Genomic DNA, 72,089 nt, shown 5'->3' with positions numbered 1-72,089 from the left:
TAGAACTAATAGTCATTTGTTTGACATTTAGTTGTTGTTGTTGATGGATCCTAAAATGAGATAGTAGAGGCTGATTGTTGAAGCCAATGAAGCTCTATCATGGAAGCTTAAGCGACTGATGCATCCATGAATGTTAAAATGGAGGTTGAAGCCTCAAGCTCGCTTCAATCGGACATGGCTTAGTCTAGGAAGAAGATGAGAATTTCATATTGTAAGCTTTGTTTAAATAATACAACTTCTATGGCTTTATTTTTAACGGTTGGTATCAGTTTTATAACTTAAGGCACTTGTGAGTGTTCTCTTATGTTAAGAAATATATTCAATTTCATAATTAATATTAATCAACACTAACAGATCCCTAAGTCACTATTATACTAGGCCTCTCCGATCAGGTATACATCATCATACACATACTCCTTTTAACTTTCTTACAACTTGTTTATATTATTACCTGTCTTATAATTGAAAATATTTACTTCTTATCTTCGATGTTATATGTTTATCATACTTCTGATTTACCTAGTCCATTTGGACATATTAGATCACATTAACTACATTACTATAGTTTTTGAATTTTTATTGCGATTGTTTAAGTTAGTAAAACTTACTCTTGTTGATCCAGAATCTTAAACAAATATATTTTTTGTTTGACAAAATTCCAACAATGTGCTTCATATGGGTCAACTTTTAGTATTTGTATGTTTACTCATTATGTTTGTTATTCTTTAGGTAGTAAAAAATAAGAGACTCTGTATGCAAGTTTTCAATTCTCAATTCTCATTGGAGGAAACTGTTTATGGGTCAGAGGTTTGAGATGATGGTTACAGTTTTCTTCGGTGTCTAGAAACAAAAGTTGAGTAATTATAAATTAATAGTTATGGATACTATCAATTATAATAATTTTATCATAACTTTGTTTGGAGAATAACGACAGTCAATGAAGACAAGGAATGGAGTCGATCCAATATTGTTAATTGTTGATTACCTCCAAACTGTTAAAAAACAAAAATCAGATTTTTGTAATGACTTCTATTTCTTTGGTCCAATTTTAGTATATCCGATATGACATTTCGAAATTGGATTATTTCAGGAAAAAATAACTACATCAAATAAACTCTAAGTTGATCCGGACTATGTATAATCCTCCAAAAGGTAATGATTATTGTATTTATAATGTTTTATGAATAATGCAGATATTATATCATTTTGAGCACAATTCTTACATTATTTTAACTAATTGATATTGAAGCTAACTTGTAGGGTATAGTTCCAGCACCATATTACTAATTTTGTTGTTGAGATTTTGATTTTTGCTAATTATGGGTTGGTTGGTTGACTGGCGTGGATTGGTAGGTGAAGTATGAAAAATTGATTAAATTGTTTCGAAGCCAAAGTATAAGATACTTGTTGTGTATTAATTTTTGAAACTTCCATTAAATATGATGTATGATGATAAGATATGCACTGAGACTGATATTTAGGAAATATATCATTGAGCTAGCTTGGATTTCAGTCATGTTAACAATTTTTTGTATATGCTTAATCACATCTAGAATTACTTAATGAGAATGAGCTAAACAGTCACTGCAAATCCCATGTTAGAATATGTCAAATCACTATTTTTTTTACTTCATATGGTTGTGGAGGAGGCGGAGAATAGTCTTTATGAAGAATGCAAGATGAGCTTTGGCATATTACTTGCTATTTGTTACACTTTTGAAGAATTAAAGTGGGATTCCAGTTCCATATTACATTTTATGTAATATTAGTGATATGAGAATTGTTCGGGAAAAGTTCGTAAAGTTAATTAGACATGTAATATTACTTGATCTTTCTGTAGTTTCTGCATATACTTGGAATTTCCCTTGAACTTCAAGTAATTGTTTTTGCTTGTCTATTAATATTTTATCGTTGTAATGCAGTTCCTAAAGTTATGATTTAGAGTAATTCAAATTTTTGTTGATTTTAGGGACGTAAAGTACTGGATATTGATTATCTTGTTGGTTCTTTTGGTACAAAGGTTAGTGCACATTGAATTCAAGTAGTTAGCATCTTTAGACTATGTTCACGTTAATTGCTGAAAATGATAGCATTTTTGCTGAAAGTGGTAGCATTTTTTCTGTAAACAGAAAATGAGTATGATGTTGTTTGGTTTTGGCTAAGGAAAGCCACACGAATGCCCTGTCTGCTCAGGGTATTTTGAGGTGAGTCTTTTATTATTTTTCATATTATTAATTACTATAGAAAGTAGTGACCAGGGTGATCTTTTCCCAGCTTGTATGTCTGAAAGTCCTATCCAGTCTTGGTATATATAATCGGTGTGAACAGAAGCCCTTCCAGTCTTGGTATATAATCTGTGTGAACTCAAAATTAGATTGAATTTAATTTGACTTAATTGTCATTTTGATGATTGAACATGATTATTATTATATATATAAATTATAGTATTCTTCGATGATAGGGTGATGATGGTATCTTCTCATTCATTGCTTGATATTTGGCTGGTTTTTGGCAAGTGTTTGGGAAGCCAACTAATTTAATGACTATGGATTGAGATTTTTTAGAAATAAATGGAGTACCAGTTCAAACTTATATTTGATGTATTTTATTTTTACTTTATAAAATTGAGATAGAAATATTATGTATGTTTGATTTAGTAATATGAATGATTTAGTTTTACTAATAATAATAAAAAATTGAGATATTTGAAATTTTGTTATTCATGTTAAATTTAGTAAAATATAAAATAAATTTGTAATTATTTTTAATTAATGTAATTATCCTTTAGCGACAATAATTAAATCATGTAGCTACTTCTTTAGCCACAGTAATTTATGACTGTAGCCAACCAATACCTACGGTATTTATTCCCGTGGCTATATTTTAGCTACGAAAGCAATAACGTCGGTTGGCGACATGCATCATTACTGTGGCTATTAACCTTTAGCGACAGTATATTGAGCAATATCGACAGTATTTCCGGTTGTTATTACACTGTTTTTTACTAGTGTATCTTATTAATTTATAAAAATTTAGAATTATTTTTACTTATATTTTTTGGAAAAATAAAAATTTAAAATATACTTTAAAATTTTAAAAAAATAGTTTGACGCATAAAATGTGGAAAAAAAAGGGAAAATTTTAAATATTTTTTAGACTTTTTTTAATTTTAAATTTATTTTTGATTTTTAATTTTAAGAAACATTTATTTATAAAATATAAAAAAAATATTTCATTTTTTTCAATTAATTTAAAAATATATATTTATATTTAAATTTAATTTTGAGTTAAATTCCAAAATAAAAAATGTATTCTTATTACATACTATTTTTTATTTTTTGAATTGGACTTGTCAAATAAAAATAACTTTGAAGTGAACTTGTCAAACAAAAATTTCAAGAAGTTAGGAATATTGATATAAAAAGATTAAAATTTTATTCATAGAGATATTGTATAACTAACTCATCGATTGTGTGTTTGGACGCTTAAAAATCAAAAAAACATAATATTGACGGTTGATTATGAACCGACAGTATTTCATCCTTCAATAATCTCAACAACAAATTAAATTATATGTTTGTCCACTAGCCTACATTCTTGATCATGAGAAGAAGTTTAAGTAAAAAGGAGACTTTGGAATTCAAGAACTTTCATACAAAGGTAGTTTCGAATCATCCAACAATTTGTAAAATGACTTAGCATCATCAACGAGATGTTCATTGTCATTGTTCACATTATGGTACAAATCAGCAATAATATCTTTCATTAGGTGATCATTACAAACGTCAATAGTTTCGTTATTTTGTTGTACATTCATGGGTTCGTTTACAAACTCATCATCTAATTCATCATCCCCGCCATCACTAACAACATTCACACTCTCACGTTCAATTCTCCTTTCCTCGTGAAAATACAAAAAATCATAATTTTGTCTTACGTCAAATACAATCAGATGAGTTCTAACAATATTCCTATTCTCATACACTCAATTTGCACACTTTACACAAGGACATGTAATGGAAGATCTACCCATAGATCTTTCTATAAAGTCTATGAAATTGTCAACCTCCTCGATATATTTTGGATTAGTCTGGAGTATAATCATCCATGTTTTGTCAGGAATTTATATTGGGACTAGACAAAATATTACTATGTCAAATAAAGTATATTCTTTCAAAATCATTCATATACCTAAACCAATAATCTAATATAGAATCCAAAAATTTACAATCAATATATCTATTTAACCTACAATCCAATAATCTAACATCATCTAACATACAAATAATTTAACATGCCTAACATACAATCCAATAATCTATAATTATCTAAAATATAAATAATAACAAACTAATATATCTAACATACAAATAATCTAACATGATCTAACATACAAATAATCAAATCTAATATATCTAACCTATCTAACATAAAAATAATCAAATATAATCTAACATATATATCTAACCTAACAGTCAGAGCAAGGAAAGAAAAAAAGAGAAGATAGACTAACCTGACGACGAACGATCGGAATGAAGAACGACAACGACAATAGGAGCGCAAAAACAGCGACAGTAGTAGCGCAGGAACGACGGACAACGAAGGGAAGAAAGAAGAAAAAATAATAAAGAAGAATAAAAAAGGCTATCGAGTAAATTAAAAAGGTATCAATAACGGCTATGTCGTGAGTCGTTACAGATGCTCATTTAATGAGTACTAGTAACGGCATTGGTATTTAGCCGTTACAGATACTCCTTGAGTATCAGTAACGATATTGACAAAGAGCCGTTACAAATACCCTTAATTCGGAAAATAAAACGACAGACAACGTATCTGTGTTACTAGTAGTATACAAGTTTATGTAACAATATTTCAAAGAGCCATTATAAATACCTTTAATTCGGAAATGAAACGACAAACATCGTATCTGTAACGGTTCTTTGGAAAATCGTTATAGATACTTTTATACAATTTGTAACGGCATTCCTTAGACACGTTACTGACTTGTTTTGAAAAATAATAAGAAAACCATGGTATTAGTTAAGGATAGCAATGAGTACCCGTATGCCCGATACCCGTGGGTACCCGATACCCGACTATATTAATATGAAAATAAAATATTTTTATTAAAACTTAATGTGACTTTTTAAATGCATATTCATTACAAATGTCATTATAAACACATTATTTAATTTGCTCTTATCTACACTTCACTTCAACTTTAATTTTTTTATATTTCTAAAAAACTATTTCTCTACATTAATCTTCTCTTTCAACTTTCTCACTCATCATCTTCATAATCAATCTTTAATTTTTTTTTCAAGCTCCATTCAAAATTTCATCACTCTATAATAATAAAATCTTCTTTAAGATCTACAAAAGTTAGTATGCAGGTAGGTAATGTTTTGATTTATTTTTTTTAACACTTTAAAATTATTATGTTTCTTTTTTTTTCCACTCTAAAATCTTATAAGTTCTTAAATCGGGTAATGGATACTCGTCGAGAATCGGGTACCCGACAAATCGGAGATGGGATAAAAATAGAGATGTTCGTCGGGTTCGGGGATGAGTACTTCACTACCTATCAAGTAAGGTACACATTTCCATCCTTAGTATCAATAATGACTTTTTTAAGAGTCGTTACACATAATACATATCAATAACGGTCTTATAAAATTGTTACTAATATCTAGTATTTGTAACGGCCTCATTTAACCGTTACTAATATGTTACTAATATGTAGTGTATGTAACAACCATATATATTCGCCTCACATTTGTTACATATGACCCTTTTCTACTAGTGAGAACTGTTAAAATTTTATAAAAGTTTTCTCACCATTCTTAATTTTCTATTTTCAATGTTTGTTTAACCAAAAAAAAAATTGAGTTGTATTTATATGAAGGAAAAAACATTGTCCATTTCTTCGTAGATGCAATAAATGTACATAATTTCATTGAAATTTTCATGATTCTAGAACAGACTCTCATAATTCAGTCAAGTAAAAACATGAATGATGCACACCATTTATTTTAAGAGAGTAAGTAATTAGAATGATTTGAATTTGGAATTATTTGAATAAAATTTTGAATTCTAAATTTAAAATTTTGTTTGATGAAAAACTTGATTATTTAAAATAAATTATTAAATGTTTATTTTATATTTAATTTAAAAATGATAAAATAAAGTAAAATATAATAGATAGATAGATATATAGAAAATCTCACACTGGACTATTTTAAAAAATAATTGATTGATAATGTGAAAAAATATTTTAATTAAATTTAAATAATCCTCATACTTATTATAAATGTATTTGGAATGAAAACTTTCTTATAACCAAACACAAATTACTATTTTCAATTTTAACATTGTAAACCAACTTTTTTAAATTATCCTATGATGATTGGACAACATATAACTGTGTAACTTGGACAACATTAAATAATTATCTAACACTATGGAACACATTTTAGTTGATCTTTGTAAGTTTAGAGGATAATTTAATTGATGAATTTTTTTAATATTTGGTCAAAGTTCTTTTTAGATAACCTTTTAAACGAGTTAAATTCTTATAACTTGAAAATAAAATTTTACGAGTTTATAAATAATTTTGATTATTCGATCTTATAAAAAAAGTGAATTTATATTTATAAATTTAAATAAAATATTATTATTTATTTAAATAAATGAAATATGTAATTAATTTTGAAAATATGATTAATTAATTTTTTTATTATTTTTAATGTATGTATATTTAACTATATATATAACTACATTTTCAAATAAACTTTTAAATAAATAAATTCTAAATTTTATGAGTTTATAAAAATGTTAGCTGAATTTATATTTTTTTAGGATGCTTCATGTTTAACACTAAAATAGTGAAATTATAACTTAAACAAATTACAAAGTGTAATCATCCCAAACTAAGTTAAATAATTAACATATAAGATTTATTCCTTTTCTGATCGGAAGTCACTAAGTCAGAGTAAGAGTTGCCCATACTAGACCTGCGCGCAATTAATAGGTAGAATTTAAATTTTCTTTAATATAATTTATTTTTAATTTTACATTAATTTAAGACATTTTAAATGATAATTGAATTCTTAAGTTTAAGTTTTTATCTCTTTTTTTATTTTTACATTTGAACTTAGTTAATTAAAAATATTTTTTTTTATTTAATTTATAGTGTTTTTAACTTATATTAAACTATCTTAATTAATTAAAAGGAATATTTTTTTTTATAATTTATAAAAATCTTTAACTTATATATATTTTTTAAATTAACTTATTCGTAAATGCACTTAAACATCCATAAAAAAATTACAATAGAATGAAATCAAAACAAACACAAGACAAAGTAATTAAAAGAAAACTTCTTAAATATATTGGTAATCAAATCTTTTATATGGAAAGTTAGATAATAAAGTAGTTTAATATTAAATATAAAGTACCCAGTTTTAGGTATTAATCCGCTGACAAAAATTATATTCAAATAAATCTAATTTTTATGTTGAATTCTTATATATTTTTTAATATTAATGTATTTGAATTTATTATAATGGGATGTAAATTCCTTAAAAAAATAATTATTTGTTATGTTATTATTTTATAAAAATTTAGAATTATTTTTACTTATATTTTCTGAAAAATATAAATTTAAAAAATTCTTTAAATTTTGAAAAAAATAGTTTGACACGTAAATTGAGAAGAAAAAAAAATATTTCTTTAAAATATTTTTTAGGCTTTTTAATTTTGAATTTATTTTGTATTTTAAATTTTAAGAAACATTTATTTATAAAATATAAAAATATATTTCATTTTTTTCAATTTATTTAAAAAAATATATATATATAAATTTTAAATTTAATAAAACCAAAATATGTTAGATTACACCACACACAACACTAATGTGCTCATGGTCAATTGTGTCTTTCCATAATAATTATTATTATGTATAAATAAAACAAGAAAATAAGCAGAATTGGTAATTAATGATATTAAAATTAGTTAATAAATTTAAATTAATAATTGTATAATATTTTGTTGGCTTCACTAAACTTTAAATCATGTCTCTTACATCACTCACTGATATTACTAATACTTATAATTTTTTAAAATTAATTTAAATCATAAATTAACTTAACCTATTGATAATCATATATATATCGTTCTGATCAAAACTCAAAACAATCCATATATATCGTTCTGATCAAAACTCAAAATATTCTTTCTTTATTGACTAAATTAGTATAAGCCTAGTGAGAAGGAAGTAGAGAGGCAGAGGCAGAAGAGTGACATCAACACAAAATTAGAATAAAGATGAATACTTAGTGCATTAGTAGCAATATTTTAAAATGAAAATATTGTTTCAAGTTTTATAACATTGTCTTCAATGCTCATTTATAATGATATTTTCGAGATATAAATTGTATTATATCTTGTTAAAATATAAATTTAAACAAAGTTAGTAGATGATAATATTAAACCAAAAAAAATTATTTAAATTAAATGCAAAAAAAAAAGGGATTAAATAGGTTTGTTTCACAAGTACTATTTATATACAATTTCTGGTTCCTCCTTAATTTCTGTTGTCACATTCTATCCTGCCAAAGATGTGAGAGGAGAACCTATATACATATTTATCAGGTTATTTATATAATTTTGAGTACAATAATCTATTCATTTGTTAAGACTTCATCTAGTAATGTTTCTTGTCATAGTTATATTTCAGCAATGTTTATAAAAAATAAATATCTATATTTATGTTTTTAATCATGTATATTAGAACTTTGGAGATTTGTAAAAAAACCTTTAAGTTTAAGGCTTAAAAAATATGTTCTGAAACGAGTAGGCTGATTTGAGTTAAGACACGAGTACACGATTATTTACTAATGCTATTTTTTGTGTAACTAATTTAATGATTTTGAATTTAATACTTATATTTATTATTTTCTTTTTAATAATGATAAAACATTTTCATTATTTATATAACTACTTTAATTCTTTATTGATGAATATGGTTTGTAATATTTTAAATATTATAAAATTAATCTATATCACTAAATCCAAAATAAATACACTTATATCAAACTAAGTTCTTTATGAATTAGGTGGGGAGTGATTTTAGTCTAAAAGATATATAAGTAATTGGTTGTAACATTATCTTAATAGTATAATCAATTTTTCAGTAATTTGAATTCCTTTCAATATTTAAATTAAAAATATTGTTTATTAATATCATTTATAAATAATTAAGAAAATTAAGAATCTCAAACTAAAAATCTTAGTTGTAAAAAATTATATATCGTTTACAATAATTATTTCATAGAAATAATTGTTTTTTTTCTTAAAATTAATTAAACTCTTTGTTAACATTTGAGACACCTAAAATAAATATGACAAGATGTAGACTAATTAATTAACGACCCAATATTAAAAAATTGATCAAAATACAACCATGTTAGTTAAGTTCTGCCATTACACTTTTCCATTTCGTTTGGGTAATTTTAATTATAAAAATTAATTGTTTATCCCCACTAACTGTTTATAAAAAAAATTAAGAAGATGTAAAATTAAGTTCTCAAGAACGTGAAAAATTAAAGAAGAAAAAAAGTTAAGAGTGAACAGAAATTAAATTTATAATAATAAATCAATATAACATCACAATAATCATAATTCATGCAATGCCATGAAATAATTCTTGATTAATTAATCAAAATAATTATTAATTAAAATGATTATTATAAACTATAAAGTCATTAACCAAAAAGACATTAATGAATATTAAATTATTCAAAATTAAGATGTTACTAAATATCTAATATTGTCATTAGTCAATAAGTAAGATTTATATTGTTAATATATATGATGACATCAGTTAAATAAGACCCCTTATCTATAAGAAAGAGTGATGATTAAAATCATTTCATTCTCTCTATAAAATAAAAGATTGAACTTACATAAAAAAAAATGCATTTAATAATTAAGTTTTGTTTAGAGGTGTTTCCAAGTAATGATCTAAATTTTAAGACTAAATGTAATCAAATAAATTTTAAATAAACAAAAAATACTTGTTAGTTCAAATAAGTGAGATATGAAACTTTTTTTAAACAAAAAAAAAATATAGAAACTCCAAATTTGCCTTATTTACTACAGTATCTCACAAATATGAAAAACTAAGAATGAAAAATATTTTAATAATAAAATAACACTTAGAAAAAAACATTGAGAAAAATGTTAATTAAGAAAAGTGTTAATTATTCTAAACTCTCCTAGAAAAAATGATAATGATAAACTTAGTTACACTCCAATTATCGGCGGAATTATTAAATATATTATAAATATGATATCCTAATCTTTTATTTATTTTTTATTTAATTCATTATTTGCATTTCTGATAAGATATGTGACACCAATAGAGATCAAGACACATCTCCAAACTTAGTTATGATGATGAGGAATGAAGAATGAAGAAACCTTGCGGAGTAAGCCAGATCTGGAATATCTGTATTGTGAATGTGTTCCACAAAAAGAATGCTTTTAGCCTGATAAATTCTCTTCTGAGAGAATAAAGATAGTTCTTAATTTCAGAGAAAACTTAATTATAAAATACAGTCCTTTATTTACTATTAACATTGTAGGGAATTCCAGAAACAACAGAAGTTGCAGTCCCTGTGCCTCACTTTCCTACAAGTCAGGTTGCCTTGGAAGGGACTGGAATGGGCACAATTTCTAATGCTTCTTCTATTGGAGCACCCAATTCATCTCCACTGAACTTGTTTCCACAGGTAGCATTCTCAGTTTCTTCCTTTGTCCTCTATATTTTTTTTTCTGTTTATTGCATGGTTAAGATGTAACAGGAAGCAGTTTCTGGTGGTGGCAACGATGGACTTGGTTTTCTTGTTTTTCTCAGAAGCAACCAACAGGTTTTGATTACTCTTCATTCATCCTATTTGGAAACTTATATTTGTCACGATTACATTGGAAAATCGACAAAGTTAAAACTGAAAGTTATTTTTTTCGTTTGGTATAAGATTTGTTCTGCATCATGATTATTTTGGATCAGCCAAATTATAGTGGGATTTTTATTGCTTCTTTTGGTATATAAATCATTTTCTAGATCATGATCCAAATAATATAATTAGTTTGCCTCATTTGATATAGAGATTTTTTTTCTTGCTCATGATAAGATCATGATCAAATTATATTTTAGATCATTTTAATATTTAGATGAATAACCAATCACAATCAACATGATTTTTTTGTATACCAAAATAGCCCATTTGGTAATTGGTAGCCTAAGTCAAAGCTTGGAGTACCCAGATTGACAACTTTCAGTCATCTAATGAGACTTTAAAAACATATAAAAATGAAAATCATTTAAGTAGGGTCCCTGCTGTGATGCTGGCACAATTTATTTTTAATGGGTTCTTTGTGAATTTGGCTTTCAGTTCCAAGCATTACGCACTATGGTTCAATCAAATCCACAAATTTTACAGGTGTGTTTTTGATAATCTGTTTTGCAAAAATGCTTATTTGGATGGGTTTTGGGTTGGTAGATCATATCTTCTTTCTGTTTGCAGCCCATGCTTCGAAGCAAAATCCACAACTGTTAAGACTTATACAAGAGCATCACACAGAGTTTCTTCAATTGCTTAATGAGCCTAGCGACGTTTCTGAAGGGTCAGTATTTTATGACTAACGCTACAATTGAATTTGATATATGCATTCCTTTTTGTAGCTTACTGCAAATGATCAATAGGGGAAGATCTCATAGTTTTTTATGTATCCAAAGATCAGTGAACTCAAAAACTTTATGTGTCTGGATTTTGATCTAAATCCGGATCCAGATGAGAAATATCCAATAATTTTTTAACTAAGATCTATTTTCAAAGATGGTCTCAACTGAATCCTTTGACAAAAAAAAAGTGTTCCAACTTGGAAAGATAATGACACCTTTTGGAGAATCCTATTTGGAATCTTTTATGGTTATCTATGTTGCTATTGCTAATGGTTTATTAGTAAACTAAATTCTCAGCGATATGCTCGACCTTGCCGATCAGGAAATGCCTCATTCTATCAGTGTCACACCAGTAGAGCAGGAAGCAATTGCACGTGTATGGATAATTTATTTTCTCTTTAATCTCTTGATTCATATTTTTCACAAATTTGTCGTGTTGTACTATTGAGGTGGTCTCCATTTGCAGCTTGAGGCAATGGGATTTGACAGAGCCGTTGTAATTGGCTGTTAACTATTTGTTAGAGCAAATGGAAGACTACGAGGATTGAATGGTAAATCATTTTCCTGAATTCTCTAGTCTCACATGTTTGCTCACCAATTTTTAAATAAACTAAATAAGGTATATGCTAAAGACAAAAATGGGCTCATTTTTTTTTTACCTTATGACTGCTTGAAGTCTTGAACAACTGCTTTGTAAATATGTTGCCATATTCGAAGTAAATTGCTGCACCTATTTGTTCTATGATGGGTGTTGGGGAAAACCCTGACAGAACCACAAAAGAAGAAAACAAAAGAATGAACACACTAACAGAATTTGATAACGGAGTTCGGCCAAAATGTTGCCTACGTCTCCGAGCACTAAGGCTATCAATTAATAAGGAAGAAGAGATACAAATTTGGGTGCAATAAACCAAAGAGGGGAGAGTTTCTTTTATACACTAAGAAACTTCCCCAACTCCCATCATCTTCCGATGTGGGATTTCTGCTAATTGTGAATATAGTTTCTTTTATATACTAAGAAACTTCTTTCACTCCCATCATCTTCCGATGTGGGATTCTAATTGTGCCAAAAACAACAAATCTCCACCTTGGCACAATATCCAAATACTAATTCTTCAATATTAAAAATAGTCCTTCAGTGCTTCCAATTGGCGCTCCTCAGCGCCGGCTCAAACGCAGAAGATGTTTACCAAATCTAAACAATTAGATTTGGTTTTCCCCATGTCTTTCATCTCGAACTCTTTACCCAATTGAGCCTTCAACTTGTCAACTTCATATTGGCTCTTTGATGCTATCAACATATCATCAACGTACAAGAGTAGATAGATGTAAGACTCATCTTGCAATTTGCGCAAATACACACATGAACTGAATCTGCTTCTTGTGTACTTGTGCTCAATCATAAACTTATCAAGTCGCTTGTACCATTGTCTCGACGATTGCTTCAACCTGTACAATGATCTGTTCAACTTGCAAACCCAATTTTCTTTATCAGCAACTTTGAATCCATCTGGTTGATAAATGTAGATTTCCTCATTCAAATGACCGTGTATGTCTGCGGTCTTGACATCTGGTTGAGCTAGCTCCAAATTCATCTGCGCTACCAAGTCCAACAAAATTCTAATGGAAGAGTGTTTAACAACATGAGAAAGTACCTCATTATAATCACCTCCTTCCTTCTGAGCGTAGTCTTTAACTACCAATTTTTCTTTGTAGCGAACATCAAATTTTTCAGGAAATCCTTCTTTCTTAGCAAAGATCCATTTACAACCAATAACCTTCTTCTCTTTTCGTAGATGTCTCAACTTGCATGTCTCATTCTTCTGAATAGATTGCATCTCATCTTCCATAACACCTCTCCTTTTTCCATTTTCAGTACTTCGACTGACATCTGAAAAAGTGAATGAAACATCATCTACGACTAGAAGTGCATAGGCCGCCATGTCAACAAACCGACCTGGTTTTTGAATAACTCGTCTTGGCCTATTAACAACAATTGATTCACTTTGTTCTGAAGGTTCTTGGGTCAGAACCTCTTCCTCATTTAACTCTTCGTCTGTCGTCGGAGAGTCACTTCTAGTTGGGCTCATCTTTATCTGCTCAAACTCCACCTGTTGCGGAGTACAATCAATTTTGTCTGGTGTTACCTTATTCAACATTGAATAATCATCAAAAGTAACATCTCTACTGATAATGGTTTTCTTTGCATCCAAACACCAGAGGCGATACTCTTTAACTCCCGTAGTAAATCCCATAAAAAGAGCCTTCTTTCCTCGTGGATCCAACTTTGATTCAGCTACATGATAATATGCAGTAGAACCAAAAATATGCAAAGAATCATAATCAGTTGCAGGTTTTCCAGACCATACCTCTAATGGAGTCTTGCCACCAAGTGCAGATGATGGTAGGCGATTTACCAAATGTTGAGCGTATGACACAGCTTCTGCCCAAAATTTCCTGTCTAACCCAGCATTAGACAACATACATCGAACTTTCTCCACCAATGTCCTGCTCATACGTTCCGATACTCCATTCTGCTGTGGTGTTTTTCTAATTGTGAAGTGTCGAACTATGCCACACTCTTGGCATAACTTCTGGAATGGATCATTCTTGTATTCTCCACCGTTATCAGTCCGGAGAACATTGATCTTTCTTCCTGTCTCGTCTTCAACTTGAGTTTTCCATTTAAGAAAAATCTCAAACACTTCACCTTTGTTCTTCATAGTAAACACCCAAACTCTTCTGGAAAAATCGTCAACAAAAGTAACAAAGTAATGTCTACCTCCAAGAGAAGGAGTCTTGGCAGGTCCCCAGACATCTGAGTGCACATAATCCAAAATACCCTTGGTATTATGCATAGCAGTGCCAAATTTTACTCGCCTTTGTTTTCCCAGAATACAATGTTCACAAAAATCTAACTTACAAACTTTTGTACCTTTCAACAATCCTTGCTTGACAAGAGTTTGCATAGATTTCTCACCAGCATGCCCCAATCGCATATGCCATAACCTTGTTGCCTCTAACTCCTTACTGCTCCCGGAAGTTGATACACATGATGTCCCATTAACTGTACTACCTTGATAGTAATACAAATTATTACTCTTCCTGATAGCTTTCAACATCACTAGCGCTCCAGATATTACCTTAAGAACTCCATTTTCCAATTTCACATGTAGGCCTTTCGACTCCAAGGCCCCCAAAGAAATGATATTCTTTTTCATATTTGGTATGTACCGAACATCTCTAATAATTCTGGTGGATCCATCATCATTCCTCAGCTTGATTGAACCTATCCCCTTTATTTTACATGTATTAGCATCTCCCATGTAAACAACTCCACCATCTAGCTCCTTAAAGTCAAAGAACCACTTTCGAACTGGTGTCATATGATAAGTGCAGGCTGAGTCCAATATCCACGCATCAGGATGTGATGTTGTGTGTGACATCGATAAAGAGTATTCTGAATCTGCATCACCTTTGTTTTCTGCAACATTCGCATCTTCAGAATCTTTCTCTTTCTTCTTCAACTTTGGGCAGTTAATCTTCCAATGTCCTTTCTCACGACAGAAAGCACATTCATCTTTGGCAACTCTACTTTCAGATCTTCTTCCTTTCCCTTTTGATTTGTTCTGCTGACGGCCTCTGACCATCAATGCTTCATCTGCTGTATCTACTTTGTTTTTCATTTTATCCTGTTTTCTTAATTCATGACTATATAAAGCAGAACTTACAGCATCAAGAGAAACATTTCCCTTCCCATGAAGTAACGTTGTTTCTAAGTGTTCAAATTCATCAGGAAGGGACGATAGCAACATCAAAGCCAAATCTTCATCCTCAAACCTAACGTCAAGGTTTAACAGATCTGCTACTAATTCATTAAACTTAGTTATATGCTCATTCATAGTAGTACCTGATTGGTATTCAAACCGGAACAGTCGCTTCTTCATAAGGAGCTTATTCTGACCACTCTTCTTCAGAAACTTGTCCTCCAATGCTTGCCACAGTTTCTGTGCAGAAGTTTCATTCTTCACAGCATACTTCTGCTCTCTGGACAGGCACGACCGAATTGTTCCGCACGCCAACCGATTCATGATACTCCACTCTTTTTCTTCTATACCATCTGGCTTTCCGACCTCAATAGCAACCTCTAGACCCTGCTGAAAAAGACAATCTAGAACCTCACCTTGCCACATGCCGAAATGCCCAGTTCCATCAAAGATCTCCACCGCAAACTTCAAATTCGACATCGGTGTCCTCGTCCAGGATGACGAAGGAGTTGACGCCCCTTTTGAAGACTCCACCATGCCAAGGACGAACCTTCGGCTCTGATACCACTTGTTGGGGAAAACCCTGACAGAACCACAAAAGAAGAAAACAAAAGAATGAACACACTAACAGAATTTGATAACGGAGTTCGGCCAAAATGTTGCCTACGTCTCCGAGCACTAAGGCTATCAATTAATAAGGAAGAAGAGATACAAATTTGGGTGCAATAAACCAAAGAGGGGAGAGTTTCTTTTATACACTAAGAAACTTCCCCAACTCCCATCATCTTCCGATGTGGGATTTCTGCTAATTGTGAATATAGTTTCTTTTATATACTAAGAAACTTCTTTCACTCCCATCATCTTCCGATGTGGGATTCTAATTGTGCCAAAAACAACAATGGGTACAGACAAAATATAATTTTATTGTATGACAAATCTTGAGATATTCTATATCTTAATAACTGTTTTTACAACTTTAACAATAGATGGATCAGGATTATTTGAGATATTTGAATGTTTTAAAGTGATTTGCATCTAAGCATTCGAATTGTCTTACGTCTACACTTACATATCTAAACATTCAAGTTTTAGGTTTAAATTTGTTAAACTTGCATGCCATTTATTTGAAATCTAAGTTTTCAAATTATCTCAAGGTTAATAGTTTCACTTGCAGTAAATTTACAAACTAATCTTGGAAATGTTTCATGATTCTGGAACTCACCTTCATAATTCAGTCAGCTAAAACATGAATGCATCATGCATACACAACATACATTTTAATAGAATCAGATTATAATTATTTGAATTTGGGGTTATATTTGGATTATAAATTTAAATCTTGTTTGATTAAAAAATTGATTATTTAAAATGAATGATTAAATATTTATTTAATATTTGATAAAATAAATAAAATACAATAGATTTATAGAAAATCTTCACTGGGACTATTTAAAAAGAAATAGATAGATAATATGATAAAAAAAAAATTAAATCATCCCCACATTTATTATATGGTAAAATTTGGAATGAAAACTTTATCTATAATAACCAAAACAACTGGTTAATTTTAATTTTGTAAGCCATTTTTTTAAATTATTCAAGGAAGTGCACAAACATCTTTTCTTGTAACTTGTGTTATTTGTAAGTTGAACGCATTTTGAGCATTACTTCTTAATATTTTGAATTAAAAAGTTTGATTTAAATAAACTTTTAAATTATTTAAATTTTTATATTTATAAAGATAAAATTTTACAAATTTATAAATAATTATTATAAGATTTAGAAAAAAAGTGAATTTACTTTTATAAATTTAAAAAAATATATTATAATTATTTATTTGAATAAATGAATTAGGTTATTGATTTTGTAAATATGATTAGTTTATTTATGATTATTTTAATTAATTTATACTTAATTATATATATATATATATAAATAATAATAATAATATATAACTAATATTTATTACTTATTCCATTCTTTCTTTAAAGTATACACTATTTCATGTTCACAAATAATTATTGAAGTGATAACTGAAAAATAAAATACAAAAATTATTAATATAAATAAATCATAATGGCATAAAGGTAGGTATATGAATATTTGAGATATCCCAAAAGAGGACTCATCTAAAAAATAACTCACCTAACTTACACTTTACAAAAATAATTTTTTTCAAATAAATCTGACCATTTTACTCTTACATTTTTTTCTTTTTCTTTTCCCATCATTCTCTCATTTCTTCTTTCTCTCATCTCCTCCGGTCGACGGTTGCTCTCCCTTCCCTCCCCTCGCTTTCCCGGTTTCCTCCCCGAATTCCCTACTCTTGACGATCGCCAAGCAACGCCGAAGGACGTTTCCCTGCGAGCCCCGACTCCATCAGCTCGATGGACCACGAGACCATGCATGCAACTGTAGCAAGGCGACTGTAGCAGCTCGCCGGACCACGAGAACACGCATGCAACGGTAGGAAGGCGAATGTAGCAGCTGATACGAAAGATGAGTTACACAAGTCAGGTGAAGGACCATGGTGTCGAACAGGTTGCTTCACTAGAAGGCAATGTAGCCGTCGAGATAAAAGTTACACTAGTAAAAAAGGTGTTTTTAACAGCGAAATTTTACGGCGGTATTTAAAACCCTAGTTAATATTTTATTTTTAACTGTGGTATATAAAACCGCCTTTAAAAGTCTTACATTTAACTACGGTATATAAAACCGCCTTTAAAAGTCTTACATTTAACTGTGGTATATAAAAACCGTAGTTAAAAGTCTTATCTTTAACTACCGTTTTTTATACCGTAGCTAAAGTTTTATCTCTAAACGTATATGGATCCACATTTAAAAGTCTTATATTATTATAAATCATAAAAAAATATTAATAAATTTTAATTTTTATTATTTTAAAAATTGATTGAGATAAGTTTTAAAAGAGAATATTAGATAAGTTAATTAAAATATATATACTTGTAAAATATTATTTGATCAAACATTAATTCAATAAAAGACGAAATAATAAAATATTATATTGAGACTTCATATTTATATATAATTTTATATAGTACCCACTTGATTTAGTTTATAAATAATTTTAAAAATAATATTAAATCTTATTAATATTTTTCTCTCAAATAAATTTCAAAAATATAGAAAACTATTTTTTTTTATTTACATTATTAAAATATGTTTAATGAATATTTGATATTGTCAAGACTATTTTTTTTTATTAATTAATAGAGATAAATTGCTATCAAATATTTATTTAAAATTTTTGTTGTATTGTTTTTTAAACTTATACTCTAATTATATTCCTAAAATAATGTAATATATATATATATATTAACAAATATTAAGACTTTTAAACCGTAATGTTTATTACAAGTATATACTAGTATATTTATTAACTAAAATGAAATATTGAAAATATATATATATATATATTATATTATATTATGATGAAAGAGAATGAAAGAGTGTAAGAATGATTTGAAGTTGAAAAAAATAAAGAGTATGAGGAAAATAAAAAAGAAAAGAGAGAAAGTTATTTAGTTTTTTCAACCACTCTCCTATGTATATATAATTTTTTTTTTTTGTATAAAAGTAAGTTAAAAATAAATATTAATTTAATTTTAAAAAGCTAAATAAGATTATTTCTATGCATTATCTTAGAAATTTAATTAAAATATAAGTTTAAAGAAGTGACTGAGTCAATAATTAAATATTATTATATATTAAAATATTAACCTATTATATCGGTTAAATTTAAATTAAATTTAGTTTCATAATTTTATATACATTTAGTTTATAAATAATACTAAAAATAATATTAAATCTTATTAATATTTTTTTCTTTCACTAATTTAATAGACTAATTTATCATTAATTATTTTATAAAATAAAATTCAAAATAATTAAAAAATCTAGTTTATAAGTTTATATTTATATATAACAAATGTCTTATACAAATAATTTTTCATGTGAATCACAATTATATAATTTAATCATATTTACAAATAATATATCTAAATTTCAAATGATATAATATATATATATAATATATATATATATATTATATATATATATATATATATATATATATAATATTCATATATTTTAATTGAAGATAACTCTCTATCATTTTAGTCAAAATTTATATCTAAATTACTTTTATAAAATTATATATATATATATAAACTCTTTATCATTTTTGTGTAAACTTTATAATTTGATATATATATATTATGATAAACTCTTTATCAAATAAATTCTAAAAATATGGAAGACTAGTCATTTTTTTCTAATTTACCTTCCTAAAATATTTTAATGAAGATTTGATCATTTCAAAGACTATTTTCTTATTGATTAATGGAGATAAATTGTCATCAATTATTTATTTAGCATTTTTGTTATATTTGTTTTTGAATTTAGTTTAAACTCAAAGGTATTTGAAATTGTTATTTGTTTAATTATTAATAATAATTTTTTTATTTTAATTTATAAATTATAAATTATAAAATATAATAAAAATATTTTTGGTTTTTAATTAATGAAAAATAAAAAAATAAAAACTAATTAAGAAAGTGTGTGAAAGTATTTTTTATTTTATTTCTAATTTATGTTTGGATACATATTTAGGATTGTTAATATTCTGGTAATCATCAATTAATAAAAACGACGAAAAAATATAAATTTTTTAGTACGAGAATATAAATATTTTTAAAAAAAATTATTGTATATAAAATTTATAATTATATATCAGTTTTAATTAATATTAGTGTTTATTTTTTATAATATTTGTACTTTATAAAATAAAATAAAATTTGTAATTTTTAAATATGAATAAAAAAATATAATAATTTAATTAAAAAATGAAACACATATAATATCTTTGAATTATATAATATGTAAATTTATAAATATAATTGAGAATTATTGTATTTAATATTATGTAATTTTTAATTATATAAAATAATAAAAATATTATGAAATTAAGGGTTATTTATTCCACTTCATCCAGTACTCCATTTTCTTCTCCACGGTTTCTTTTTCCTCTTTCTGTGGAGCTTCAACCTACTCACTATTTAAATTCCCTATTCTCTTTTTGCTCATTATCTACATTCCCTATTATCTTTCTAGCGATTGAAGAAGATTTTTTCGTAGGTTCACCGTCTCCCTAGTACATTTGAAGAAGATTTCTGAAAGTATAGTACTTTTGTTTCATCGTCCTCCATCTTGTAGATAATGATTATTTGTAAGTTTGTAAAGATGCATTTATTAAGTTGTGTTATGGTGTATTAATAGAAGCATGACAGAAATTTTGTCATTGAATATAATTAACTTTATTTATGAATTTTAGGTTATCAAAATATGGTTGTCATTGATATAAATTTGAAAAAACTAATGAATATTTTAAATTCATTTCCTTATTTTTCTCCATGATTTTATTTAAGTGATCTCTTTTGGAAGTCCAATATAAGACAAGGACAAATAGATGGAACAATAAAATTTCTTTGAGGAAAATTTGCATGTTAGTATGAATTCTCTCTTCCAATTAATTTATCATATGTAATTTATATCAATTTATTTAATATAGGAAATATTTTACTTAGTTTTTGCTTGTTAAAAGAGAGTAAAAAAAGTATAATTTGTTCCTAATTGATAAGTTTGTATTTGAATCTTTTATAGGTCGGGAAGGAGAAGGAAGAAAATGAAGAGAAGTTGTTTCAAATTTTGAAATTTGATCATTTTTATTGATATAATAATGTTTATTTTGTATGACTTTAAATACTATATAATTATATTTTGAAGTAATTATATTTAGATATAATTATATTTTTAGATAATATTATAATATAAAAATGGAGTGTTAATTATATAATATTATTTTGAATGATTTTTATTGTTGTCAATGTACTATTAACTACACTTATAACTATAGCTATTTTTAAACCGTAATTAGAGACAATTATTTGTGGTAAAAATATTGTTTTTATATATAGCCAACTAACTATTAACTTATGAACACTATTAATTGTGATATTTAAACAAAAGTTAAAGACTATTACTTACGGGAAAAATATCGCATTTATATATAGCCAATTAAATATTAACTACGGTTTTTGTACCGCCTTTATAGCCACTATTAACTGCGGTTTTTAAACCGCAGTTAGAAACTATTACTTGCGGTGAAAATCCCACCTTTATAAGTAAATAATTTACTACGATTTTAGGAACAGCAGTTAGAGACTATTAATTGCGGTCTTATAAACTACAGTTAGAGACTATTAACTGTGGTCTTATAAACCGCAGTTAGAGACTATTAACTGTGGTCTTATAAACCGCAGTTAAAGACTATTAACTGCAGTTTTATAAATCGCAGTTAAAGGCTAGTATCTGCGGTAAATTTACCGCCCTTAATTGTCAAAATCTTTTTAACGACGGAACTATTAACGGCGGTTGACTACGGTAATTTTACCGCCGTAATTGTCTTTTAGCAGCGGTAAATTATGCAATAACGGCGGTAAAAACCGCCCTTAAATGTTACTTTTTTTACTATTGTTAGTTTGCGTCCAGCGCAAGATGAAGGTAAAATATAGTTTGCGTCGTCGACATAATTTAAAACAAAGTAGTTGTAATACTTATTCATGTATGTCATATAAGGTGACCTCGATTCCAAGCAACTGTTTTATGTTTTTTACATTGTAGGCAGTAATAAATACCACTATACTACAACTACTTTGTTATATATTACGTGGAGGCTAACTATACATTGCGTGGTAAATTTGTGTATGTGGTGAGGAAGAGAATCAAATTGAGCCTTGAATAGACTATCTTCATTATTTTTCAAGAACATTTTGTCACCCACAAGTTAGTTACAAATTTGCGATTGATAACTGCTATAATGAGTTCTATTGAATCTCTAAATAGGTTATTATTGAATTATTGTATTGTGTTGCAGCTGCTATGATTTTTGCGATTTATGAGGAAAATAAGGACGAAGATGGCTTTCTTTACATGACTTATAGTGGCAAGAACAAATTTGGGTTGTTTTAGAACTAAAAGGAAGAAGAGACGAATTGTGAATATATTTTTACTCATTTGAAATGTTTTGTTTTTAGTCTATTTTAATTTGCTTAATGTGAAGATGGAATTTGTTGATATGATATAGAGGAGAGTATTTATGAAACTTCTTCAATTTTGTTTTTGACAAGTTTGTGGTGTGATTAAATTAATTTAGAAATGATGGTTTGTTTGATGTTGGTTAATTAGATTAAATCTAAATAAAAAAAATCTCCCAATAACTTGAATCTAATAGGAAAAAGGAATTTGAACATAAACTTTATTATTAATAAGGGAAACAATATGTTTTCTCCTACAATACAAATGAACCCAAAATGGAAGAAGTTATAGATATAATAGATGAACAATTCTAAACAAATGGTTTATCTACGACTCTTCCATGTTTACTGAAAATTCTTGATAAAATATCGTCAGTCAAACAGATCTTTAAATCCACTGCAAATAAAAAAAGGGAATATATTATTAGGAATGAAACTAAAAATCATGAAAAATTACAATAATCATATCACATATCTACATTCTAAAAAATTTTGGTTATCAATTTTGGAGTAGACATTATCAAAGAAAACGAATATATTATCAAAGAATAAGACATCCAGAGGGAAACATCCAATGTTGTTTGGAATTAAATTAAGAACCTTTAATAACCATATTCACTTTATAATCTCATAATATAAGTGTCAAATGTTATTCTCCCATCTCAAACATTTGGTGAAGAGATTTCTTCGAAAAAGAGAAAAAGAAATTGAATGGAGAATTAACACTTTGCATCGACGTAAACAACACTTACGCAAATTATGCACTTTGTGTCGACGCAAAGTACAGTTTGCGAATGTAATATATACATATTCAGTCACATTCAGAATGGACACAATTAATTTGCGTTCCATGAAGAATGCAATTTGTGTGGGGACGTAATATACAGAAAGATTCTTACACATTCAGTCAGAATAATAACCATTAATACTCATTCAAACCACATTCAAACCATTTAAAAAATATTCACCTAAAACCCTAAAACCTATCATACTTAGAATGCAAGCGGGGAAAAAATAAAAACTCACCTAAATATGCAAGCGGTGAATGGGGAATGGTGAATGGTGAATGGTAAATGCGGGGAAGGGTCCGGCGTTGCTTGGTGATCGTCGGGAAATTATAGAGGTTAGTAGCGGGGAGAGAAGTGGGGAAGCATCCGGGGATGCTGTTGGAGTCGGGGCTCGCGGGGAAGCATCCGGTGATGCTGCTGGAGTCGGGGCTCGCGGGGAGGGATGGGAAGCGCAATGATCCCGGAGGAAAAGAGAGAAAGAAGTGAAGAGAAAATGAGGGAGAAAAAAAACATAAATAAAAAATATATATTAAAGGTAAAATGGTCAAATTTTTTGAAAATAATTTTAGTTTTATCAATTGTTTTTGGGATAAGTTATTTTTTAAATAAGATCTATTTTCATGTTCATTTTATCAAATTTTCCTATTTGAGAGGTTCTATCCAGTGATGAGGGGATAATTTCGGATTGACATTCTAGTTTTGTTCAATATTAGGTTTTTTTTTTTAATAAAAAAAATATTATTAATTTAACTTTAAGTTTTCCTTTGTTTAATGTAAGAATTGAATTTAAATTTTATTATTAAGATAGAAATAAAAAGGTTAAATGTTAGTTCTTCTTTCAAGCCAGTGTGAACTTATTTGAGCTAACTTAGACTTGGAAATATATATATATTTTTTTTTATAATTTGTAAGGATCTTTAACCTTAACTCGAAACACTTTTTACAAATATATAAAATATTTTTAAATACACTTTAGCAAACATAACAAACATTATAAACAGGATGAAATCAAAATAAAAAATAATTAAAAGAAAATTATTGTATTAAATATATATTAATAATCAAATCTTTTATATGATAAGATAACAAAGTAACTTAATGAGAAATATAAAATAACTAATTTTACAGATTAATTGCTGACCAATTTTTTTCCAAATAAATCTAATTTTTAATTTTTATGTTAAATTCTTATATATATTTTTAATATAGTGTATTTGAATAATTGATTATAATGATGTAAATTCTATAAAAACTAATTAGTTGTTATCTTATTATTTTATAATAAAATAAAAATATACTTTTACTTATATTTTTTTATCGAAAAATATGAACGTTGAAAATACTCTAAAACTTGTAATATGAGTATTGAATATAGTTAATAAGAAAAAAAGTAAATAAAATTTAAATTTAACAAAACTGAAATGTAGTTAGAATTGTATATTATGGCACCACCCCGCACTATGGTCAGGTCACTCGTGTATTGAATATGACTGTTTCTTTTTTACATGTCATTTGTCCTTTTAATGTATATATTTTAAAATTAATAATAATAATTAATTTGTTTGGAAAAACAATAAAATTTGTAATTAATGATAGAGAAATGATTAGGTGAGGGAATTTGGTAAAAGAATTTGGTGAGGGACATTGAAATACGCCTTTTTGCTTGCAGAAACTGACTTGGCATAATCTTATTCGCTGAAAAAATTAAATAATTTCTCTTTTTTCTCTCTTTCCTCCCACTTTTACATTTTCCAACCAATGAAGGTGATGTCAAGTCATTCCCTCACCAAATTCCCTCTCTATCACTCCTCTTAATGATATTAATAATAAATGAATTTAAGAAACTAATATATTTAATTATATATTTTTGGTTTAATTAACTTTAAATAATGTAAATAAAATCGCAATTTATATATGCGTCACAACTGCACACTCCCCGCTTACATCACTCCCCCACACTTGGATATTACTAATACTTGTAATGTATTAAATTAATTTTAATCATAACTTAACTCTTCTGGACATTTATTCAATCATCCTTAACTTATCCGACACACAATCATACATTTTTAGCTATTATCAAAACCCAAAAGCTAAGAATTGGGGAAAGGATTGGGCTAAGAGACACCAATACATATGGATGAAAACTTAGTGCAAAAGTAGAAATATTTTAAAATTAAAATTTTGTTTAGTTTTACTATATGATAGTTTTCAAATATAAATTATAATGTATTCAATTAAAATATATGTTTAAACAAAGTTAAAAATAATACTAAACCAAAATAGATTTAAATTAAATGCAAAAAGGGATTAAATAAGCTTGTGCCCAAAGTGAATTATACACAACTTTTGGTGCATTCTTAGTTTCACCTATAAAAACAGTCTTCACCCTATTTCTGGATACTCTACTTATTCTATATATATGTCACATGTTTTGTATTATTTTAAGTGAAGTGGTCTATTCATTTGTTAAAACTTGTCAATGTTGTATATAAAAATGTCGATGATTAATTGAGTTTGTAATATGTCATACTTATATTTCAGCAATGTTTAGGGAACATAAACATCATTTAGGTTTTTAATAATGTATATTAGAACTTAGAATATTCTTTCTAATATTTAAAAATTAGAATGCATTATACTTTCCTTTACTTGTGCTTCCCCCAATTATTTCTTATTTCTTGATACTCTACTTATGCTATATAACTATATTGTAAGTCTTTATTATATTGATAAATAAGGTTTGTAATATATTAAATATTATAATTCTAGAGAGTGTAAAAAAATCATTTTAATGTTTTAGAAAATAATAAAATTGGTACTCCTTGGGATACATAACCCTTATTTTTTTTCATTTAAAATTAATTTTTGAAAATATAAACGGTCAGTTATGTTCCTTGGGATACATAACCCTTATTTAATAATTAAAATAATAATAATTAGATAATTGTCTTATACAAAAACAATAAATTAATAAAACAATAAATAAATAAATAAAAACATTGTTTTCATTAAAAAAAATGGACTTAAACTATTAAAAAATTGACTGAAATACAACCCAAACTAATGTTAGTTAAAGTTTTTTATTTGCTGCAATTAAACTTTAGTTTAACACAAACTAATGTTAGTTAAGTTTTTTCATTTGTTTCTATTCAAATTGGTTGGTTTTATTTTTAAAAATATATTGTTAATTAATTGACTATCTATAACAAAATTAATAAACAATAAAATTAATTCAATTTAAGTTCATTAAGTAGGTTGAAAAAGTAATTAAAGAAGAAAGATAAATCATTTTTATAATTAAGTTAAGATTGAACTGAAATAAAATTTATAATAATAAGACATTTTTGAAATATAACATCATAATAATCATAAATCATGCAATCCCATTAAATAATTCTTGATTAATTAATCAAAAGAATAATTAATTAAAATTATTATTATAAACTATAAAGTCGATCATTAACTAAAAAGACATCAACATATATCAAATTATCCAAAATTAAATACTAAATATCTAATATTGTCATTAGTCAATAAGAAATAGTAAGATTTACATTGTTAAATATATATAGTGACATCACTTATAGATAAGACCTTATTTATAAGAAAGAGTGATGATTAAAATCATTTCAATTCCCTCTATAAAATAGAGGATTGAACCTACATCATAAAAATGCATTTAATAATTAAGTTTTGTTAAAGTGTTTCATAAATTTGTTTCCTAGTAATTATCTAAATTTTAAGACTACATGTAATCAAATAAATTGTAAATAAACAAAATAATTAATGTTGGTTAGTTCTATAAAGTGAGATATAAAACTTTTTCCAAACAAAAGAAAAAAGAAGAGACTTAAAATTTGCCATTCTTATGCAATATCTCAAAAAATATAAAAACTCATAATTAAAAATATTTTAATGGAAAAACAATAGTTGATAAAACCTTGAGGAAAGATTTAATTATTTGAAACTCCTTTGCAAACATTAGAAAGATAATAGTAAACTTAGTTACATTTCAGCCATTTTCAAAATTTTACTGAAAGACTTCTTAAATATACTTTCTTGTTTTATTACTAGAAGCCTAAAAAATTAGTACATAGTAATTGGCTGAGAGATGCATACACGACAGAATCAATAGCAATCAAATTAAATAAGATTTTATTTCGAGAGAAATTCCAAAATAAAAAATTTATTTTTATTACATATACTCATTTTTTGAATTGGACTTGTCAAACAAAAATAACTTTGAAGTTGGGAAGCATACAAAATCTTAGAACCACTATTTCAAGAAGTTAGGAATATTGATATAACAAGATTAAAAAGTTTTCCTAGAGATATTGTCTAACCAACTATCATTTTTTTGTTTGTACGCGTAAAACCAAATAACATAAGAGGGACAAAAGATCTACCAAAGAACTGCCAACATTTTATAAAAGTTTTTTCACTCATCCTTAATTTTCTATGTTCAATGTTTGTTTAACAAAAAAAAATGAGTTGTATTTATATGAAGGAAGAAAACATTGTCAATTTCTTCATAAATGCAATAAATGTACATAATTTCTTGGAAATTTTCATGATTCTAGAACATACTCTCATAATTCAGTCAAGTAAAAATCATGAATGATGCAAACCATGCATTTTAAGAGTGTAAATAATTAGTATTATTTGAATTTGGGATTATTTGAATAAAATTTGAATTCTAAATTTAAAATTTTGTTTGATGAAAAAATTGATTATTTAAAATAAATAAATAAATAAATAAATATTTATTTTATATTTAATTTGAAAATAATAAAATAGATAGATAGATAAATATAAAATCAAAGGACTATTTAAAAAAATAACAGATTTGATAATGTGATAAAAAAATATTTTAATTAAATTTAAATAATCTTCATATTTATTATAAAGTATAATTGGAATGAAAACTTTCTCAATGGTAACCAAACACAAATTATCATTATTTATTTTAATTTTGTAAAACAATATTTTAAAATTATCTTATGATCGAATGGACAACATATTACTGTGTTGGACAATATTAAATAATTATCTAACATTATGGAACACATTTTAGTTGAGCTATTTGTAAGTTTAGAGGACATTTTAATCCATCAATTTTGTTAATATCTAACCAAAGTTTTATGTAGATAAACTTTTAAACGAGTTAAATTCTTATAACTTAAAATTTATAATTATAAAATTTTATGAGTTTATAAAAATGGTTGATTATTCGATTTTATAAAAAACAATAAAGTAAATTTATATTTATAAATTTAAATAAAATATTATTATTTATTTAAATAAATGAATTATGTAATTAATTTTGTAAATATGGTTAATTTATTTATACTTAATTATATATATAACTATATTATTTTCAAATAAACTTTTAAGTAAATAAATTCTCAATTTTATGAGTTTATAAATTATCAACAATGTTAAATGTTAGCTGAATTTATATTTTTTTGGAGGATGCTTAATGTTTAACACTAAATTAGTGAAATTATAACTAAAAAAAGTTCAAAGTATAATCATCCCAAATTAATGTAAATAATTAACCATATAAGATTTACTCATTTTCTAATTAGGTAGAATGTAAATCTTTTTTAATATAAATTATCGTTAATTTCACTTTAATTTAAGATGTCTTAAATGACTATTAAGTTTTTATCTCTTTTATATCATTTTTACATTTGAACTTAGTTAGTTAAAATGAAAACATTTTTGTTTAATAATTTATAACGTTTTTAACTAATATTATGTTGATCTAAATTAGTTAGTTAAAAAGAATATTTTTTATAATTTATAAGCATCTTTAATTTATCATTTTTTCAAAAAAAAAATTAACTTATTCTTAAATGCACTTAAGCATACATAAAAAAAATTACAATAGAATGCAATCAAAACAAATACAAGACAAAATAATTACAAGAATACTATTGTCTTAAATATATTTATTGGTAATCAAATCTTTTATATGGAAAGTTAGATAATAAAGTAGCTTAAAATGAAATATAGAGTGCCTAATTTACATATTAATCCGCTGACCAAAATTATATTCAAATAAATTTAATTTTTATGTTGAATTCTTATATACATTTTTAATATTAATGTATTTGAATTAATCATAATGGGACGCAAATTCCTTCAAAAATAATTATTTGTTATTAAAAATTGTATCAATAGCTACCAAAAATAGCCACATTACAAATTATTTGAAGCTATTGGCCAATAAAAAAAATAAAGATAATATATTAATCAATACTTGATTCAATAGCAAAGATAAAAAAAACCTTGGCTATTGATCCTCCACCAATAAAAAAAGAAAAGAAAAAAGTACACACGTCAGTTTTTATTTTAATTCCAAATATTATTTAATAAATGAATATAAAAAACCATTATGCTTTAAACCCCTTCCCTAAGCCCTAACCTAAACTACACTACCTGAAGCTCACTCCGAAGGCCAGAGCTATGAATTGAAGAAGTGATCTAGACGACAAGGAGCAACTATTGTTCATCGTTGCTTTGCTGAAAATCTCTACTAATTTCCACTATTCGTTTGCGTTGTTGATCACTCACACATGCACAATCACACACTGCGTAAGTACCTTCATTCTTTTCTCTCTATCTTAAGACTATCCTTACTTTACGATAGATGTAGGATTGACACTCATTGCATACACTTGATAATCTCTCAAATTGCGGCATCAAATATTTCATCAAGCTCCACTCACTTAATCATTTAGGTTAGATTCGTTCTTGACAAAGAAGATCTTGGCTAGGCATCTAAAAAACTCATTTAAGATTGTATATCTCCTAGGTAGTAATGCTCAATTTAATCTTTTTTTTTATCTAATTTAATGATGTAATCACAAATGTATGCATTCAATTGAATCCCTGTTGTGCTATAGTATTTTATTGTTTAATCTCAAATTATGCAGTGTTGTAGATTCCATTATCTATTTTTAGTCTTTACTATTTATCAAGTACATTTTATCCCTAATTCCTTCATACACTCATTTCTTAAGAGCCTCTGTTAGGACCTTCACTTACAAGAATCTTGTCAAGGAAATTGTCTTGTTGTTCGGCACTTCAATTACAAGAATCTTGTCAATGAGATTGTCTTGACCAGACATGCCATTTTAGACAGTGAGATAGATATGAAATGAGAGACAGATCTAGATTTCATTTTCTTTCATCTTCATCTTTGGGTGTTGTATTGAATATGCTTATTTTTATCATCAATTGCTTTTTAGTTTAAACAAAATAAATAAATAAAAACATCATATTAGAACAACAACAACTTCATCATCATAAACGAGTATTATGATAGAATTTATTTGAAGATAACAGAAAAACAGAGTACGTACTTATGATCAAATAGAGCAAACACAACATGTTTATTTATTTATGCATATAAAACAAAAGATAGATAGAACTAATAGTCATTTGTTTGACATTTAGTTGTTGTTGTTGATGGATCCTAAAATGAGATAGTAGAGGCTGATTGTTGAAGCCAATGAAGCTCTATCATGGAAGCTTAAGCGACTGATGCATCCATGAATGTTAAAATGGAGGTTGAAGCCTCAAGCTCGCTTCAATCGGACATGGCTTAGTCTAGGAAGAAGATGAGAATTTCATATTGTAAGCTTTGTTTAAATAATACAACTTCTATGGCTTTATTTTTAACGGTTGGTATCAGTTTTATAACTTAAGGCACTTGTGAGTGTTCTCTTATGTTAAGAAATATATTCAATTTCATAATTAATATTAATCAACACTAACAGATCCCTAAGTCACTATTATACTAGGCCTCTCCGATCAGGTATACATCATCATACACATACTCCTTTTAACTTTCTTACAACTTGTTTATATTATTACCTGTCTTATAATTGAAAATATTTACTTCTTATCTTCGATGTTATATGTTTATCATACTTCTGATTTACCTAGTCCATTTGGACATATTAGATCACATTAACTACATTACTATAGTTTTTGAATTTTTATTGCGATTGTTTAAGTTAGTAAAACTTACTCTTGTTGATCCAGAATCTTAAACAAATATATTTTTTGTTTGACAAAATTCCAACAATGTGCTTCATATGGGTCAACTTTTAGTATTTGTATGTTTACTCATTATGTTTGTTATTCTTTAGGTAGTAAAAAATAAGAGACTCTGTATGCAAGTTTTCAATTCTCAATTCTCATTGGAGGAAACTGTTTATGGGTCAGAGGTTTGAGATGATGGTTACAGTTTTCTTCGGTGTCTAGAAACAAAAGTTGAGTAATTATAAATTAATAGTTATGGATACTATCAATTATAATAATTTTATCATAACTTTGTTTGGAGAATAACGACAGTCAATGAAGACAATGAATGGAGTCGATCCAATATTGTTAATTGTTGATTACCTCCAAACTGTTAAAAAACAAAAATCAGATTTTTGTAATGACTTCTATTTCTTTGGTCCAATTTTAGTATATCCGATATGACATTTCGAAATTGGATTATTTCAGGAAAAAATAACTACATCAAATAAACTCTAAGTTGATCCGGACTATGTATAATCCTCCAAAAGGTAATGATTATTGTATTTATAATGTTTTATGAATAATGCAGATATTATATCATTTTGAGCACAATTCTTACATTATTTTAACTAATTGATATTGAAGCTAACTTGTAGGGTATAGTTCCAGCACCATATTACTAATTTTGTTGTTGAGATTTTGATTTTTGCTAATTATGGGTTGGTTGGTTGACTGGCGTGGATTGGTAGGTGAAGTATGAAAAATTGATTAAATTGTTTCGAAGCCAAAGTATAAGATACTTGTTGTGTATTAATTTTTGAAACTTCCATTAAATATGATGTATGATGATAAGATATGCACTGAGACTGATATTTAGGAAATATATCATTGAGCTAGCTTGGATTTCAGTCATGTTAACAATTTTTTGTATATGCTTAATCACATCTAGAATTACTTAATGAGAATGAGCTAAACAGTCACTGCAAATCCCATGTTAGAATATGTCAAATCACTATTTTTTTTACTTCATATGGTTGTGGAGGAGGCGGAGAATAGTCTTTATGAAGAATGCAAGATGAGCTTTGGCATATTACTTGCTATTTGTTACACTTTTGAAGAATTAAAGTGGGATTCCAGTTCCATATTACATTTTATGTAATATTAGTGATATGAGAATTGTTCGGGAAAAGTTCGTAAAGTTAATTAGACATGTAATATTACTTGATCTTTCTGTAGTTTCTGCATATACTTGGAATTTCCCTTGAACTTCAAGTAATTGTTTTTGCTTGTCTATTAATATTTTATCGTTGTAATGCAGTTCCTAAAGTTATGATTTAGAGTAATTCAAATTTTTGTTGATTTTAGGGACGTAAAGTACTGGATATTGATTATCTTGTTGGTTCTTTTGGTACAAAGGTTAGTGCACATTGAATTCAAGTAGTTAGCATCTTTAGACTATGTTCACGTTAATTGCTGAAAATGATAGCATTTTTGCTGAAAGTGGTAGCATTTTTTCTGTAAACAGAAAATGAGTATGATGTTGTTTGGTTTTGGCTAAGGAAAGCCACACGAATGCCCTGTCTGCTCAGGGTATTTTGAGGTGAGTCTTTTATTATTTTTCATATTATTAATTACTATAGAAAGTAGTGACCAGGGTGATCTTTTCCCAGCTTGTATGTCTAAAAGTCCTATCCAGTCTTGGTATATATAATCGGTGTGAACAGAAGCCCTTCCAGTCTTGGTATATAATCTGTGTGAACTCAAAATTAGATTGAATTTAATTTGACTTAATTGTCATTTTGATGATTGAACATGATTATTATTATATATATAAATTATAGTATTCTTCGATGATAGGGTGATGATGGTATCTTCTCATTCATTGCTTGATATTTGGCTGGTTTTTGGCAAGTGTTTGGGAAGCCAACTAATTTAATGACTATGGATTGAGATTTTTTAGAAATAAATGGAGTACCAGTTCAAACTTATATTTGATGTATTTTATTTTTACTTTATAAAATTGAGATAGAAATATTATGTATGTTTGATTTAGTAATATGAATGATTTAGTTTTACTAATAATAATAAAAAATTGAGATATTTGAAATTTTGTTATTCATGTTAAATTTAGTAAAATATAAAATAAATTTGTAATTATTTTTAATTAATGTAATTATCCTTTAGCGACAATAATTAAATCATGTAGCTACTTCTTTAGCCACAGTAATTTATGACTGTAGCCAACCAATACCTACGGTATTTATTCCCGTGGCTATATTTTAGCTACGAAAGCAATAGCGTCGGTTGGCGACATGCATCATTACTGTGGCTATTAACCTTTAGCGACAGTATATTGAGCAATATCGACAGTATTTCCTGTTGTTATTACACTGTTTTTTACTAGTGTATCTTATTAATTTATAAAAATTTAGAATTATTTTTACTTATATTTTTTGGAAAAATAAAAATTTAAAATATACTTTAAAATTTTAAAAAAATAGTTTGACGCATAAAATGTGGAAAAAAAAGGGAAAATTTTAAATATTTTTTAGACTTTTTTTAATTTTAAATTTATTTTTGATTTTTAATTTTAAGAAACATTTATTTATAAAATATAAAAAAAATATTTCATTTTTTTCAATTAATTTAAAAATATATATTTATATTTAAATTTAATAAAACCAATAGATTAACCAAATAAGTTAAGTAAATAAGTTAAGTTGATAGTGCATTTTACTGCACCGCACAAATCACGACACAACACTATTGGAGAAATTTGACGAAATGGCCATAAAGATCATTCTATTTGACTTTTTGACCAGCGCTTAAAATAAAATGTGTTGGTGACATTTTTTATTTTGGACAATTTTACACTTTCGCGAGACGCAACTCCAATTGCGTCTCGCAACCGAAACCTTATAAAATTCATTTTTTTTTCATTTGTTGCTTCATTTTCTCTCTCTTCTCGGTCTTTTCCGATCCAAACCCTAATGGCGGAGAAGACTTTCTCTTCTTTTCATCGGTGAAGAACCCAACGTTGAAGAACACAGAACAATCTTCCGAATAACTACCAACGACGAAGAACAACGAAGAACTTCCAACGACGAACTGCGAAGCCTCAACGGCGAAAGATAAAATTACCACTATTTTCGTTTATAGATCAATGTTTTTTGTGTTTATTTCGTTTATAGATGATTGTTTTGTGTGTATTTCATTTATAGAACGACATTATTTCGTAGATTCGCCTAATTGATTGAATGCAGGTGTTGATGGGCTCTCAGACTGGTTGCGTCATGCGGTTGCGTCTCTTAGTTGCGATTGTGTCACGGAGTTGACACGTGTCACAATTTATTTCAAATTTTTTGGGTTTTATTTGAAGGAAGGTTATAATTTATTTCATATTGCTCCGACTCTTCCCGCTCTCTCTCTCTCTCACCTACCTCGACGACTCCTCATGCTCGTCTTCTCGTTCATTCATCGACTTCATCATTAATCAGGTTAGTTTTAGTCTTAGGGTTTAGCTTTATTGCGTCTTGCGAATGGTTTATGTTAGGGTTTAGGGTTGTGTCTTGTGAATGGTTTATGGTGTATGTTATGGTTTAGGGTTGCTTCTCGCGGTTGCGTCCTTCGAATGATTTATGTTAGGGTTTAGGGGTTGCATCTCGTAGTTGCAGTTGCTTCTCGCGATTGACGGTTGTTTCTAGCGATTGACGGTTGCTTCTCGTTTGTTTATATTTGTTGTAAAAGGTTTTCACCAACAATGTTATTTTTGTTTTCCCTTTTTGTAGATGGGAGACTCTCGTCCTTGATTTTCCTGGTAGACTTTCTTTGAAATGTGTCCAAGCCCTAAAAAAATAGCTGAGAGGTTTGAAAAGATGGATCTTATGGAGAGGGCTCTTAATTTCTATTTAATGGAGTTCCGGACTTGTTGTTCTCATAAACAATTCTACATCAGATGCTTCTTTAGAAGGTTAAGTCCAATTCGAATAGGATGATTTTCAACTTGAATGGGGGAGGATCTGAATTTTGGTATGAAAGAGTATGCTCTAATTACAGGCCTCAACTTCGATAGATTCCCTGAATACAAAGATGAATGCCGAGGTTGTCCACCCTTACTGATAAAATATTTCAATAGGAATATGACAATTCGAATGAACGAGATGGAATCTTGTTTTATAACATGCACCGATAAGGAAGACGCATGGAAGATGGGGCTGATATGCTTGATTTTCCAGTACCTATTTTTATTTTCCCCAAGACAGATTATAAATGTCAAAATCATACATATGGTTCAAGATTTCTTCCGATTTCCATGAGGAAAGCTGTCCTTTAGAGTCATCATGAAGGGTCTTAACCAGGACATGAAACGCCACAAGTCCTACATCATATATGTCCAAGATGGGGACTAAAGTTACTAATACTTTTACTTATAACGTTTATGGGTTTTCACTAGCACTACAAGTGTGGACCTATGAGGTTATCCAAAGCTTTATCCTTAGATTCGACATAAGGAAGAAGGTTGATGGCCCTTTACACCCAAAGATACTATTGTATCAATCCAAAAGGAAGAACACCATTCAGGAGGTACATTATGCCCTTCATATCACTATGTTGTCTACAATGGAAGAGTCCTCCACAGAGAAGAGATTGTATAGTGGGGAAGATTTTGAACAAATTGACAATTCATTCGATGATTTGTTTGAGGGAGTTATTGAAGGGGAGAGAAAGAGAAAGGCTGAAGCGGAATTAGATGAAGATGTTGATGAAGATCAAGAAGAAGAACCTACTATTGTCCAACCATCCAAGAGGAATAGAAAGCTTGAATATAATGTAGCTCCTAACAAAGCAGCCAACATGCATCGTATACAACCTCCCTCTAGTCTCCCTAGTCCCATTAGTCCCCCAACCGCAACTTCAGCACCTGCATCATCACCGACATCTCCTATTCGATGTATATTCATGAGATGAAGAAAGATGTTGAAGAGATGAAAACGATGTCGAAGAGATGAAGGGAGACATATGAGACATCAAAGTGAATCAACAAGACAACTTTATTCTGTTTCAAAAGATGATTCTCAATATAAGCAACTAGTTCGCCAACCATGTGACCAACCAGATGACCATAGTAACAACCAAACTAGGTGAGAAGACCTACCAGGTAATTTGTGCAATATTAGATTAAAAATGTTATGGTTGCGTCACGCGGTTGTGTCTCGCAAATGCAGTTGCGTCACGTGGTTGCGTCTCGCAAATGCAATTGTGTCACGCGGTTGTGTCTCGCGAATGCAGTTGCGTCATGCGGTTGCGTCTCGCGAATGAAGTTGCGTCTCGCGAATGACTTGAAGCTATTTTTTTCATTTTGTAGGAGAAGGAGAAGGTGGATGATGATAATTTAGATTCGAATATTGGAGCCATTTTAGAAGAGGAGGAAAAGAACATTGAAGAAGTGGAGAACAATGAAGAAGTGGAGAACATTGAGAAGGATCCGATGGTGAACATTGAGAACGTTGAGAAGGATCCGATGGAGAACATTGAGAACGTTGAGAAGGATCCGATGAAGAACATTGAGAAGGATCCGATTGAGAACATTCAGAACGTTAAGAAGGATCCGATTGAGAACATTGAGAACGTTGATAAGGATCCGATTGAGAACATTGAGAATGTTGATAAGGATCCGATTGAGAATGAGAAGGAAAAGGAGGAGGAGGTGAAGAAGGTAGTGAAGAAAAAGCCGGCAAAGAAGGCAATGAAGAAAATGGTGGAAAAGAAGGTAGTGAAGAAAATGGATGAAAAGAAGGCAGCGAAGAAAATGGAGGAAAATGAGGACGATGATATGAAATTATTCAATACTCCTCCTAAAATCATATTTATCTCGCGAACGACAAGGAAGCCGAGGAATGATCCAATCCTAATCTAAATCTACCCAAGTAAAATGATCCTATGACCGTCAATCCCCTTCTCAAATATGACGATGAACTACTAACTGAATTGGAAACATGGCTGAAAGATCCAGACACCGAAAAGAATAAAATTGATCTCATTAGTTCGGAAGGTGATAAGGAATTATTTCGCAGAGTGCTGAAAAGGTTCGCCTGGCTGTAAGATCAGGTAATTCATCTTAAATGTTAGATTAATTTCACAATTATAGATTGTATTTTGAATGTTTTTCTATCGTGTAGGAAATCGATGCATGCTGCTTAATTCTAAGAAGAAGATTTTTGCTATATTCAAAGACATATAAGAATAATTTCACAATTGTAGATTGTTGGCTCGGCCTTAGGTTCATTTACGATTACAAAGATTTTCTTATAGATCCTGTTATTTTTAACATTGGAAACTTTATAGATTACTTATGGGGAATTGAAACAAGCTTTATGATCAGTTGGAAATTATGCGATGATATATATATTCCTTTGAACATCAAAAACCTCCACTTGATACTTTGCGTTGTCCGTCTACAAGAGTGGCGCATAGACGTATATGACTGCGATCCTGGATGCTATGTTAATCTTGATGAATTTATGCAACCAATGTGCGAAATGCTTCCGTATATATTTGATAAGGCAATGTGTGATCCTGAAAAAGTAAGATTTCCTCGGCTTTCTTTAGATGTTATGCCATATATAAGACTTCCAAAGTCACAAGTCCTCAAAGCATCTAAGAGTGGAGATCGTGATGCCTTTGTACTAATGCATATGGAGTACTTGACTGCAAACCTAAGTCTAGCAGAAGTGACCTCAGATGAGATGAAACTTTGGAGAGAAAAATGGGTGGTGAGGTTATTTCATCTGTAGAACTATAGGTTATTTATTAAACTTATGAAATATGGTTGTTAATATGGTTGTTGTAATGTTAATACAAAACTTTTGTAATATGGTTGATGTAATGATATCAAACTTTGTTAATGTAATGATATGGTTCTGCGCTTTCACAGAGAAGAAGTTGTTTGCGTCTCGGGGATGCAATTGCGTCTCGCGGGTGTAGTTGTGTCACGTAGTTGCGTCTCGCGGTTGCGTCTCGCGAATGCAGTTGCGTCTCACGAATACAGTTGCATCTCGCGGTTGCATATATATATATACTTAATATCCAAATATAGACTTAATATTCAAATCATCAAATCCAAATCATCTACATATATAGACTTAATATCCAAATATAGACTTAATATCCAAATCATCTGCATATATAGACTTAATATCCAAATCACCTGCATATATATATATATATACTTAATATTCAAATAAAGAGACATACCAACTTATAATGATAGATGATGATTGTATTATATGTTCTACTGAAAGAATGTAAGATAATCTATTGAAATACTGAAATTTTATTATATGTTCAAATAATATAATCAATTATGTTTAAACCCTTCAACAAATAATATAATCCACCAAGTTCATTCTACAACAACCAAATTCATTCTACACAACACAAGTTCATTCTACAACAACCAAATTCATTCAACACAACAACAAGTTCTTTCTACACAACAACCAAATTCATTCTACACAACAACAAGTTCATTCTACAACAACCAAATTCATTCTACACAACAACAAGTTAATTCTAAACAACAATAAGTTCATTCTACACAACACAAGTTCATTCTACAACAACCAAATTCATTCTACACAACAACAAGTTCACTCTACACAACAACAAGTTTATTCTACACAACACAAGTTCATTCTACATAATACAAGTTCATTATACAACAAGTTCAAGTTCATTCCACGACAAGTTCAAGTTCATTCTACAACAAGTTCATTAATGCTCTTCTAAGATAAAGGCTCGTACAACTGAGATGATGACTCGTACAACTGAGATGATGGCTCATGCTGCTGAGATGATGGCTCATGCTGCTGAGATGATGACACATGTGGTTGAGATGATGATGCTCTTTCTCTTACAGTAGATGGTGCAAGCATCACTGCTTTGCATGTTGCCCTATTATGTCCTAGACAACCACATGAGCTACATCGTCTTGAGACCTTACAGACCTCACCTTGGGATGTCCTACGCTTAGTTTGTGGACGCTCTTTCTTAACCTTTATATGTGGTTTTAGGCACACACATTGTTTGATAATTTCTGGAACATCCCAATTCTTTTCATCACCAACATGATAACATGTCTCCGCATATACATTCAACCAAGATACAGTTGTGTAATACCTATGAGAAGGAAAATAGAATGATAAAACAATTGGTTAAATTGATTGAATTTTTGAGTCTAATAATACCTTGAGCATAAGTCATAAGAAACCACATTCCGGTGACGGGCAGCAGTCAATGTATGCGTACAAGGAAGATCGAAGACTTCATATACCCTACAAGTGTAGTCCTTGTCTTTCGAATTGACTTTAAAATGAGACTCATTGTCATGCACATATAACTCGAATCGGTTAAGCGATGATATGGTATAAAATTTGGCCTTCTCAAAACCCTCACGTAATAACTTTTTATAAGTTGGAGATAAAAGTTCTTGGTGGTTGGACGCTTTTTCTTGTCTATCATTAAACCAATGCTGTATTGTGAATCTTAAATACTCAGCCATTGCTGAAATGGGATACTTTCTGGCTTCCCTGCTCTGACTATTAAAACTCTCAGCATAATTACTTATGAGTTGATTGTATCGCTTACCGGGGAAAAATGCTCTACTCTATCTTAGAACCCAATATCTTCCAAATAGGCAGCAATCTTTGATCTTAACCCTAATCTTGTCAAAAAAACCGATTAAAGTGGGGGATAGTGTACGCACGAAAAGCCAAATCAAACTCAATATGACATTTATCAGTTTTGAATTTGGCCATAATATTCATCTTTATGTGATATGTGCACGCACTGTGGTCTGCTTTTGGAAAAACAACACATAAGACATTGGCGATGCTTGGGTGTCTATCGGATATGAAGACGAGATCATCAACTAATCAAATTTCTTCTCTCAGTTTTTGCATAAAATAAGTCCAGGAATTATTATTTTACTTCCAAATATGATAAAGTTAGGATTTCCAAGTCTTCTTCTGTCGCTTTTGACATTTGAGATGGATAGACTGACAAGAGAAAGAGCACCAGACAGGTATTTCTAATCAATTTTCCCTGTGATTTGTTTTTTTGATATAAATCAAAAGGAACATTGATTTATTAAAGTCATTTTGCTTGCTTCTGGTCTATATTGTTGCCATATTTTATGAACTTGCAAGAACCTCTTTGCAAAGGAGATCAGTGTGGTTGAGTAGATCTATGATGCCCCCTCCAATTTAAGGCCCCCTTTTAGATGTTAATGTGCCACTATTTCAACAAGGAAGATTAATGATTTTTTTAGCAATGTACAAAGAAACTTTAATTCTCCCCTATATGTACTCCAGAAAATTAGAAAGAAAAAGAAATCCCTTATTTCTTCTGGAGTAAATTTCAGACAATATATTTCCTTTTTGTAAATGGCATTTGCATGCTTAGAAGTAGAGTGAATGTGATATAACCCTTGTTGCCATTTGTTAGGTTGTAGATGTAGCTTGACTGGTGCATATATTTCATGAATCTTCATTCTTCCTTTGAGTTACATTCAATATGAAAAATTATCTTTGTGGAATTTTCAAAATGGAGAGAAAGATATACTTTTGATATATTATTCTCATAATAGATTATACTTATTTATACAATGATATACTTTTCCTTCGTAGTTTTAAGCCACATAGATTTTATTGGCGTCTTGGTCATTCTTCTATATTTGTATTGTGTACATAGATAACATACAATTTGATAGATGTTATATTTCATAACTATTTATCAGTCTATTCCATCCATTTAATGTGTGAATCCAGGTACATTGTTCTAGATTTGATTCTTCAAGTAATTGAAGCACTTTATGCCATGGATGACTATATAGAAGAAGTTTTTTCTAATAAAGAATTCTTTCAACAACTAATTAATCTGATCAAACTGCCCAACAAATTTGAGGTAAAATCATGCATAGAAGTTCAATATATGCCCTTTATAGTTAGTTATATTTAAAGATGTTTATGCCTTACATGAGATCGGTCTATCCCTTTGAGATTATGGATATCTACTACACTTTCTTTCCCATCTCAACAGTTTAATTAACTCGTGGTAGAATATAGGTCCCTAAAATGGTGAATCTTTCTCTGCAGCTTGCTAGCTCTTGTGTTACAGCTGCAGTCTTATTTGCAAATATTCTAACTGATTCAGCTCATTTAGTTTCAGAAATATCCCATGGTAAGCTATTTTCTTTTGCTACTAATTTTTCTTCTTTTTACCGCAAGTGATGACAATTTGGTCGCATCTAGACATGTCTTTGTTAGGGTTTGTTTGATATATTTCCCATCTCATCCAACGATAGTGAATCAAGAGCCTCTCTTTAGAGTGTTGTTGCTAGGATTTTGGGTCACGGAAATGAAATGGATTCATCAGAACTCTATAAATATGTATCGGTTTTTGTGGATTGTGCTGAGGTGATTGAAGACGACCTTCTTGATGCCCGTCTTCATACTAGTGCTGAGGCTTTCATGCAATCCAGGAACATTTGGTATCATTCCAAGCCATCCAGGAAACTGAGGAAAAGCACAAGGGAAGGATGATGATGGTCAAGATTAATAAATCTGGGAAATGGTCAAGTTATTATATCCTCTAATTGCTTCTGACCATCCTTCTTCTATTTCCTCTAATTCAAGTTTCCTTTTCTTTTCACAGCAATATTCTATATTGAATGCAAATACTTTATAAAGTAAAGATTGGGTTGAAATAAGGCGTTGATGAAAGGAGTTTTTTTTTAATAAAAAAATATGTAGCGATTGGTTGCATTAATAAACATCGATTGACATTAACTCAATTGCCATTGTAAGCCGCGATTGGTTATTACTCCAATCGCTATATGCCAATAGCGATGGGATATTTACCAATCGTTGTTGCCATTTAAGGTAATAAAGAGAGAACTTCTACCGATTGAGAACGATTGGTATATGACCAATTACTATAGACCTATAGCGATTGGTTTGAAGGTTAATAGCGATTGGTTTACCAATCTCTATAGAGTCTTTTTTTACTAGTGAATCCACTTCACTGCTTCCCAATGTTGTTTTCCTGGATTAGAGAGGAACCTACTTACCACACCAACTGCATGCGCTATATCTGACCTAGTGTAAACCATTGCATACATTAAACTCCCTACAGTTGAGGAGTATGGTACACTTGACATTTCATCATTTTCTTTCTCTGTTGATGGACACATCTTCTTGCTCAATTTAAAATGGCTAGGAAGTGGACAACTTACTTCTTTTGCTCCTTGCATGTTGAATCTTTCAAGCACCCTTTCAATATACTTCTCTTGTGACACCAAAGTCTCTTAGCCTTTCTGTCATGAGTAATCTGCATTCCCAATATCTGACGTGCTTGGCCCATGTCCTTCATATCAAATGTATTGGACATCTCCTTCTTCAACATTGCTATTTTCTCAGCATAATGTCCTACAATCAACATATCATCAACATAAAGTAAAAGGATCAGAAACTTTCCATTAGAAAATCTTTTGAAGTAACACACGGATCTGCCTTGGTTCTCTGGTACCCATGACTCATCATAAAAGAGTCAAATTTCTTGTACCACTGTCTCGGAGCTTGTTTCAAACCGTATAGACTCTTTTTCAATTTGCAAACCATGTTCTCCTTTTCTTTCACTTCAAAACCCTCTAGTTGCACCATGTAGATCTCTTCTTCCAAGTTACCATGAAGAAATGCAGTTTTTATATCAAGTTGCTCAAGGTCTAAGTTAGCTACTAGACCTAACACTGTACGAATGAAAGTCATCTTTACCACTGGTGAGAAAATCTCCTCAAAGTCGATGCCCTGTTTCTATCCAAAACCCTTTACAACAAGTCGAGCTTTGTACTTCATAATTTCTCCATTTTCATCTCTCTTTATCTTGAACACCCATTTGTTTCTCAATGTCTTTCGGCCCTTAGGAAGTTCCACCAGCTCATATGTGCCTATTTCTTTCAATGACTTCATCTCATCTTTCATTGCATTCTGCCACTTAATTTTGTTTTTATGAACTTGTGCCTCCTGAAAACATTTTGGCTCTCCTTATTATGTCAATAGAATATACTCTAAAGAAGGGTACCTTTTAGAAGGTTGGTGCTCTCTCTCAGACCTTCTTAATTGGGGCTCTTCTAGCTCTTCTTAATGATGTTGCTCCCCCTGTTCAGAAACATCATAAATAGTCTCATCATCATTACTACCATTCATGTTAGAGGTTTCTCAGTGGCTTCTTCATTATGTTCATCTTCATCTGTTACTATTGACTGTACATATGAAGGAATTGGTATGAGTTCTATGGACTCATGAACTTTCTCTGACTTCTCATTGATTTTTGGATTTATCCCATTCTAACCCTCGAAGAACACAACATCTCTGCATTTAACAATTCTCTTCTTTTCTGGGTCCCATAATCTGTACCCAAATTCCTCATTTCCATACCCAAGGAAAATACATGGAATTGTTTTATCATCCAACTTAGATTTTTGCTCCTTTGAAATATGCACATATGCTTTGCATCCAAACACCCATAGATGCGAGTATAAAATATTCTTCTTAGATCATACTCTTTTTGGTATTTCAAACTTTAAAGGAACAGAGGGTGACTTGTTTATGAGATAGCAAGCTGTGCGAACTACTTCTGCCCAAAACTGTTTTGGCAACTTTGTCATCTTCAGCATACATCTCACCTTTTCTACAATGGTGCAATTCATTCTCTCAGCCACACCATTGTGTTGTGGAGTTCCAGGCACTGTTTTCTCATGTCGAATTCCATATTTTACACAATATGCTTTAAACTCGTTGGAAATATACTCTCCCCCGTTATCAGAGCGAAGACATTTCAACTTATTGTCTATCTCTATTTCTACCATGACATGGAACTCTTGAAAATAATTAAATACCCAGTCTTTCGTTCTTATGAAAGAAACCCACACCTTTCTAGATGCATCATCAATAAATGTTAGAAAGTATCGATTGCCACCCAATGACTCCTCCCAAAAGGACCACACACATCAGAATAAACCAAGTCCAGCACATTATGTTTCCTTTCTGATATTTGACTAAAAGAGACTCTGTGTTGCTTACCAAATGGACAGTAGTCGCATAGATCCAGAACATCATCTTTAGTTGAGGGGATGTGAAGCTTCCTCACCAGAATTCGTAACCTTTACTCACTCATGTGGCCGAGACGTTGATGCCACATATTTAAACAGCTTTCAGCTTGTACTACATTCAAACCATTCTTGAGTATCTTCACATGTGTTCGGTATAAGGAGTGTCATGACTTCCCTTTTGCTATAATCATTGATTCCTTATTGAGCTTCCATTCTCCACTACCAAGATAATGCTTGAATCCATCTTTGTCCAATGCATCACTTGATATCAAGTTTAGGCGCAAATCAGGAATATGTCACACATCTTTAAGTGTTAACTGATATCCCAGCTTCGTCTTCAAACAAATATCACCAATACCCACAATGCTTGAGTGACTAGTATTACCCATCTTCACTCTACCAAGATCTTCAGCCCTGTAAGTCGTGAAGAACTCTCTATTTGGTGTAGCATGATAACAAACACCTATATCAACTATCCACTCAACTCCTTGGTGATCTTCTACATGTAGATATTGTTATTTTTCACAAGAAAGAATCACTACATCATCTGCAGTTACTGTGGCTGTGGTATTTCTGTTTTCATCATCTTTCTTCTGATTTTTGTCTTCATTCTGAAGTCTTTTCTAGGCTCTACAATTTTTCTTTATGTGACCTTCTTTACCACAGTGATAACATTGTCTTCCCTTAGATTTTGATTTTCCTCTGGACTTGCTATGGCCTCTTGATTGTTGTCGGTATTCAGCTCTTCCCTTGTTCTCTATGACAAGGGCCTGTGCACTATTTGTATTAGTTGACTTCCTTCTTGTCTCCTCATTGAACAAGCTGCTAGTAACTATACTCATAGTAAGAACACCATTCGGAGCTGCATTACTGACTGTCAAAACCAATGTCTCCCAATTGTTGGGCAATGATCCCAAGAGCAATAAGGCGTGCAACTCATCTTCTAAGGTCATCTCCATCATTGACAATTGATTAATCAAGCTCTGGAACTCATTTAAATGCTCAACAACACCTGCACCTTCTCTGAATTTCAGATTTACTAACTTTCGAATCAGAAACGCTTTGTTACATGATGTTTCCTACTCATACAATGACTCCAGCTTCTTCCACAACTCATGTGCACTCTTCTCACTTGCTACATGGTGGTACACGCTATCATCAAGCCACTGTCTGATTGTGCCAATTACTTTCCTGTTCAATTTTGTCCAATCACCGCCAGACATATCTTTTGGCTTCGCACTATCTCCTTCAACCGGCTCATACAAGTCTTTACAGTAAAGGATATCCTCCATTTTGGATTTACAAATCTGCCATTTATTATTTGTCAACCTGATCATTGTTCTATTGCCTTCCATCTCAACTTACAAAAGCACTCTTCAAAATAAACCTAACAGCTCTGATACCACTTGTTGGGAATTTTGAAATGAATATTACTTTTATACTATAATCTAGCAATGTGAGATGGGTAAATGCACAGGTTATCCATGTCTAAAACAGAAAATCAAGCACAGAACAAAACAACACCAGATTTACGTGGAAAACCCTCTCAACCTAGAGGGTAAAAACCACGGGGCTAACCAGCAAATTTCACTATAAACAAGAAACAAATACAAATGTTCTTCTCAACTTTAAACCCAAAGTTCAGGTATACAAACAGAGAAAACCAATTTCATTCAGACTTAAGATAGTCTAGATATAAGACAACAAGAGATTGGAACCTGAAGGTGAAAATGTAAGAGATCTATTTCTCCTTCTCTTCTTTTTCCTTTGTTTCTTCTCCTCTCTTTCTTCTCTTCTTTTCCGAATTTCTTCTCTCTTTAGAAGTGATAGAATGAGAAGCATTCTTAGGTTTATCTTATTTAATTAACTGTCTGGCTGGACTCAAAAGGCCCAACACTTTGGCCAACATTCTAGTTTTTAGCCTTTCAAATGACCTGTCTAGCTTGTGTCTAAAATAGTTTTCTGAGGAAGACGATCAAGACACATCTCCAAACTTAGTTATGATAATGAAGAATGAAGAATCTTTGTGGAGTAAGTCAGATATGAAATATCCGGATTGTGGAATGTGTTCCACAAAAAAATACTTTTAGACTGATAGATTCTCTTTTGGGAGAATAAAGATAGTTCTTCATTTCAGAAAGGAAAACTTAATTATAAAATACAGTCCTTTATTTGCTGCAATTAAACCTTTTAGTTTAACACAAACTAATGTTAGCTAAGTTTTTTCATTTGTTTCGATTAAACATTCAAATCGGTTGGTTTTTATATTGTTAATTAACTATGTATAACAAAATTAAGAAACAATAAAATTAATTCAATTTAAGTTCATTAAGTACGTTAAAAAAATGTAATTAAAGAAGAAAGCCAAATCATTTTTATAATTAACTTAAGATTGAACTGAAATAAATTAATTTATAATAATAAGACATTTTTGAAATATAACATCACAATAATCATAAATCATGCAATCCCATTAAATAATTCTTGATTAATTAATAAAAAGAATTATTAATTAAAATTATTATTATAAACTATAAAGTCGATCATTAACTAAAAAGACATTAACAGATATCAAATTATCCAAAATTAAATACTAAATATCTAATATTGTCATTAGTCAATAATTATGAAATAGTAAGATTTACATTGATAAATATATATGGTGACATCACTTATAGATAAGACCTTATTTATAAGAATAAGTAATGATTAAAATCATTTCAATTCCCTCTATAAAATAAATGATCGAACTTACATCATAAAAATGCATTTAATAATTAAGTTTTGTTAAAGGTGTTTCATAAAATTGTTTCCTAGTAATTATCTAAATTTTAAGACTGCATGTAATCAAATAAATTGTAAATAAGCAAAATAATGTTGGTTAGTTCTATAAAGTTAGATATAAAACATTTTCCAAAAAAAAAAGACTTAAAATTTGCCATTTTTATGCAACGTCTCAAAAATATAAGAACTCATAATTAAAAATATTTTAATGGAAAAACAGTAGTTGATAAAACATTGAGGAAAGTTTTAATTATTTGAAACTCTTTTCCAAACATTAGAAAGATAATAGTAAGCTTAGTTATATTTCATGCCCTTTTCAAAATTGTACTGAAAGACTTTTTAAATATACTTTCTTGTTTTATTACTGGTAGCCTCAAAGATTACATAGTAATTGGCTGAGTTATTTTCTTTCATTTTATAAGAAAGGAATTTATTTACGAAGAAACCAATAGGTAAAATAAGAGATGCATACAAGAAAAAATCAATACAATCAAATTAAATAAGATTTATTTTCGAGAGAAAATTCAAAATAAAAAATATATTCTTATTACATACTCATTTTTTGAATTGGACTCGTCAAACAAAAATAACTTTGAAGTTGGAGCATACAAAATCTTAGAACAACTGTTTCAAGAAGTTAGGAATATTAATATAAAAAGATTAAAATTTTATTCATAGAGATATTGTATAACCAACTTGTGATTTTGTGTTTGGACGCCTAAAAACCAAATAACATAATATTTATGTCTTAAATGACTATTAAGTTTTGATCTCTTTTATATCATTTTTACATTTGAACTTTGTTAGTTAAAATAAAAATATTTTTTAAAATAATTTATAGCGTTTTTTAACTAATATTAGAAAAAATTTCGTCTGATTTACACAGATAAAAATAAAAACAAAATAAATTAAAAAAACTATAATAATATGTATTCAATATTTAATATTCTTAATAAATCACAAATAATATATTAAAATAAAAAATAGAACACTCTCATATTGTATTCACTTCGGTAAAACAACTTATCTTCTCACATATTTCATCACATATTTTTCCGAATGAACCTCTCATCTTGTAACTTTACATTTTCACTTTGTCAATCAAATATTTGATTCATATTTTTTAATATTTATGATCGTGACCTCGCACATTGATTAAATATTTGATTCACATTTGTTTAACCACTTTCAATTATCGGCCTATTATTTCTCGGCAAACTACATCCCACTCATACTTGGTTAAAGGGTTGTACTTGTTTATTAGATTGCAAGTTCTAAACATACATATATCATTTTTATTTTTAACCGTTTAAGTTTATGTGCGGGTCAATCTACAATCCGACCAAAGTATCCATTTACTCTCACATATATATCCAAATTAATCACAACTCTTGACCCAACAATCGGACACTTTAAAAATTAAGCATCATTATAGATTATATTGATCTACTTAGTTATTTAAAAGAATATTTTTTTATAATTTATAAGCATCTTTAACTTATCATTTTTTCAAAAAAAATTAACTTATTCGTAAATGCACTTAAGAGTACCTAAAAAAAATTACAATAGAATGCAATCAAAACAAATACAAGACAAAATAATTAAAATAATACTATTGTCTTAAATATATTTATTAGTAATCAAATCTTTTATATGGAAAGTTAGATAATAAGTAGCTTAATATGAAATATAGAGTACCTAATTTACCTATTAATCCGCTGACCAAAATCATATACAAATAAATTTAATTTTTATGTTGAATTCTTATATACTTTTTTAATATTAATGTATTTGAATTGATTATAATGGGATGTAAATTCCTTTAAAAATAATTATTTGTTATCTTATTAATTTATAAAAAATTATAATTATTTTTACTTATATTTTTGGAAAAATATAAATTTAAAAAAATACTTTAAAATTTGAAAAAATAGTTTGACGCATAAATTGAGAAAAAAAAAGAAAGGAAATTTTTTAAATATATTTTAGACTTTTTTAATTTTAAATTTATTTTGGAATTTTAATTTTAAGAAACATTTATTTATAAAATATAAAAATTATTTCATTTTTTTCAATTAATTTTAAAAAAATATATTTATATTTAAATTTTAAATTTAATAAAACCAAAATAGGTTAGATTAATCAAATAAGATAGTGTATTTTACTGCACCACACAACTCACGACACAACACTAGTGTGCTGTATAAATAAAACAAGAAAATAAGCAGAATTGGTAATTAATGATATTAAAATTAATTAATTAATTAAAATTAATAATTGTATAAATTTTTGTTGGCTTCACTAAACTTTAAATCATGTCTCTTACATCATTCACTCAAGTATATTATTAATACTTATAATTTTTTTAAATTAATTTAAATCATAAATTAACTTAACCTATTAATAATCATCCTTTAAGTTATTTGACACTCATTCAATCATACCTTTTTTCTTCTATTAACTTTATATATCGTTCTGATCAAAACTCAAAAACTAATTCTTTCCTTATTGACTAAATTAATATAAGTCCAGTGAGAGTGAGAAGGAAGTAGAAAGGCAGCGGAAGTAGAGAGACATCAATCAAAGACAAAATTAGAATAAAGATGAAAACTTAGTGCAATATTAGTAGCAATATTTTGAAATGAAAATTTTGTTTCAAGTTTTATAACATTGTCTTTAATACTCATTTATAATGATATTTTCAAGATATAAATTGTATTATATCTTGTTAAAATATAAATGTAAACAAAGTTAGTAGATGATAATATTAAACCAAAAAAAATTATTTAAATTAAATGAAAAAAAGAGATTAAATAGGCTTATGTCACAAGTGTATACACAATTTATGGTGCCTACTTAATTTCTGGTGTCACAGTCTATCCTACCAAAGATGTGAGAGGAGAACCTATAAACATATATTATCAGGTTATTTATATAATTTTGAGTATAGTAATCTATTCATTTGTTAAGACTCTAATGTTTCTTGTCATAGTTATATTTCAGAAATGTTTATAAAACATAAATATCTATATTTATGTTTTTAATCATATATATTAGAACTTAGAACAATGGTGATTTCTAAAGAATCATTTTAACGCCTAATAAATATGATCTAAAACGAAACCAGCACAGTTAAGATTTGAGTTAAGACACGAGCACACGATTATTTACTAATGCTATTTTTTTTATGTGTACCTAATTTAATGATTTTGAATTTAATACTTATATAAATTGTTTTCTTTTTAATAATGATAAAATATTTTTAATATTTATATAACTATACTTTAATTCTTTGTTGATGAATATGGTTGTAATATTTTAAATATTATAAATTTAATCTAAAATCAATAAATAAAAAATAAATACACTTATATCAAACTAAGTTCTTTATGAATTAGGTGGGGAGTGATTTTGGTCTAAAAGATATATAAGTAATTGGTTGTAACATTATCTTAATAGTATAATCAATTTTTCAGTAATTTTGAATTCCTTTCAATATTTAAATTTAAAATATTGTTTATTAATATCATTTATAAATAATTAAAAAAATTAAGAATCTCAAATTAAAAATCTTAGTTGTAAAAAAAAATATATATCATTTACAATAATTATTTCTTACAAATATTTGTTTTTTTTCTTAAAGTTAATTAAACTCTTTGTTAACATTTAAGACACCTAAAATAAATATGACAAAAGACATATGATGTAGAATAAGTAATTGACTAACCAATATTCAAAAATTGATCAAAATACAATCATGTTAGTTAAGTTTTCTATTTGCTACCATTACAGTTTTCGATTTCGGTTGGATAATTTTAATTAAAAAAACTAATTGTTTATCCCGACTAACTATTTATAAAAAATTAAGAAGATGTAAAATTAAGTTCACAAGAACTTGAAAAAAAATTTTAAAAAAAAGTTAAGAGTGAACTGAAATTAAATTTATAATAATAAAACAATATAACATCACAATAATCATAATTCATGCAATGCCATAAAATAATTCTTGATTAATTAATCAAAATAATTATTAATTAAAATGATTATTATAAACTATAAAGTCATTAACCAAAAAGAAATTAATGAATATTAAATTATCCAAAATTAAAATGTTACTAAATATCTAATATTGTCATTAGTCAATAAGTAAGATTTATATTTTTAATATATATGATGACATCACTTAAATAAGACCCCTTATCTATAAGAAAGAGTGATGATTAAAATTATTTCATTCTCTCTATAAAATAAAATATTTAACTTACATAAAAAAAATACATTTAATAATTAAGTTTTGTCTAGGGGTGTTTCCAAGTAATGATCTAAATTTTAAGACTACATGTAATCAAATAAATTTTAAATAAACAAAAAATACTTGTTAGTTCAAATAAGTGAGATATGAAACTTTTTCTAAACATAAAAATATAGAAACTCCAAATTTGCCTTATTAACTACAATATCTCACAAATATGAAAAACTAAGAATGAAAAATATTTTAATAAAAAAATAACACTTAAAAAAACATTGAGAAAAGTGTTAATTAAGAAAAGTGTTAATTATTCTAAACTCTCCCAGAAAAAATGATAATGATAAACTTAGTTACACTCCAATTATCATCGGAATTATTTAAATTATTATAAATATGACGATATCCTAATCTTTTATTTATTTTATATTTAATTCATTATTTGTATTTTTGATAGGATCGGTGACATCAATAAAGATAAAGACACATCTCCAAACTTAGTTATATTGACGAGGAATGAAGAATGAAGAATCTTTGTGGAGTAAGCCAGATCTGAAAAGAATGAAGAATCTTTGTGGAGTAAGCCAAATTTGAAATTTTCGGTATTGTGAATGTGTTCCACAAAAATAATGCTTTTAGACTGATAGATTCTCTTTTGAGAGAATAAAGATAGTTCTTCATTTCAGAAAAGAAAACTTAATTATAAAATACAGTCCTTTATCTACTAGAAATACAACAAGTAAATTCTAATTTATGTAGATAAATATTGGAGCAACTTCTACAATGGTATTATGTTGCTTTTGAAGTTCATCATCTGATACCTATACTCACGCAGCTTCAAACTTGGTTGCTTCTAGTAATCTTGAGCAGACCATTCAACAAATAGTTGATATGGGGGTGACAACTGGGATAAGGAAACTGTCACTCGAGCTCTTCGAGCTGCTTACAACAATCCTGAGCGAGCTGTAGATTACTTATATTCAGTATGCCCTTGAACTTGTTAATTTTAGTTTATTTTGGCATGTGAGATATTGATATATCTATTAACATTGTAGGGAATTCCAGAAACAACAGAAGTTGCAGTCCCTGTGCCTCACTTTCCTACAAGTCAGGTTGCCTTGGAAGGGACTGGAATGGGCACAGTTTCTAATGCTTCTTCTATCGGAGCACCCAATTCATCTCCACTGAACTTGTTTCCGCAGGTAGCATTCTCAAATTCTTCCTTTGTCCTCTATATATTTTTTCTGTTTATTGCAAGCTTAAGATGTAACAGGAAGCCGTTTCTGGCTGTGGTAACGATGGACTTGGTTCTCTTGTTTTTCTCAAAAGCAACCAACAGGTTTTGATTACACTTCATTCATCCTATTTGGAAACTTATATTTGTCACGTTACATTGGAAAATCGACAAAGTTAAAACTGAAAGTTATTTTTTTTCATTTGGTATAAGATTTGTTCTGCATCATTATTATTTTGGATCAACCAAATTATAATGGGATTTTTATTGCTTCTTTTGATATATAAATCATTTTTAGATCATGATCCAAATAATAGTGATTTTTTTTCCTCATTTGATATAGAGATTTTTTTCTTGCTCATGATAAGATCATGATCATTTTGATTTTTGGATGCATAACCCAAAATAGAAATTGTACTGGTAATTGGTAGCCTTGGTCAAAGCTTGGAGTACCCAGATTGACAACTTTCAGTCATCTAATGAGACTTTAAAAACTTATAAAAATGAAAATCATTTAAGCAGGGTCCCTGTTGTGATGCTGACACAATTTATTTTTAATGGGTTCTTTGTGAATTTGGCTTTCAGTTCCAAGCATTACGCACTATGGTTCAATCAAATCCACAAATTTTACAGGTGTGTTTTTGATAATCTGTTTTGCAAAAATGCTTATTTAGATGGGTTTTTGGGTTGGTAGATCATATCTTCTTTCCGTTTGCAGCCCATGCTTCTGTTGGTAATCTTATCTCGTAAAAATTACACGTAAATGATATATGAAAATAATACAAGGATAATAAAACAAATACAACAGATTATTTAAGAAATGAAGAAAAATCTTTTCGTTTGCTCTGAGGCCTGTGGAATCACAGTTCCCTTAAAACAGTTTCACTGTCTCCCGTTTGTGCTGGAGAGTTTCGTCGGTGGCTGCTTCCCAGGGTACAACGGAACCTGCAATGATTCAGCACAGAAAAACCACTACAACATCGAACTAAACAAAAGTACCTGAATCACAATCACCGGGTTTCGCACAGAAATGATCGAGTCAAGAAACTCGAAGAACGCTCACAAGAACACTCACAAGAATACTCACAAGAACAAGGAAAGACTTTAGAATTCTAGAGAGAGAAGTGATAAGATAATGTGTAGAGAGGAATACAATGTGAAGGGATATTTATAGTTGAAAATTAAACTCATAATCAATTCTTTAATCCAACGGTCACTAATCCATCATCCATTCATCCAACGGTTATCGTTGTTTGCCTTTTCATCATCTTTGCAAGTTACATTCTACAATAAATATTTTGTAGTTACAATGACAATTAACATCATTTGTTAATTGCCTCATTCAAGACATTTATGTTAATTGTAACAATTAACAAATTTAATTCACAATGAATTTGATGTGAATTTCATTTGGATGAAATTTCACCTTAATTCACATTTGAATTTCATGTGAATTTCACTTGGATTAATTTCACTTTAATTCACATTTGAATTTCATGTGAATTTCATTTGGATTAATTTCATTTTAATTCACATTTGAATTTCATGTGAATTTCATTTGGATTAATTTCACTTTAATTCACATTTGAATTTCATGTGAATTTTATTTAGATTAATTTCACACTTAATTCACATTTGAATTTGGTGTGAATTTCATTAGCCCAAATATCATTTCCATTTAATTAATGGAATTAGTTTAATTCCAACAGCTTCAAGAGCTTGGGAAGCAAAATCCACAACTGTTAAGACTTATACAAGAGCATCACACAGAGTTTCTTCAACTGCTTAATGAGCCTAGCGACTTTTCTGAAGGGTCAGTATATTATGACTAACGCTACAATTGAATTTGATATGTGCATTCCTTTTTGTAGCTTACTGCAAATGATCAATAGGGGAAGATCTCATAGTTATTTATGTATCCAAAGATCAGTGAACTCAAAAACTGTATGTGTCTGGATTTGGATATAAATTCTCAGCGATATGCTCGACCATGCCGATCAGGAAATGCCTCATTCTATCAGTGTCACACTAGCAGAGCAGGAAGCAATTGCACGTGTATGGATAATTTATTTTCTCTTTAATCTCTTGATTCATTTTTTTCACAAATTTCTCGTGTTGTACTATTGAGCTGGTCTCCATTTGCAGCTTGAGGCAATGGGATTTGACAGAGCCATTGTAATTGAGGCATTCCTTGCCTGTGATCGTAATGAGGAATTGGTTGTTAACTATTTGTTAGAGCAAACGGAAGACTACGAGGATTGAATGGTAAATCATTTTCCTGAATTCTCTAGTCTCACATGTTTGCTAACCAATTTTTAAATAAACTAATTAAGGTATATGCTAAAGGCAAAAATGGGCTCATTTCTTTTTTGACCTTATGACTGCTTGAAGTCTTGAACAACTGCTTTGTAAATATGTTGCCATATTCGAAGTAAATTGCTGCACCTATTTGTTCTATGATGGGTACAGACAAGATATAATTTCATTGTATGAAAAATCTTAAGATATTCTATATCATAATAACTGTTTTTACAACATTAACAATAAATGGATCAGGATTATTTCAGATAATTTGAATGTTTTAAAGTGATTTACATCTAAGCATTCAAATTGTCTCACGTCTACACTTACATATCTAAACATTCAAGTTTTAGGTTTAAATTTGTTAAACTTGCATGCCATTTATTTGAAATCTAAGTTTTCAAATTATCTCAAGGTTAATAGTTTCACTTGCAGTAAATGTACAAACTAATCTTGGAAATGTTTTATGATTCTGGAACTGACCTTCATAATTCAGTCAGCTAAAACATGAATGCATCATGCACACACAACATACATTTTAAGAGAATAAAATTATAACTATTTGAATTTGGGGTTATATTTGAATTATAAATTTAAATTTTGTTTGATTAAAAAATTAATTATTTAAAATGAATGATTAAATATTTATTAAATATTTGATAAAATAAATAAAATACAATAGATTTATTGAAAATCTTCACTGGGACTATTTAAAAAGAAATAGATAGATAATATGATAAAAAAAAAAATTAAATTTAAATCATCCCCACATTTAATCTATGGTAAAATTTGGAATGAAAACTTTATCATTAATAACCAAAACAGCTAGTTAATTTTAATTTTGTAAGCCATTTTTTAAAATTATCCACTGAAGTGGACAAACATCTTTTCTTGTAACTTGTGTTATTGGTAAGTTGAACACATTTTGAGCATTACTTTTGTTAATATTTTGAATTAAAAAGTTTGATTTAAATTATTTAAAATTTTAAATTTTTATATTTATAAAGATAAAAATTTAAAAATTTACAAATAATTATTATAAGATTTGGAAAATAAAGTGAATTTACATTTATAAAATTTAAAAAATATATAATAATAATTATTTATTTGAATAAATGAATTAGGTTATTGATTTTGTAAATATGATTAGTTTATTTATTATTTTTTTAATTAATTTATACTTAATTATATATATATATATATATAAATAATAATAATAATAATATATAACTAATATTTATTAATTATTCCATTCTTTTTTTAAAGTATACAAGATTTCATGTTCACAAATAATTATTGAAGTGATAACTGAAAAATAAAATACAAAAATTATTAATATAAATAAATCATAATGGCATAAAAGTACGTATATGAATATTTGAGTATCCTAAAAAGAGGGATCATTTAAAAAATAACTCACTTAACTTAGACTTTACAAAAATAATTATTTTAAATAATTCTGACCATTTTACTCTTATTTTTTTTTTCTTTCTATTTTCTCCTCATTCTATTTTCTCCTCATGTTCTCATTTCTCTTCCCCTCCAGTGGACAGTTGCTCTCTCTTCCCTGCTTCCCTCCCCGAATTCCCTACTCTTGACGATCGCCAAGCAACGCCGAAGGACGTTTCCTCGCGAGCCCCGACTCCAGCAGCTCGCCGGACCACGAGACCACGCATGCAACTATAGCAAGGCGACTGTAGCAGCTCACCGGACCACGAGACCATACATGCAACTGTAACAAGGCGACTGTAACATCTGATACAAAAGATGAGTTACACAAGTCGGGTGGACGACCATGGTGTCGAACAGACCGCTTCACTAGAAGGCAATACAGCAGTTATGAAACCCTAGTCACTTGTATGAAAGGAATTAATAAATACCACTATACTACAACTATTTTGTTATAAGTTGCGTGGACGCAAACTATACATTGGACGAGTAATGATAGGGGGAGCGAAAAATTTGTAGCGAATGGGGCAGCGAACTACGTGGAGTGCTGATTAGACATGCTGACTCATTATTTATTTATTTCTCTTTTATATTTATTAATAATATTCTCTCTCTTTTATTAATTACATTTTCTCCCCATCTCTCTTAAATAAGACGCATTCAATAAAAATATTAATTTTTTATTATTAAAAAACACTTAATAATTTATCTCTTTAATTTTTATTATTATAAATATATATTTTTTTTAAATTATTGTAAATGTCACTATAAACACGCATTTTAATTATTTTTCTCTCTAAATAATTTGTTTCATTTTATTTATTGAAAAATATAAATTTTATTTTCAATAATAAAAATGACTCAAATTAAAATAAATAATAATTAATTGTGTTAATTAAAATTTATATATAAGAGAATAAAAAACTCAATCAACGATTAAAAAAAATATATTTTTTATTCTCTTATATATAAATTTTAATTAACACAATTAATTATTATTTATTTTAATTTGAGTCTTTTTAATTATTGAAAATAAAATTTATATTTTTCAATAAATAAAATAAAACAAATTATTTAGAGAGAAAAATAATAAAAATGCGTGTTTATAGTGACATTTACAATAATTTAAAAAAAAATATTTATAATAATAAAAATTAAAGAGATAAATTATTAAGTATTTTTTAATAATAAAAAATTAATATTTTTATTGAATGCGTCTTATTTAAGAGAGAGGGGGAGAAAATGTAATTAATAAGAAGAGAGAGAATATTATTAATAAATATAAAAGAGAAATAAATCAATAATGAGTCAGCATGTCTAATCAGCACTCCACGTAGTTCGCTGCCCTATTCGCTACAAATTTTTCGCTCCCCCTATCATTACTCCTATACATTGCGTGGTCAATTTGTGTATGTGGTGAGGAAGAGAATCAAATTGAGCCCTGAAAAGGCTATCTTCATTTTTCTCAAGAACATTCTGTCACCCACAGGTCAGTTACAAACTTCTGATTGATAACTGCTATAATGAGTTCTATTGAATCTCTAAATAGGTTATTGTTGAATTATTGTATTGTGTTGCATCTGCTATGATGTTTACGGTTTATGAGGAAAATAAGGACGAAGATGACTTGCTATGATGTTTACGGTTTATGAGGAAAATAAGGACGAAGATGACTTTCTTTACATGACTTACAGTGTCAAGAACACCTTTGGGTTGTTTTAGAACTAAAAGGAAGAAGAGATGAATTGTGAATATATTTTTACTCATTTCAAAATGCTTTGTTTACGGTCTATTTTAATTTTCTTCATGTGAAGATGGAATTTGTTGATATGATATAGAGGAGAGTATTTATGAAACTTCTTCAATCTTGTTTTCTAAACAGTTTGTGGTGTGATTAAAATTAATTTAGAAATGATATTTTTGATTAGTGTTTCTTTTACTTTCTCCTTTCATATCATTTACAAATTAAGGGTTTGTTTGATGTTGGTTAATTAGATTAAATCTAAATAAAAAAATCTCCCAATAACTTGAATCTAATAGGAAAAAGGAATTCGAACATAAACTTTAATATTAATAAGGGAAACAATATGTTTTCTCCTACAATACAAATGCACCAAAAATGGAAGAAGTTATAGATATAATAGATGAACAATTCTAAACAAATGGTTTATCTATGACTCTTCCATGTACACTGAAAATTCTCGATAAAATGTCGTCAATCAAACAGAACTTTAAATCCACTGTAAGTAAAAAAAAGGAATATATTATTAGGAATGAAACTAAAAATCATGAAAAGATTACAATAATCATATCACATATCTATATTCTAAAATTGTTTAGTTATCAATTTTGGAGTAGACATTATCAAAGAAAACGAATATATTATCGAAGAATAAAACATCTAGAGGGGAACATCCAATGTTGTTTGGCATTAGATTAAGAACCTTTTATAACCATATTCACTTTATAATCCCACAATAGAAGTGCCAAATGTTATTCTCCCATCCCAAACATTTGGTGAAAGGATTTCTTCCAAAAAGAGAAAAAGAAATTGAACGGAGAATTAACACTTTGCGTCAGCGCAAACAACACTTACGCAAAGTGTGCACTTTGCGTCGACGCAAAGTATAGTTTGCGAATGTAATATACATATTCAATCACATTCAGAATGGACATAATTAATTTTCGTCCCTCGAAAAATGCAATTTGCGTGGGGAGGTAATATACAGAAAGATTCTCACACATTCAGTCAAAATAATAACCATTCATACTCATTCAAACCACATTCAATCCATTTAGTAAAATATTCACCTAAAATCCTAAAAACCTAAAACCCTAAAACATATCATACTCAGAATGCAAGCGGGAAAAAAAATAAAAACTCACATAAATATGCAAGCGGTGAATGGTGAATGCTGATGCGGAGAAGCGTCCGGCGTTGCTTGGCGATCATCGGGGAATGATGGAGGTTAGTAGCGGGGGAGAGAAGTGGGGAAGCGTCCGGCGATGCTGCTGGAGTCGGGGCTCGCGGGGAGGGATGGGAAGCGCAATGATCGTCTAGAGGAGAAGAGAGAAAAAAGAGAAGAGAAAATGAGGAGGAAAAGAAAATGAAACGAAAATAAAAACATATATATTAAGGGTAAAATGGTCAATTTTTTTGAAAAATATTAGTTTTATCAATTGTTTTTGGGCTAAGTTATTTTTTAAATAGGACCAATTTTTAGAGTCATTTTATCAAATTTCCCTATTTGAGAGGTTCTATCCGGTGACGAGGAATAATATCCGGTCATTTTCGGTTTTCTAGTTTTGTCCAATATTAAGTTTTTTTTAAAATAAAAAATAAAAATTTTTATCATTAATTTAACTTTAAGTTTTCCTTTGTTTAATGTAAGAATTGAATTTAAATTTTATTATTAAGATAGAAATAAAAAGGTTAAACGCTAGTTCTTCTTTAAAGCCAGTGTGAACTTATTTGAGTTAACTTAGACTTGGAAATGTATATTATTTTTTTATAATTTGTAAGGATCTTTAACCTTAAGTCGAAACACTTTTTACAAATATATAAAATATTTTTAAATACACTTTAGCAAACATAACAAACATTATAAACAGGATGAAATCAAAATAAAAAAATAATTAAAAGAAAACTATTGTCTTAAATATATATTAATAATCAAATCTTTTACATGACAAGATAACAAAGTAACTTAATAAGAAATATAGAATATCTAATTTTACAGATTAATTGCTGACCAATTTTTTTTCAAATAAATCTAATTTTTAATTTTTATGTTAAATTCTTATATATATTTTTAATATCAATGTATTTGAATAATTGATTATAATGATGTAAATTCTATAAAAACTAATTAGTTATTATCTTATTATTTTATAAAAAAGTTGAAAATATACTTTTACTTATATTTTTTTATCGAAAAATATGAATGTTGAAAATACTCTAAAACTTGTAATATGAGTATTGAATATAGTTAATAAGAAAAAAAGTTATTAAAATTTAAATTTAAGAAAACTAAAATATAGTTAGAATTGTGTATTATGGCACCACCCCGCACGATGGTCAGGTCACTCGTGTATTAAATATGACTTTCTTTTTTACATGTCATTTGTCCTTTTAATGTATATATTTTAAAATTAAAAAAAATAATTAGTTTGTTTGTGTTAGGATCTAGGTCGAGGCTGGGGAACCGGGGTCTGGCCGGTTAGCGCCTTCACTCAATGATTGGTGTTTAATCCGGTTAGAGATTAACACCGGGTTTCAATACTATACAAACTGTCACAAACCCTTGAACCGAGTTCATGTGCGGAATTGGTTTATTTCAGGTTGAAGCAGCACACACACAAGATAAGTAGAACCGGATTTGGATAAAGTCGGTTTGGAATTGGGTGGGTCGGTTTTGGGCCTTAGTAAGTCGGTTTAGGTAGAATCGGTTAGAATGTGAGACTGGCAGAAAGTAAATAACAAGACAGATTTTTATGGATGTTCGGAGATAAACTCCTACGTCACCCCTTCCTCTCGAAACCGCAAGAAGGATATTCACTAAGGAATACACAAACACAATCTGATCGAGACTTATTTGCTGCTCGATAACACTCGTACAATTCTCACCGAAATTGTAATATCACTTCAAATAAACACTTGAGCTCTAAATCTTGTAGAGAGATAAACTTGTAATCAATAATTCTTAGAGCTTGTAGTTGGTAGAACTGGTAACCGTATTTACTCCTCTTCAGCTCCTTCTTTTATAGGTGAAATGTGCCAACGGTCACATTTCATCTCCTTGAATCTGATTGGTTGAGAAGAGGTTCAGTGATTCAGACCTGGAGGTCTAGGCTTCCAGTGTATAGGTCAAACCGGCTAGTTTTATCCCCTCTTCTAGCCTAGTGGCAATAAGAGGTGGATATCCCTCAGGCCTCCATGAGGTCCTGGGTTCGAGCCCATCAGGCGGCAAGTTCTGCGCCTGGTTAATTGGTTAAGTATGTTTGTGGGCTATGTACTTAACCCGCGGGGATTAGTTGCACTCCATAGGAGTAGCGGAACCCAGCGTTCTAAAAAAAAAACGGCTAGGTTTGTCTTTTACTTAATATGGAAACTGTCGGTTGGGCAGTTGCCTACACCTGGAGGATTGCGCCTCTAATTTATCCCGGAGTGGAAAGATCTTGTCGGACGGTCTTCTACAGCCTACGGATTGTCCTCAGACTTGTATGAATATGGTAATATTAAGGTCTGTCCCTTTGGTATCATCTTCAACAGATACTCAAAGTATCTATTCGCACTGGTCGGTTGGTTAGGTTAACCGGATAACTTCCGGTTTTTCATAACTTCAGGTTGACCGAATGTCCAACGATTTTGGCCTTCTGATTTGACCGGTCTTGTCTTCTTGATCGGTTAGGTTCTTGGCCGGTTATATTGCTTGACCGGTTGAATTACTTAACCGGTTGAATTCTTTAACCGTTCCTGCACAGGAAGTTTGTTTTTGTTAAGTTCTATTTGCCTCCTCAAGTGCTTTGTCGGCTGCCAGCTTTTCCGCTATCATCTCCGCCAGCTATTCGGTGACAGCCTTTAGATCGGCCTCGGTCTTGGCGTGCTTCTCTTCAAGCATTGCCACTCTCTCAAGTGTAGAACCGGCTTGGACACCGGATTGAGCCAGATCCCCATCAATCTTTTTCAGCCTTTGATCGGTTGTTAATTGGTTTAGTTCTGCCATACCGACTTTTTGGCTGGTAAGAGCGAGGTCGGCTTCCAACTTCTTAGTTGCGGCCTCCAATGCCTTAGTTCTGTCAGTATTGTCACTATACAAAAGGTCGGTCATGCCGTATTTGTCCTCAACGGACGTGATCCGTCCGACCGCGGTTTCTAGCTCTTTATTTGTAGACTCGTTCATCTCGATGGATTTAGTCGCGGTTTTTTTTATCTTCTTTTGCCACAGCAGAATGGTGGCATTGACAAATTCCTCGATTAGATCCTTTACTTTATCTTTTGTTACAGCCGGTACCGAATCCTCGGTTTGAAGAGAGACTTGCTGATCGGTGTGCGGTGTACCCGTCCTGAGGTCGTTGTCGTTGATTATGGGTTCCTGTTCAGGGAAGACATGCTCGGTTTCAACCGGATTCGGACTGCCATCATCCTCAAGTGGGGATCTGGAGAAGTGCGACGCCTCCTGGTGCTCGGGTTCCGCTTCCAACCGTCCTAGCTCCTCGGTCAGTTCCTGTTCTTTGACCGCTAGCATGTCCAACACCAAGAGCTCAAATTGAGAGTCTGCTGTCCTTGGGATGTGCTTTCCTTGAAGACGTTGGATGTGTTCGGTGAGCCCCAGTAACCGGGCATGCGGTTTGACCATCCTACTTCGTCGAAGAGCGGTCAAGACGCTCTGAGCCTTTGTGACGTTGATGACTTACGCTTCCATCTCAACCAACTTTTCGAATTTCCGGTCAGCAGGATGTTCCGGTAGCATGTTTTTGTAGAAATTTCATGCCGGTTCAGGGCCCATTGAAAGTAGACGTCGCTTGCCGCATGAGTCTGCTCGTGAATTTCTTTCATGATTTGGTTGACGAGATCCTCGCCCATTTGCCGGATGTGTTCATCCGCGGTTTCATATTCTTCTTGTTGTCTGCCCGAACCGGCATCAACATTATCAGTTCTGGCCGATTGTTCTTCGACCATCGGTTCTTTCCATTTTCCAGTCCGATCCTCTCTGGTGTGGTATGAAGCGGTTCGGCCAGAGCTGGATGCCGAATTTTCTGTATTGAGGACGTCGGAGTGCGGATTTGCCGATCCGGTCGGTTGCTTATCCGCCTTGCTTCCGGATTTTTCTTTAGTCGGAGTCTTCTTCTTTTTAGCTGTTGTCTTCTTCTTTTTGCCGGAGACCTACTTTTTGCCCTGTTTATCCTCCGGTCTGATAAATTGATGCGATTTTACGATTTTGCTGGGGGCGAGGAAAACACCAGGGTCGGTGTCAGCATTAAAATGACGCATCAGTTTGCTGAGTGGGACAACGTATCCCCATGACCGTTTGAATGTTGGATCCACCATCTCACATAAGTTGGAGAAGATTACCTTCGCTCAGTTAATTTTAGTGTCGTTGACTAAACCGGCAATCATATAAATCTTCATTCGGGTGAGGCTATCATAGTTCCCTCCCCGTGCCTGAACCGACTTAGTTAAAATTTCACATAGTGGTCTGAGTTCCGGGTTGAGTGAGGTTTTCTTACCAGATACCGCTATTGGCACCTCAGTATCCGAGATATCCCGTCAAACCGCTTGGAATGCTTCCTCGTCTATAAACACCGAGAAGTCGCTCCCATCGGTTGGCAGATGAAGAACTTCAGCAATCGACTCCATGGTAAGTTTAAACGGTTTACCGCCTACTATTGCGGTTATCGTCCCTTCGCTGAGAACGGCGGTATGAAAGAACTCGGTAACCGCCTCTTGATATAAGACGAACGGTCCGTTCAAGAAATGTTCGAGACCGGACTCAGAGATTTGGGTTAACATCCGTTTAGCTTTCGCCGATCCATTTGCTCGAACTTCATCGAAGTCGACCTGGACGATGTGAGTGAAGAGCACAGATTCACGACCCATTTGAAGAAAACGAGAGATCGCCGGATTTGAGAGATTTGAAAGCTAGAGAGAGAAAGCCGTTTCGCGTGAGAATGAAATAAAATGGCTAAGGACCATATTTATATTCGCGGGTTGGAATTTCAACCTCCGCGAACTGTCACGTCAAGTTTGGGCAGGAATTTTCCCTCCAAAAGGCTTTGGGCGGCAAACGATAGGCGGGAAGTTTGAGCGGGCTTTTGATGCGGTTATTTAACCGGCGATAAAGCGGTTTGTTCTTGTAACCGATTATTAAGTGAAGCGGTTATTTAACCAATGATAAAGCGGTTCGCGATTTTGACCGGTTATTCAACGAGGTAGTTAGCGTGTTTAGCCGGTTAGTCATTTAGATAGATATTCTAATAATGCGAATTTGACCTGGTTTTCAAGCTTAGAAATTCAAATAATCATTCAATAATAGAGACTGATACACGGATCGGTTTAGGGTACAAAAGATACAGAAAGATAACTTATGTAATAATTATTTTAGAGAGTTTGTCCTCCACCCCTCCTCATGGAGAACATTTGATAGGTACGCCGGGGTACCCGGTCCAAGATTTGGATTATGTGTACGAAGGAGCCGACTTATGTGGGGGCGTAACCGAGACCTTTCTTTGACTCGACCATGGTCTTCAGGTTATGGAATATGACCGATGACCAGTTGATGGGGGTGTTGCTGATGATGTTGGTCATCATGTCGAAAACTTTCCTAGAATAGTATTGGTTCGGAGATTGGCAGATGATGGATCGATTGACGATCTCGTGAAAGAGTTGGATGTGATGGGCGAGGCGGGTTTTCAGACCGTGGTTCTCCACCGGTACTTCGGTTCCGGAGAACATTTCCGAATAGTCAATTGCTGCATTGCCCACCCGGGATGGGAAATCGGAAAACCCTTTAGTGGGCAGATTAAACATCCGGGAGAATGCGCTTTCGTTCAGAAAAATGGTGTGGTTTTTCACCACGGAGATAATGACATCGTCATTCATGGATGCATTGTTTAACAATTCCATTACTTCTGGAATGAACAGAGGTCCGGATTCTTCGAGAAAATCAAGAAGGTCGGTGTCAATTAGGGATTCAAAAAGGAGTTCCTTCACTTCAAGATCCTGAAGTTGGAGGACGAAGTCGAAATCAATGCACATATAGTTTCTTAGTGTGCGGTTCGAAATTCTTTCAAATTTTGCCAAGAGAGAGAGAGAGTTTAAGAAATTCTGATTTGTTTGGAGGTTTGTTGAATTGACAAGAGGGGGTTCCTTATATAGATTTGAGATTGGATGGAAAATATGGGCATTTAATGCTGAAATTCAGTTTTGTCTTATTTATGATGGGAATATTTATGTTTCCAAAACTCCTTGGGAAGGAGTTACTTTTGACCGGTTGCGGTGCTCGAGGTGGAGAATATAGTTAGAAAGTAACTAAGTTTGTGTAATTTCCTAAGTAGTTGGAAATTGAAAGTGACTTTTCATTAATGAGATTGAAGTTACAATAAACCAAAGGAAACATATAGACTAGCCGAAAAGATCATAACGGTGTAGGATGACAATACAACCAATTCGTACAACAAAATGACTGATTGTAGGAAGGAGTAATTTAATTGTCGGAGGAGTTGAGGTGTCGGTTCTTCCTTTTCCAGGCCTTCTCGATCCGCTCATAGAATGAGTCGACAAGTTCCTTGATTATGACCTGGGCCTGATTCAGTCCTTCGCCCGGACATAGTGGAACCCCGAGTTCCATGAGTAGGTAGCTGATCTAGGGGATGAGGCCGGTTTAGCGAATGGTGATCATCTAGATCAGGACATCGAATAACACCCTTGACCAATTGATCGGCATATCTGTTGTGATAGCGGTCATCATATTGAAAGCTGTAGCACAATAGGTATTGGTCACATCCTTACCTAGGATGCCCCTACCGATGATATCATTGAGAAGTTGGTATTCAGCCCTCAGTGATGACCTAGCACCGTGGTCACTAACCGGATGATTAGACCGAGAGAAGCTCAAGGAAATTTTGGCTTTTAGTCCGCCCGGGACGTTCAGATCAATGATCCCTTGCTTCGGAAGATCAAAGCATCTGGCAAAGTCATTCTCCGAAAAATCAAACACGGTCCCTCCGACCCTAGATTGAATGAGGGTGTCGAAATGAGGGGTACCCCGGAAAACCCTGGCGTTATAGAAGAACTCCATGACAGTTTCAGGGAAGATGACATGTTTGTCATTTAGAAAGGATTTTAGACCGGTGTCTTCAAGTGACTTGATCATTTTGAAGATTTCATAATGCTCTGTACTTTGAGCAGAGTCGAAATCAACTTGGGGAATGTTTGGAAACTGAGACATTTTTGTCTTAGTGAGAGGATAAGTTAATACTTGTGAATATTTTGTCTGATGTTTACCTAACTTATATATTAGTAGAGGGATGATAGTATTATCCAGTGGGTGACAGTTAATGTATTCTACTGACCATAGGATTAAACATATTTCATGAAATAAGCATGTCTATAACCTAGGATGTGAGTCATAGGCCTGGACGGTGAAAGATATCATATCTTCACGTCTTTTAAGGTATGACCATTTTGCTTTGAAAAGATATCTTTTCAGAACAGATAAATCTAAACACAGATAATTGTTCCACTTTTGTTCGGAGACCAAATAGTCCAGAGTACATTATTTCCAAACCGGTCGGTTTTTAGTAATTGGTCCCGATGCGGTTAATTAGTGTAAGCACTAAGTAACCGGTCAGTTTTCTGTAACTAATAGACAGAGCGGTTCTTCAACAGGTACCTTGGTGAATTCGGATTCCGACAATTTAGGAAGAACTACCGGTTTTTCTGTTAGAACCGATTTTCCCTTTAGACATTTCTAAGAGATGAGCTGATTAATATCCGTTAAACCGAGTATGTTTCTGAAGTAAGAAAACTTAGCTTCCTGCAGGGGCTTTGTGAAGATATCGGCTACTTGTTGTTCTGTTGATACGTATTCCAGCCGGATATGCTTCAACATGACATGTTCCCGGATGAAGTGATGCCTTATGTCGATGTGCTTGGTTCTAGAGTGTAAGACTGGATTGTATGTAATTGCTATGGCACTTGTGTTATCACAGAATATTGGGGAATCTTTGGCGGTGATACCGAAATCCTTCAGTTGTTGTTGGATCCATAGAAGTTGTGAACAGCAACTTCCGGCTGCCAGATATTCAGCTTCTACGATTGATGTGGCAACCAATGTTTGCTTCTTGTTGTGCCATTAAACAAGCCAATCACCTAGGAATTGGCATGTTCCGCTGGTACTTTTTCTATCAACTTTGCAACCTGCGTAGTCTGCATCTAAGTAACTTGTGAGGTTGAAAGATGAGTCCTTTGGATACCACAGACCGACTTCAGGGGTTCCCTTTAGATATTTCAAGATTCGCTTTGCGGCTGTGTAGTGAGACTGTTTTGTATTAGCCTGGAATCTTCCGCACACCCCGACCGCAAATTGTATATCCGGTCTACTTGCTGTTAGGTATAGGAGAGAACCGATGATTCCTCAGTAAGCTGTCAGGTCTACTGCCTGACCGTCATTATCCTTGTCCAATTTGACTAATGAGCTCATTGGGGTAGCGGCTGAGGAGAATGTATCCATCCCAAATTTCTTTAGAAGTTCCTTTGTGTATTTGGGTTGACTTATGAAAGTTCCTCATTCGAGTTGCTTAACTTGAAGGCCTAGGAAGAAGCTTAATTCTCCCATCATACTCATCTCAAATTTATTAGTTATCAAGGTTGAGAATTTATCACATAGCGTAGGATCGGTTGATCCGAAAATGATGTCATCCACATATATTTGAACAAGTAGGATGTGTTCCTTTTTCTCAAATTTAAATATCGTTTTATCTACCGAACCTATGGTGAAGTCATGTTTTAACAGAAATGCGGTTAGTGTATCATACCAAGCTCTAGGAGCTTGCTTTAAACCGTACAATGCTTTGTTTAAGTGGTATACATGATTAGGCAGGTCATCATTTTTTAAAACCGGGTGGTTATTCAACATATACTTCCTCACGTAGGTCACCATTCAAAAATGCACTTTTGACATCTATTTGAAAAACTTAAAAATTTTTGAAAGCAGCAAAGGCCAGAAAAATTCTAATGGCTTCAATCCTAGCTACAGGGGCAAATGATTCTTCAAAATCAATGCCTTCTTCCTGTTTGTATCCACGTGCCACTAATTTGGCTTTGTTCCTCGTGACCAAACCGTCTTCATTGAGTTTATTTCTAAATACCCATCTTGTTCTTATGACCGATTGATCTTTCGGTCTAGGGACTAGGTACCAGACTTTGTTACTCTCAAACTGGTTTAACTCTTCTTGTATTCCCAAGATCCAATCCGGATCTAACAATGCTTCATCCACTCTTTTCGGCTCAATCTGAGATATAAAAGCGGAATTAAAGTATTCCTCCAGGATTTGTCGCCTAGTTGGAACGGGTTCTGAAGGATCACCTATAATTAGATCAAGAGGATGATTTGTGTTTCTTTTGAGATTCGGTTCAGGAGTGTCTACCAAATCACCGTTTACTTGATCAATGCTAGACATATCGGTAGGCTGAACAAGAGTGTCAGACCGACCGATTTCCTCAGTTTGAACCGAGGTGTCAGCTTCCTGCCGTGTGACAGCTTGATCCGGATGGGTTTCATCATCACCCATTTGGTCATGGACAAATCGTCTGAAAACCGGAACCTCATCTTCACTATCAGAGTGGATATTGTTGTTTTCCAATCTGTTGTGCAGATCAAAGGATGATGCAGTGTTACTTTCAACCAATTCATCGAAAACGACGTGAAAAGATTCTTCCACTATTAAAGTTCTAGTATTGTACACTCTATAAGTTTTACTGACTGCTGAGTAACCTAACATGATCCCAATATCGGATTTTGCATCAAAAGCAGATAGGTAAGTTTTGACATAAATGTGAATGTAACATTTACAACCGAAAATTTTAAGATACCTAAGGTTATGAATCCTATCAAAGTATACTACATACGGTGTTTTATTGTGAAACTTGTTAATCAGAGACCGGTTTTCTGTGTGACATGCAGTATTGATAGCCTCAGCCCAAAATTTCTGGGCAATACCCGAATCGGTTATCATGGATGTTAGGATCTAGGTAGCCGCTGGAGGACCGGGGTTGGACCGGTTAGCGGTTCTCACTCGAAGGGTGGTGGTTAATCCGGTTAGAGATTAACACCGGGGTTTCAATACTACACAACCTGTCACAAACCCTTGAACTAGGTTCAAGCGCGGAAGAGGTTTGCTTTCAGGTTGAAGCGGCAAACTTATATGATAGGCAGAACCGGTTTCGGATGATGAGGATTTGAAAGATTGATGGGTCGGTTTCGGTAACCTGATGATTCGACTTGGATAGAGTTAAGTTGGTTATAGCGGTATATATCGGTTAGATAGTGGAACCGGCAGGAAGTAAATGACAAAACAGATTTTATGGATGTTCGGAGATAAAACTCCTACGTCACCGCTTCCTCTCGAAACCGCGAGAAGGATATTCACTAAGGAATACAAGTACAATCCGATCGAGACTTATTTCCTGCTCGATAACACTCTTACAATTTACACCGAAATTGTAAAACACACACTTTAACTTTAGCACTTAGGCTTTTTAAAACAACACAGCCTTATCACTTGTAGAGTAAATGCTCTTAGAATTTCTTACTTGTCTCACTGTATCTCACTTGTCCCGCATTTACTCTTCTTCAACTGCCCCTTTTATAGGTGAAATATGCCAACGGTCATATTTCACTTCCTTGAATCTGATTGGCTGAGCAGAGGTGCAGAGGTTCAGTGATTCAGTGATTCAGAGCCTGCGGTCATCTTTTCAGACCTGGCGGTCAACCTCAGACCTGGCGGTCTGTCTCAGACCTGGCGGTCTGTTCTTCCGGTGTGTAAGACAAACCTGCTAGGTTTGTCTTTTACTCAATGTGGACACTGTCTGTTAGACATTTGTCTGTACTTGGAAGATCTCCTTTCTGACTTATCCCGAAGTGGAAAGATCCTGTAGGACTGTCTTCTGTAGCCTGCAGACTTTCCTCAGACTTGTATGGATATGGAAGTGTTTAGTCTGTTCCTTTGGTATCATTCTCAATAGATACCCGAATTGTCTTCTTGTACTGGTCGGTCATTCAACTTAACCGGATGGCTTCCGGTACGAGTGATATAATCGGACTTCTTCCGGTTATTCCTTTGCCTTGTGGCTGGTCGGCTGTCTGATGTTTCCGGTTTTAAGCTTTGGCCGATCATTTCATTGTCCGGTTATATTCCAAGTGTTCCTGGTCGGTTTAGTGACTTGACCGGCTAGCCTTTTTAGTCGGTTCTTTTGTTTGACCGGTCCGGTTCCTTGTTCCTACATGAAAGGTTTATTTAAGTTAGGTTTATGTGAACCGGTCTAATTTTATCTAACAATTTCTCCCTTTTTGATTATTTTATTTAAAATTATCAAAATCATGTAAGTTTGCAAACGTAGGCCGGTTCTTTTGTTTGTCCGGTTTTTTGAAACTGACTTAGGAGAATTTTTCGAAAAATTTTGGAAAAGAAATTTTGAGAAAAATTTTCGGTTTTCGGAAAATCTTATCTTTTATCTTATCAATTTCTCCCTTTTTGATTATTTTATTTAAAATTATCAAAACCAAGTAGAGATGCAAAAGATGGCCGGTTTCAAAAATAACTTTATATATATACGATGGATAACCGGAATTAGATAATAACATATAGAAATACTAAGACAAGCATAGGTAAGAGAAAAGGGAGCCCCTATTCCGAGTCCGAGAAGTCATATATGTTCCGCTTTTTCTTCGCTGATTGCGGTCGACTGGCCGATTCAGAGACTCGCGGTCTTCTTTTCAGACCTCGCGGTCAACCTCAGACCTGTCGGTCTGTTCTTCCGGTGTGTAAGACAAACCTTCTAGGTTTGTCTTTTACTCAATGTGGACACTGTCTGTTAGACAGTTGTCTGTACTTGGAAGATCTCCTTTCTGACTTATCCCGAAGTGGAAAGATCCTGTAAGACTGTCTTCTGCTGACTGCAGACTTTCCTCAGACTTGTATGGATATAGAAGTGTTCAGTTTGTTCCTTTGGTATCATTCTCAACAGATACCCGAATTGTCTTCTTGTACTGGTCGGTCATTCAACTTAACCGGATGGCTTCCGGTATGAGTGATGTAACCGGACTTCTTCCGGTTATTCCATTGCCTTGTGGCTGGTCGGCTGTCTGATGTTTCCGGTTTTAAGCTTTGGCCGATCCTTTCTTTGTCCGGTTATATTCCAAGTGTTCCTGGTCGGTTTAGTGACTTGACCGGCTAGCCTTTTTAGTCGGTTCTTTTGTTTGACCGGTCCGGTTCCTTGTTCCTACATGAAAGGTTTATTTAAGTTAGGTTTATGTGAACCGGTCTAATTTTATCTAACAATGGACCTTGCGGCTTCCTTGAGAATTCGGTTTCTTCTCTCGGCCAGGCCGTTCTGTTGAGGAGTCCTAGCACTAGACAACTCGTGTCTAATACCGAATTCATCAAGAAATGCATTTAATGTACTATTTGTAAATTCGGTTCCTCTATCACTCCTAATGCTATTTATACGTGTTGATTTTTCATTTTGTAAACGTTTAAGCAATGTATTAAATTTGAGGCGGTTTCACGTTTGGATGCCAAAAATATTACCCATGTATACCTAGAATAATCATCAACAACTACCATAGTATAGAGCATACCACCTAGGCTGACGACCCTAATCGGTCCAAATAGGTCCATGTGAAGGAGATCTAAGCATCGGTTAGATTGAATGTGTCGTTTACTCTTA

General features: G+C 30.8%; 2 protein-coding genes and 1 pseudogene across 2 annotated transcripts; all 3 read left to right on the top strand.

The window, feature by feature from the left end:
- Nucleotides 1-5,489: 5,489 nt before the first annotated feature.
- LOC124928670 (ubiquitin receptor RAD23b-like) lies at nucleotides 5,490-12,257 on the top strand. The gene is made up of 7 exons (XM_047468922.1): nucleotides 5,490-5,588; nucleotides 10,647-10,793; nucleotides 10,866-10,931; nucleotides 11,457-11,508; nucleotides 11,589-11,688; nucleotides 12,044-12,122; nucleotides 12,213-12,257. Exons 1-7 carry the CDS (start codon nucleotides 5,490-5,492, stop codon nucleotides 12,255-12,257), a joined length of 588 nt encoding a protein of 195 aa, XP_047324878.1.
- Nucleotides 12,258-36,572: 24,315 nt separating this feature from the next.
- LOC124928662 (ring-infected erythrocyte surface antigen-like) lies at nucleotides 36,573-37,373 on the top strand. The gene is made up of 2 exons (XM_047468909.1): nucleotides 36,573-36,614; nucleotides 36,822-37,373. The coding sequence occupies exons 1-2, from the start codon at nucleotides 36,573-36,575 to the stop codon at nucleotides 37,371-37,373; spliced, it is 594 nt and encodes a 197-aa protein (XP_047324865.1).
- Nucleotides 37,374-45,763: 8,390 nt separating this feature from the next.
- LOC124928653 lies at nucleotides 45,764-55,150 on the top strand (annotated as a pseudogene).
- Nucleotides 55,151-72,089: the final 16,939 nt, after the last annotated feature.

This window comes from Impatiens glandulifera, chromosome 1 (assembly GCF_907164915.1).
Source record: "Impatiens glandulifera chromosome 1, dImpGla2.1, whole genome shotgun sequence".
NCBI classification, from domain to species: Eukaryota; Viridiplantae; Streptophyta; class Magnoliopsida; order Ericales; family Balsaminaceae; genus Impatiens; species Impatiens glandulifera.
Note: the sequence above shows the minus strand (reverse complement) of the source record. Positions and strands in the feature narration are given on the sequence as shown.

Excerpts from the sequence above, each read along its gene's own strand:
- LOC124928670 (XM_047468922.1), top strand. The coding sequence starts at position 5,490 with ATGGATACTCGTCGAGAATCGGGTACCCGACAAATCGGAGATGGGATA. Across the intron at positions 11,509-11,588 it reads TCCACAAATTTTACAGGTGT|CCCATGCTTCGAAGCAAAAT; the intron begins GTTTTTGATAAT and ends TTCTGTTTGCAG. Across the intron at positions 11,689-12,043 it reads CCTAGCGACGTTTCTGAAGG|CGATATGCTCGACCTTGCCG; the intron begins GTCAGTATTTTA and ends CTAAATTCTCAG.
- LOC124928662 (XM_047468909.1), top strand. The coding sequence starts at position 36,573 with ATGACCATAGTAACAACCAAACTAGGTGAGAAGACCTACCAG. Across the intron at positions 36,615-36,821 it reads TAGGTGAGAAGACCTACCAG|GAGAAGGAGAAGGTGGATGA; the intron begins GTAATTTGTGCA and ends TTCATTTTGTAG.